The sequence below is a fragment of the Amphibalanus amphitrite genome, unplaced genomic scaffold (genome assembly GCF_019059575.1).
Source record: "Amphibalanus amphitrite isolate SeventyFive unplaced genomic scaffold, NRLGWU_Aamphi_draft 000251F_arrow, whole genome shotgun sequence".
NCBI classification, from domain to species: domain Eukaryota; kingdom Metazoa; phylum Arthropoda; class Thecostraca; order Balanomorpha; family Balanidae; genus Amphibalanus; species Amphibalanus amphitrite.
The window spans coordinates 184,614-256,398 of NW_024881746.1; the positions used below are offsets into that span (position 1 = coordinate 184,614).

Consider the following 71,785-nt stretch of genomic DNA (forward strand, 5'->3'; position numbering starts at 1 on the left):
CATTTCATGTAATGCCTAGGCAACCAGTGTACTCAGTTAATTTTGACCATATTTCAGGGAGTGTCTGGCCTCCGCCTGGCATTTCATGAAATGCCTAAAATTTTCAGGCATTCGCTGTAACGCGCCTAATTCTACGAATATTTCAGTTTTTGCCGGCATTCCATGTAATGCCTAGGCATTTCATGAAATGCCGGATTTCACCCGATGCCTACGACATATATAAGCCCCTGACTTATATGGCATCTAGAAACACGATATTTAAAGGGTAGGTGGTAGCGATGTCAATTACGGAAAATCGGAATACCGATACAAATCGAAATACCAACCAAAACCATGGGGAAATACCGAAAACAAACCAACTTGGGAACATTAGGGAAATACCAACTTTTTACCAATTTCTCCAGCCTCTTATACGTTAGTGAGGGTTCATGATACCAACAAAATACCAAACACATTAGGATTCAAACACCAAATGCCAAGTTGGTATCGGTTTGGTATCGGTATACCAAAAAGTTAGTGTCCGATTGACATCTCTAGACTCTAGTAGGTGGACCAATAAAAATGTCCCGCTTGTACAACATTGGTAAACCTAGGTGTTAGCGAGCGAATACGTTGGTATTTTTAGGTATTTTCGCAAAGACGGCCGGCGCTCGGAGCGCGGCGGTCGGTCCGCCGCGCCACGCCGGGCACATATGTGTCATCTGGCCCCTGTCCTGGTTCTCAGGACCACGTGTTGTGCTACCACGAGGGCTGAGACGGGACGGGGGCCCAACAGTCTTCGACGGGACTCCACCGGTGCGATACGGCCCGGTGCACGACGTGGCCGACGTGGCCTTACGTACGACGCGGCCGACGTGGCCCTACGAGAACGATTCAGTGAACCGCATTTGTGACCCCCGTATTTTGTGCATTTTAACCGTTTCCATTTCATTCAAGAGTAGACTTTTACTTATTTATGTATAAAAGCTTTCCATTCTCCCCCCTCCCTCCCGCTTAACCCGGCACCGCCTGGGCTATTTCCGACAGCCTGGGGGGGGGGGGGGGGTCGGATCCGACCCCCTCCCCCTGTTATCTCGAGAACCAATGGTCGCATCGAGCCCCGCGAGGCGGCGTTCGAAAGGTCTCTACGATACCTTCCCAAAGCACTCTTAACCCTCGCCCATGTAGGGGGGGGGTTGGTGCAACCCCCCCTGAGGTTTTTCGGAAATAGTGCAAAAACGGCGGCGCGCAGCGCCGCTAAATTTTGGGTACCTGATGGGGCAAACCTTGCGCATCTTTTGATAAAAAAAATTTGACCGGGTCATGTCAGGTCACGGAGTTATGATGTCACAAAGGGAACAGCCTCCGGCCGGATTTTCACAAACTGAGTGCCAACGCCCGAGGTTTCCTGCCGGTGGTACGGACATCGGTTGATGGATCGTGATGAAACTTCCCATGCATGTTGGGGCAAGTATTGGCTATCATATGGTATAAGAAACTTGACCGGGTCAGGTCAGGTCACGGAGCTATGACGTCACAAGAGGAACAGCGTCCGGTACTATTTTTGAAAAGCGCCCGAACCACTATTTTACTAATCCTTGTCACCTCAATGGGAATATGCAGCAATATTAGCTTCTATAGGGAGCAAATGGACCTCCCAAATCCAAAAATACAATCAGATTTCAAAAATTTAAATTTTGATTTTTCGAATTTCTGCCGCCGACTGTGACCTTGCCGACTTCCGGCGCTCCCAACGCGCCATTTTTAGAGCTAGGGAAACGAAATACATACCAAACGATAGAGAATTGATCAAGGAACACGATAGTGAAGGTTTCAAGTCGATATCTCCCACCGTTTTGCCGCAATCGCCGCGGAAGCTTGAAAAAAGTCTATTTTTCCGAAAATTTGACCTTTGACCGGTCAAAAGTAGGTCAAATGTTGACCTAGGACCAAAAAATATACCACCAATCGCGAGATCTCGTTGAGAGCAATCCGTTGTTTTTTTTTCCGCTAAGCTCTACGACGCTCCGTTTTCAAACGCCAAGGGGGGGTCGCACCAACCCCCCCCTGCATGGGCGAAGGTGGCAGATCGCCGTTTACGGGCGAGGGTTAAGATTTTAAGATTGAGGTCAACTTTCGGGTCAAGGTCAGGTCAAAGGTCAAATTCTGGGGTTTTGCATGATTAGGCTTACGGACAGCGGAATCGACAGCTGCTGCTCGAAACTCACCAAAAATGACCTCAAAGACCTAGTGAAGGTACCATGTGCGTATAGGGGACATACTAAGTACGGTTCAAGGTCAGGTCAGGTCACGAAAGGTCACGGTTTTCACTTTCTGCTACATGGGCGTGCGACACATGTTTTATGGCTTATTTTTCACGCCGAATCCGATGGTAATGGTTATATGTGACCCCAAGTCACTGTGCTGGTGGAAAAGTGTGCAGTGAAAGCATAAAAAATCGTTTATACCATACATAACTAAACGAGGGCTAAGAAAAAAGGTCAATTTTTCAACTTTGTATTTTTGACATGAAAATGCACTTTTGACTTTTCTAGACGAGCTTTGTCCCAGGAATCTAGTGGTGCCATTTGTGTTCACATGCAATGTTTAGAAGTGCCTATAATTCACGAAAATGCTTATGACGTCACCATGCCCTATGCATGTTGGAGCTATTTTTTAGAATTTGGGGGTCAAAATCAAGATAGAAAGTTGAAATTTGGGACATCTAATGTTCTAATAGAGCTCTATAACATATATTCCGGTTTTTTGGAAACTCTCAAAATTTTGGATTTTATTAGCTGTTTTCCAAAAAAATGTAGTTTTTTTCGAAATTTTAGGGGTGAAAAACGCATTTCATGGAAAATCAGAGATAGCCATTTTAAAGAACTCATTAAGCTGCGTCTACTCATGTCCTTAATTTGCAATTTGCTTAAAACCCTGATTTTTGGCGATTTTTTAAAACATTTACCACTTTTTGACTGAAAACGACATGTAGTTACGTCACTAAAATCGATATATCTAAAAAAAAATGATTTTTTTTTCTTAAAAAAATGCACAGGAGACGTCAAATTGATGGGGAAGAAGGTATGCCAAGTTTCAAGTCGATAGCGTAGGCGGTTCATAAGTTATTCAAGAAAAACGGAGGGGGGTCGGATCCGACCCCCCCCCCCCCAGGCGGTCGCGGGTTAACCCTCGTCACCGTTGTCACCGTTGGTCACCGTTGGGTCACCGCTGGATATCAAGTGCGCTGCAAATCAAATCATATACCGATAACGATGCCGTTTTCTGGTGCTAAGCCAGCTAGAACCTCTTTGTCACTCACACTACCCGACCAGATTTTTGCTGCTGAGGTCATTTCAGGTCAAGTTAGGTCAAAGTCAATGATAAGTGTTTGTATGTCTGTGTGTGTCTGTGTGTATACTGATGTGTGCACCGATTGTTTATGTGTCCATATTGCATAAAATCATGATCTGAGAAGCTTTTACAAAAAAATGCAGTAAAAAAAAATCACGAAAAGTAAATTCAGCTTGCCTCAAACGCATTTTTTTTAGATGAACTAGGTTGACCTTGACCCTGACCTTGACATCTGTACATCGTCGAACAACATGTTCCATGATAGGTGGGAGGTAAGACTGGCAAAAAAAGCCCGAAAGGAAGGTGACAAAAGCTCACATGGCCTATAGCCAACGCAAGTTGTTGAGAATTGGTCATTTGGGTCATGACATGACCTGAAAAACAAGGTCATATCTCCGAAACCAAAAATCACAGAAACCTCAAATTTTCAGTGGACATGAAGAGAGGATAGAGGAGCAGCTATACGAAAAATCAGGCTTCTAGCTCTAACAATGTGGAGTGCAGAGCAGAAAGACTACCTGGGGGGGGGGGGTTGGAGGGGGTTACCACCCCCATGTACGGGCGCGGGTTAATCTATCTCCCCCTCCCCAGCCCCTGACCGGGCGAGGTGCGAGATGTAGGTCCGAACCCTCCAACTTGTCGAGATATCCACTGAGATCATAGACCCGCCTCTTCCATCCCTGCACATGTCTGCTGCTCACTATGTTTTATACTGCCGAGCTGCACGGGGTGTCCGGAGGGATGGGGGAGTTCCAGACGGCCGGGGAGGGGTGAAAGGGGGGGGGGGGCTGCTGCACCGCCATCCGGCCCGTGTTATCACGAATCCATGGTGGCTTTCCGCTGACGTCACCAGTCTGGAACGCCGCGCCGCCGACTCACTGGGCACGCTAGAGTCTCCTCGCTACGGGACAAGGCCCATTGGAACCCGGACATCCAAGTCCTTGACGAATGTAGAGAGTTCCCATTTTATTTTGTTGTTGTTGCTGACTAGCCTTTACGAGGCAACTGTGCACTTACATCAACAGTGCTCCATGAACGCCCCGGATCCCCATTAGTTACAGTACGACGCCGGTGACCGGTAGGGGCGCTGCAGTCGCCCAGCGGCCCGAGGTCGGCGCTAACCGGTACCATGACTCAGCGGCGCCCCGCCCCGGGGTTATTACATACTGCGCAGTTGCAGCGGTCCAGACCGGGACAAGGGCGACGGAGGAGCGGGAGCTGCACTGCGTCCACCGGCCGGGTCAGTGGACAGAGCGGGTGGTCCAACAGTGTGTGGACGGTACTGAGCTCTGTCCACCGGAGCCGACCACGGCGGAGGCGGCGAATATCAGGTGAGCCGGGCCGACCTGTGTGTGAGGGGGGGGATCTGTGTGTCCCTGTGCCTGTTGTCTGAGTGTGTTTTGTGCGTCTGTGTCTATTGTCAGACTATATGTGTTTATGTAACAGTGTGTATGTGATTCTGTGAGTCTTTGTGTGTCTTATCTGTGTGCTAGGTACCCGTCTGAGTGTTTGGATGTCTGTGCTTCATATGCCTGTAGACTGTATGTTGGCGTGTCTGGCCTCGGCTAACATGCATTAACTGGGGCGGAGGGCATAAGGGGCGGAACGGGGGGGGGGAGGGCACCGTGGAACCGTGTCCCCTTGATTTCGGCATTTTAACATAAGCCCTATGGGCTTTGCATGGAAAGAATGGAGCTAAAAGTCAGAAATGCCCCTTTAACCCGCGCCCCACTGGGGGGGGGCTATTCATAGCCCCCCTCCCGTTTTTCTGCAATAACTTCCAAACCGCTTGACGTATCGACGCCAAACTTTCAGTACCTTCGGCTGCATCAATTTGACACCTTGTGTCAAACTTTGAGCTTCGTACCTACAATAGGTCGGCCGGAAATGACGTCAGAGTGACGTCATGTTCGGCCGATTTCGACGCAAAACATTGAACCACGGCAATCGCTCCCAAGAGCTCAGTTTTTAAGCTAGATCCAATTTATTTGCATGAGAGGACTCAGAATAGACGGCGCTATCAAACTGCCATCTCGAATTTTCGAAATTTTGAAAATTTCGAAAATTTAATATAATAAAATTCAAAATTTATTTTTTTACATTTTTTTTTTCAAAAAGTTTTTGTATTTTCGGAAAAAAAACCGGAATATATGGGATAGAACTCATTATTATGACTAACTCTAGCAAATTTAAGCTAAATATCTTCAAAAATGGCCAAGTGTTACGCATTATTGCAAAAAATCACAATTATTAATTTTTCAAATCAATTTTTCAGCACGTATTTGACATCGTACGCCAATATAAATAGCACCATCGTGTTCCTGAGCTAAAACTGCATCCAATAGACACCTTTTTTGTTGAAAATTTTAACTTCAAAATTTGACCTTTTTTGACCTGAAAGTGACCTGACCTAAGCTAAATATGACTCAAAATGACCTCGAATGACACAAACGACATCAAATTCGAAATTTTTTGCCTAAATGGACCATAAACCATGTGTCACTAGACCGACGCATGATATAATATTTTCGTGACCTGTGATGACCTGACCTTGACCTGAAAATCAAAGTACAAGTTTGGTACCATCAGGGTATCTAGAGCATCTGTTCACGAGTGTGTGAACCAAAAATGAGCCTGATCTGACTTGTAAGACGGCGGCCAGAGCCCAAAACGTGAACAAGCCAAAATGCTAATATCTTTTATTTTGACCTGACCTGTGACGTCATCGGTGACCTCAAGGTCAATGAAATTAGGTTTCACTCGACAGTTTTTCCGGGGCTATCAGACGCCGTTTGAATTTTGACGATCGGCCCAGTAGTTTCGGAGTTAGGAGGGGGGCTATGAATAGCCCCCCCCAGTAGGGCGTGTTATACGCAGACCCCAGTGGGGCGCGGGTTAATTGAAGGTGTTCCGCGCTACTGCAAGGGGGCAAATGTTCCGCAGTGGCTGCCAGTTGCCTCTGCAGTGACGAGATTTTGCCCACCCTGTAGGAGTAAATATGAGACACTTCAAATATTATCCAAGCTGTCAAACCCAATGTGAAAGTCAATCAATCCTATTTCCTTTTCATATTTTGTCGCCCGTGTTTACACTGATCTTAGTCTAATATCGTAGAGAACATCCAGCGGCGTATCCACAATCTTGAGATTACCTTTACCTTCTTAGGGTACCCAGTGGAAACTTTTTAGCCCGCGTCCTGGTGGGGGGTATTTTTTGCCCCCGCCCCCGTTCCAGTCGTTTCGCAATATCTCTCAAACTAATGCTCCGATCGCCGCGAAAATTTGAGAACCCTCTTTTAAATAGGTTTTACACCTCGTTAGCTTTTCGTCCACAGTCTATGATAGGTTGGCCGCAAATGACGTCAGAGTGACGTCATGTTCAGGCATTTCCGACCCAAAAGAGGTTTGATGGGAGGATCTGTCAAGCCCAAAATTTTTAAAGATAAAGAAAAATGTTGAAAAACAAAAAGATAAAAAACGAGCAGCGCTACAAAACTGCTATCTTGTTTGTTATATATTTGCTTTGATTTTGAACCCCAAATTAAAGGGACCCTCCCACCATAACATTAGTTTTGAGTTGAGATGGCCAAGTTTGCGGCCAGGCTCAGAAACCACCATTTATCCTGGTCGCAACCCCCGCAGCTTTATGGTGTTCAAGAAATTTCTTCACTTTACTTGCAGGGTGGGACCAGCGTGGTCCCTATCTCTTAACCATTACGGGAATCTGATGACGTCATCAGGCTTTCGAACGTCCGTTAAATGTTTGACTAAAACGTTTTGTAGCACGCGGTGGTATATGCTGCTTTGCGCGCAACAAATGCCGCACTTTCAAATAAAGTCGCAAGGAACAGCCGAGATCCCAAAAAGTAAACAAAAGTAAAAGTCTAATATCTTGAAAACCGGTAAATATGTTTCGATGAAATTTGGTAGATATTCGTTTTTGCTCTTTCTGAACCGAGCGACATCACTTTCATGCCAATTCATTAACTTTTTTGAAGGTGGGAGGGTCCCTTTAACCCGCGCCCCGTTGGGCTCTGCCGAGCAACGCACCCCGTTGGGGGGGGGGGCAATTTCCCCCCCAAAAGATCTCGAGAACCACGCAACCTAGCGACAAGCGGCAACCGGTGTTGGATAGCCCTATCAGGGAACTACCTTATGACCCAATTTTGTTGACCTAGGTCAGACCGATGATGTCACAGGTCAGGTCAAAGGTCGAATTTTCACCGTTTAGAGGCATTTCAAGAAATGCGTTGTAAAATCGAGTAAAATGCATTTCATTGAAAATCATCGATGGGGAAATGTTCTTCAAACACATATTTTGCTCTTTGAGGTCACTGATACCAGGTCAGGTGACAGAGGTCAGGTCACCAGGGGGGGGGGGTCACAATATAAAAGTGTCGTGTGATAGGGGAGACCCGGGAGGTATGGGCCGGTTTTGTGAAAAGGCAATTTTCTTCCAGTGGGCAGTGGCTAGACCCGTTTTTTCCCTCTGTGCACGTGAAATTGCCTTTCGCCTGCAAAGTGTGCCTGATATTAGGCATCTGGGATCAACTATTTTGTCTCGAGATAACTTTCAATAAATCATGTGCTTTTTCGATCCATCAAAATACACCGGGAGGTATGGGCCATGGCCCGGGAGGTATGGGCCGGTGCCATGTTTCATATTCTTTTCTCGACAATGAGAACAATACTCGTAGCTGGTATCTACCTTGATCTCTCTTAGAGCCCAGGAACCGCATAAGCGGCCAACAGCTTACTTCATGGAGGTCACTTTGGGCACATATGTATTTTGGTAAACTCAATCATGCACCATGAAATAAAATGAGTAATATTTTTCTGTTCGAATGAAATTTGAAGTTAAATTTTCAACCATACGAGACAAAAATAAAACTTATTGAAGATGGCACTCAATGAAAGCATCTTTTTATTGATTTAGGATCAACGGGGCTGGGTGGCCCGAACCTCCCGGTTAGGACGCCAGAATTTGCGTAGCATCTCAGCTCATAATCTTGCAAGAAAGCTTCAAATTGTCCATCCAGTCTTGATTTGCATGCTTTAAACTTTATGTTAGCATTGGTCTGACATCATAAAACGAGCCTGGTTCAAATTTATCACGAATTATCTGTAAGTAGAGTATTTTACTCGAAGAGGGCAAAAACGCTTTATCACCGCTTATTGCCAAAGAAGATTGAGGAAGAATGTGAAAATCACATGGGTTGTATAACGGAATGGCTGCTACCAGTTTACACGGTCAAACGTGTAAAAATACGCAACACTTCTTCAAAACTGCGATGGCCCATACCTCCAGGGGGCCCATACCTCCCGGGTCTCCCCTACATGTTTTATGGTCCATTTTACATGACAAATGCGATTATGTGGGTTAGGCAGACTTTTGGGCCAGCTTTGGTCACGTTTTGGTCAAGGTCAGGTCAAGGTCAGGTCAAGGTCAGGTCAAATAAGGTCAAATAAGGTCAAATTTCAAAGATGATATTTTTGCATAAAATGGGTATCGATTTGATGCAGCTCGTCAGAGGGAGTTCAATGGTGGTCTTTGTTTTGCCCTACGTGGTCTAGAATCGCTAAAAAATTAGTTAAAAAATTTGACGTCATCATTTTTGAAGTTTTTTTTTTTTGCTATAATTTGGCCAAAAAACAAGATATCGGTCTGAAATTTGGTATGTATATAGAAAAGCACAGGTACTATCATATATATTCCGTTTTTCGAAATTGGGAATTTTTTGGATTTTTTTTAGTTTTTCTAAAAAATCAATTTCTTGGATTTTTGGGGGTCAAAAACCAAAAATTTTGAAAATCCGAGATAACAGTTTTGTAGCGCCGCTTTTTGTCGACTAGACCATAAAAAGAAGTTTGAAATTGCTTTGTAACTGTAGATTTGGTGAGCGTTTCAAGATTGCATGTTTTTTGCTCATTTTTGCTCGAACACGACCTCAGTTTGACCTCAATAACTCCTGACCTAACGTGACCTAAGACTTGAAATTTGGTGTGAAGGTGTCAAATTGATGCCCGGGAAGGTACTGAAAATTTGGCGGCGCTGCGCGCCGCCGTTTTCTTGCTATTCAGGAAAAACCACAGGGGGGGCAAATTGCCCCCCAACGGGGCGAGGGTTAAAAAAGTGACTTTTGAAATAATCCCCTAAAATGCAAAACAAAATGAAAAAGCTGATCTTTTTGTTAACCCGCACCCGGAATGGGCGCAAGAATTGCGCGTGAAACACATATTTTGCTATTTGAGGTCACTGATACCAGGTCAGGTAACAGAGGTCAGGTCACTGAGGACCACAAATGAAAGTGTCGTGTAATCCATGTTTAAAGGTAGTGTGCCAGCTTTCTTGGACCGTATGGAGTTAATGGCCCAGATAAGGAGAACCGGATTTTTAGAACTTATCCATACCTTCAAACTCATGGAAACGTCTTAAATTCTTCAAATTTTGAGTACCCCAGTGCGAAATTCGCCCCGACGGGTTGTCGGTCGTACCCCAACCACATTTCACACCACTATGAACAATAAATGCACACACTGAAATCGCTATTACCGATATGCTCATCCAATCAAGTTTCGATAAACCCGTTCATCATCATCTCCTGCGGTTTCGAACACGCCTGTTAGGTGGCTTCAGCCCCCTCCAAAGTCATATGGCAGCATGGGCGTGACTTTTCCTACTAGCCCATAGGGTTGCGTGTTAAAATGCGACTTTTCGCACTCGGTTTTCAAGGTCTCGTAGTGTGGGCATCCACATACAAAGTATGTTAAAAGATAGCTACAACATTTTTATTTCCATTTTTGGGATGAAAAGTTCAAGCCCATCCAACCGTTTTCGAGATATTCGTCCATATATGACCCCATGTTTTTGATACATCGGAAGGTCCTGTGTTCGAATCTCGGCCAGATCAAAACTTTTATCGTACATGTGCCGCAAACCATGGCTGCAAAGTAAAGTAGGGGTGAGCGCGCTGGTGATGGAGAGTTGTAACTTGGCATACCTGACCTTTGATTCAAGCCTGATTTTGTGGCACCAACCTCATTTTCAGGTCAGGTCAGGTCACTGACCTATGACGTCATAAGTGAACCTCTGCACGGTCACGAAAACGTCGTAACATCGCAGCTCCATCAATGCAAGGAGATCTATCACAGGTAGATGAAACTTACAGAACTTATCAACCTCCCTAATTCTCAAAAGTCGGATTTCTCCTAAGGGTCACCTAGCGTCAGGTCGGTCAGGTGATCTGGCACTTATAAGCCAGTGGGGGGGAATATAGGTAGAGACAGTTATTTTGGCGCTGACAGTGATCTTAGATGGAAAAGACACAAATGGACTCAGAAAGACCTTCCCAATTGAATAATGTGCAACTTGACCCTCATCATGAGGTCATGACCTGACCTGACCTTGAACGGAGGTCAACAGCCTAAATTGACCTCACCCATACAAAAAGCATATCATTCGACGTGGCTGAGCAATTGAGCATGACGAACACGATGGTGTCAAAATTGCAGCTCTGATACTATTTTGGGCAACCATCGACCATTCCAACTACTCGTATCCTAATGCTTTTATTATCTACAGACGATGAACACTGAACATTCTCATACATGCAAACATGCCACTTTGGGTTTCAGAGTAAGTGGATCCCAATCGTGCATATAACATGTTCCACACATCACATCACTGCTCGTTGCAATGCAAATGGGCTTTGGCTCGTTGCAAATAAACTTTGGCATTGAAAGATGTTACGGACACGGTGTTACACGTATCATTGACCACAAGATATCACGTATCAATATCAGTGACATTCAGCTCATCCTCAACACATATGTATGAGACGGAGAACACTACAGTAACCCTCTCAAAGAAGCTCTGGCCATGGTAGGCAATGAGGCATAGCTGCGAGCAGGATCTTCGATCTAAGAACACATCAAGATGAAATTACATGCATCACACTTGCAATAAAAACAAACTCAAGTGATAAGTATCTTTGAAAAATCAGGATGAAAGAACATGTACCTATCTGAAAACATAAAAAGCATTATCAGGGGAATAATGCATGGTTATTTAAGTGCCCTGTTAATCTTAGGGTAGTTGGTTGTAAAGTGGATTTTATAATCTATATGGTCGAGAGATAGTACCTTCACAAGGGGTTCCCTTCATGGTCACACATTTTTGATGTTAACAGAAATGAACACTGGGTGGTGCGCACCCTGAAAGTCACAGCTTCACACAAGCTGGTGCCTACTGCCTACTGCCTATGCTGAAAGCTAGGCTTCCTTTCTGTTCAGATTTAGACAGTTGATGCCTGATGGCACCTTTGGTTAGCTTTGTTCGAGGAAGCATTCATTTTGCCAGTGTCGGTAGGGCAGCCTGGCTATATATAGGAATCTTGAGCCAGCTGCAGGGCTGCGGAGTCGATGGATTTTCGGCGACTCCGACTCCGACTCCGACTCCAGCTTTCAAAAACCAGCTCCGACTCCGACTCCGACTCCGGGCAGAATTGTCGACTCCGACCGACTCCAACTCCCGACTCCGACTCCGCAGACCTAGCAGGGCTGCGGAGTCGACAGATTTTCGGTGACTCCGACTCCGACTCCGGCTCGGGTTTCTAAAATCGACTCCGACTCCGACTCCGACTCCGGTCACAACTGTCGACTCCGACCGACTCCGACTCCGACTCCGACTCCGACTCCGCAGCCCTGGCCAGCTGCACAACAAACATGTAATAGTGCACGTCTTGTCCTTAAAAAGGATCAGATATATGGCTAAGGAAGTCAATTTGATGTGTTAGTGAAGTGGAATATCAAAAACAGCAACAACAAGAACAAAGGACAAGTAAATATTGACCTAGAAATTATTTTCCATGTTTACTTTCAATCAAATAAATCTCACATTATTTCATTTAAACTAAAATTACCAGGATAATGCATAATTATCACAACAAATGCCCCTTTTTACTTCTATCCACTCTCATTGATACAGGATGCATGTGTTTTGATTTCATTATCACACCAACACAGTTGTACGAGATGCTTACACAAAGTATGATGTTATTTTTTGATGTTATTCAGCTGGGACCAGGGACAGTGATATTATATTGTTAAATTTGTTCAAAACCAGTGTCCCATAACTTGCCAGTTTTGGGTGGGAAGTGACATCTAAATGAAATCAATTTTCCCCTTTCATCTCCAATTTTCCACAACAATTTTTCACTCCTAATTTTGACCAATAAAGAGCACTTGCACGTACATTTGCTGGCTGGCTTTAACCTACCTCCATTATCCATATTACAATACATTGAATCATCTTATAATGCGGCTCCCACATTCTCCAACATTCATAAAAACTGATGATCCCTGTTTCAACTTCTTGTGCCTTTCTTACTGGCGTGGCGATTTTCCACTAGCAGCCCTCTTTGTGGTGCGGAGTATCTCCCTCCGACACCCAAGCCAAAATAAAATTTTGGGACACTGTTCAAAACACCAGCTTTATTTCTTAGTAATGATAGCTTTCAGAAGACTTCAGTCTTCCTTCGTCAGCCTGTCAGAGCTATAAAAATATATACAAACGATCAACACAGAAAAAGACAATACACAAGTGTCGTATGCGAGCTACCATTGCAAATACATAAAGCTGGTGTAGGCAATCTTTGCGATACAATTTATATGCAAAACATGCTCACAGTTAATTCCAAAGATGTCTTCATGCCTCACATTTGATAAAGAACCTTGAAACTTCTTTTTTAACACACTGTAGCAATGAGAGAGCGAGGCTGTGCAGCCCACCACCCAAACTCAAGTTCAGCAATTTGCAAATTTGCACACAACTGCCCAGAAATGCATTTGTTCACATAATTCCATGCATAATAAAGTGCGGATTCTTTTGTGCATACGATAGTTTTAAATAATTAGCCAGCATAATTTGCAAGTCTTTAAATTTAAATGAAAAGAGAACACCATGGAACCGCGCGAAACCACAGGCCGCCTTGTGTATAAATGTAAAGCGCAATGTATTGAAACACGAGCGCCAGCTGCGCCGCGCTTGAGTGCAGCCATATCCTGGTATAGTTTTCGGTATATAGTTGTAAGCTCCCGATTCTAGTTGTTTTTCTAGTTGATATAGTATAATTCTAGTATATACTAGGAAAAACTTTGGAGTACCCGACTCTTTAGTGCCCTGGGTGGCTTATGATGCTCGTCGAGGTCGGAATTTCCAAATACGCGTGGTGCGTCGGGCCGCGCGCTCTGACTTCGGCCAAGAAAAATGCGTCAGCTGATCATTGTCATTTCTGCCACTTGCGTGTGGTGAAATGGGGTCATAACTTATAAGACGGCTTTTTCATATCAATTATTTTACATAAAATCATATTTCAAACCATAAATAATGTTCGACAGCCAAATAAAAGAAACAATACCAATACGGGCTTACAGTTTAAGGCTCGACATTGTGTTGTCTACGATTAGACAGCTGATAACTCATTCCCGTACGTCGTATGGTCGTAACACTATAATGACCTTTGCTTATTGTCACAAGTGCGCCGCATTCGCGATTGTTGCCCGACGCCTGTTTGCAGGTGAGCCCACTACAGTTGTTATACATATCTAAAAACCGAAAAACTTTTAGGCGAAAAAGGCACTATTCCAGGCCCATTTTTGATTTTTTTTTTGCGATATTAGGTAAAAACAGAAGCTTCTTATCCTAGGAAAAATAAAATGGGAAATCTTTCAAAGGTGGCACACTACCTTTAAAGGACCCGGCGGCCACTGGGCCTCCGCGTCACCCACCGGCCGCTGGGGGGGACATATAGTTGCCCCCCTTTACTTCTGCGACGATATCGTCGCAACGCGACGAGATAGAGACGCGAAACTTGGCACATATCTTCCTGAATACCTAGCCAAGGTTGTGTCCAAATTTGGTGTCGATCTCATTTGAAATGACGTCACAGTGACGTCATAAGTAAAATTATAGATTTGCGACTCTCAGTTTCCTCACGATATATCAGATATATGGGACCCTTAATAATTATTTTAAATATGGAATTGTTGTACTGGGACATGGTAAATATTCAGAAACGAATTATTCGACACCAGTAATATGTATATGATCGGTAGCTTTCGGGGGCTGCTGCCTCCTTCATCAGCCTGCTTTTTAAATGCATTAGAACACAAGACAATACGTTTCAAACATGTCTACCAAAAAGTAAACCGCCACGAGGAAAAGTTGTAACGGTACGTCTCAAGCATAGATGCACAAAACAGTTTGATACATGATAGCAACTAATAACACATAATTAAGTCGCCATCGTCCGTAACATCCGTAATAAAACATTCGACATTAATCGTGATCCGTGGTCGTAACAATCGAGTTCGCACAATCGGGGTCATGACACATTAATCGATGGTAATCGTTAAAGGATCGTAATCGTTACATACTCGCAGGCGCACAAGCTTGCATAAATTCGCTCTGATAGCCACACGCCTATACAACAAAACAATTTTCAACAATCCAAAAGCAAGTGTTCCTATTTTTGACAGTTCACTCAGCCTCATCGAAAAGCGCCTTACACACGTAGTGCCCGGTACATATCAGGCACCTCTCACCCGGGTAAGATGTTAACCCGCGCCCCACTCTGGGGTCTGCGTATAACACGCCCTACTGGGGTGGGGGGGGGGGGTGGCTATTCATAGCCCCCCTCCTAACTCCGAAACTACTGGGCCGATCGTAAAAATTCAAACGACGTCTGATAGCCCCGGAAAAACTGTCGAGCGAAACCTAATTTCATTGACCTCGAGGTCACCGATGACGTCACAGGTCAGGTCAAAGTAAAAATTATTAGCATTTTGCTTGTTCACGTTTTGGGCTCTGGCCGCCGTCTTACAAGTCAGATCAGGCTCATTTTTGGATCACACACTCGTGAACAGATGCTCTAGATACCCCGAGGGTACCAAACTTGTACTTTGATTTTCAGGTCAAGGTCAGGTCATCACAGGTCACGAAAATATTATATCATGCGTCGGTCACGTGACACATGTTTTATGGTCCATTTAGGCCAGAGATTTCGAATGTGATGTCGTCTGTGTCATTCGAGGTCATTTTGAGTCGAATTTAGCTTAGGTCAGGTCACTTTCAGGTCAAAAAAGGTCAAATTTTGAAGTTAAAATTTTTCAACAAAAAAGGTGTCTATTGGATGCAGTTTGAGCTCCGGAACACGATGGTGCTATTTATATTGGCGTACGATGTCAAATACGTGCTGAAAAATTGATTTCAAAAATTAATAATTGTGAATTATTTGCAATAATGCCTAAAACTTGGCCATTTTTGAAGATATTTAGCTTAAACTTGCTAGAGTTAGTCATAATAATGCGTTCTATCACATATATTCCGGTTTTTTCGAAAAGTCAAAAACTGTTTGAAAAAAAAAAATGTAAAAATATAAATTTTGGATTTTATTATATCAAATTTTCGAAATTTTCAAAATTTCGAAAATCCGAGATAGCAGTTTGATAGCGCAGTCTATTCTGAGTCCTCTCATGCAAAGAAATTGGATCTAGCTTAAAAACTTAGCTCTTGGGAGCGATCGCCGTGGTTCAATGTTTTACGTCGAAATCGGCCGAATATGACGTCACTCTGACGTCATTTCCGGCCGACCTATGGTAGCTACGAAGTTCAAATTTTGACACAAGGTGTCAAATTGATGCAGCCGAAGGTACTGAAAGTTTGGCGTCGATACGTCAAGCGGTTTGGAAGTTATCGCAGAAAAACGGGAGGGGGGCTATAAATAGCCCCCCCGTGGGGCGCGGGTTAATGCTATTGTGTCTTTCTACCCTGGAAATGTAAAAACCCTCCTTCACCTTTCGTTTACCCCAGTTCGTTTCATAATCCAAAATTTTAACTTCGTCCCATTTGATAGAGTGCCCTGTCTCTAGCACATGTTTAGATATCCCTGAGTGATACCGGTTTCCGTTTGCTATAGCTCGTTTGTGTTCCGATTCCCTCGTCCTTAGCTTTCTCCCGGTTTCTCCTACATAAATTTTTCCGCACTGACACTTATACTGATAGACCAGCCCAGCCTTCTCCTTCACTCCCATCCTGTCCTTAGGTTTGACGAGTCTAGCACTAAGGTTGGCTGCAGGTCTCGTGCTGACCTTCGCGTAGGGTCGAAGGACGCGCGTTACCTGTTCAGTCACCCCCTGGATGTAAGGGATACTTACATAAGCCCGGTTGTCATCTTCCGCTCCCCTAGCTGTCCGTCCGGAACCCTCCCCCTCCCCCATCCTAAGCCGTTCTTTATTCTTTACCCGCCTCTGAATACGTCGCACCAATCGCTTGGGGTAATTGTTCTTCTCTAGTGCCCGTTCTATTTTCCCTGTCTCGCGTTCCTCGTCTTCAGGTGTTGATGTGAGCCGTGATGCCCGTGTGAAAAGTGTCTGTGGGACTGATGTTTTGTGTTGTGTGCTGTGGTGTGACTCAAAGTGAAGGTACTTGTCTGTGTGTGTCGCTTTTCTGAACACTTCGGTCTTCATGGTCCCCTCTCCCAGCCTATGTACCCTTACATCCAAAAACGGTAGCGACCCCTCCCTCTCCTCTTCGGTCGTGAACTCAATCCTCTCATGCTGAGCGTTGAGGTGGTCGAGTAGTTCACCTACCCTGTCTTTCTTTACGATCACGAACGTGTCATCCACGTAGCGTCTCCATAGTTTCACTGGGTGTGGGAACGACTGAAGCGCACTAGACTCGAACGATTCCATAAACAGGTTGGCCACCACTACGCTCACCGGACTCCCCATGGCCGTGCCCCACTTTTGTTTGAAGAACTTTCCGTTAACCCTAAAGTAAGTAGTAGGTACCCAGACAGAGTCGTAATAGTTTAATGATGTCCTCGACCTCTAGTGCTGTTTCCGCCCTTACCCTGCTCTCCTCGTCCAAAAACTCTTCTTCGAGTCTCTGGCGTGCTACGTCACATGCTGCCTCTGTCGGTACCGACGTGAATAGCGCTTTTACGTCAAAAGACACCATGGTCTAATCGTCACTGAGCGTAACAAGCGTTACCCCACGTAAACTCTCTTTGAAACCCACCGTGTCCTTAACCCGCGCCCTGCTGGGGGTCCTTGATTTCCACGCCCTGCTGGGGGGGGTTTGAACACCCCCCCTTGTAACTCGGCTCCTGGGCCACGTAGCGATACGCGGAAGGCGGCGTTCGAAAGAGCGTAAAAAATAATGACGAAATCACTTCGGTCAATTTTTTGGTCAGGTCAAAGGTCAGGTCACCAGAGGTCATTGAAGGCAAAATTTCGCCGATTTCCAGGTCGAATGTCAAAAATTTCCAAGAAGCCATCGCATAGCTCGGGAACCAATAGAGCTACAGCGCCGCGGAAAAGCGCATTCGATAGCCCTATTAACGCCCTTTCTGAGTAATTCTCTCAGATTTGACCTAACGTCAACGGTTTTGCCTGCAGGGGGCAAAAACTGCAAAAATAGCCGATTTTTTTGAAAACAGTTTTTCTGCAATAACTTTTGACCCAAGCCTTGTACGAGCTTACTTTTACCGGCATCGTGTTCCTCTCGTCAAGACGCATCGAATGAACTATAACTTGACCTTGAAAGGTCAACTTGAAAATTTGACCTCAGGTCAAGGTCATGACCTGACCGGAAAGGGTCATGTTGCATATCAGTCGATCCGTATCGTCGAGCTGAACACATCTAAGGCGTTTTCATCGCTCTAGCATGCCTCTATCAAAAGTTATTTGCGAAAAACTGTTAGATACCATTCGTGACCTAAGATGACCTCAGGGCATAAACAAGGGTCACGGACACTATTTTTAAGTTCAGTGTGTCTAAACCACTTGTAATTCGGTGTTTGGGAGTGTTTATAATGTCTTTCATCCAAAAGAGGCGCATTTCAATTTTCTCCCATTGACTTATAATGGGGAGGTCGCAAAATTGACCTGACCTTAGGTCATCGATATCAAAATTCTGAGATATACATTTTGTACATGCTATTGCTCTTAGCAATCGCTGAAAGTTTCAAAGCGATCGGTCACTCGGTGTAGCTATGACAGACATTGAAAGTTTTTATGAGGTGAGGTCACTTCAAGTGACCTGGTGACCTGACCTTGAATGACCTTGGTCTGAAATTTTCACAACATGTGTAGAATTGATGTATGATAAGGTGTACCAAAAACGGCGGCGCTCCGCGCCGCCGTTTTTGAGATATTCGCGAAAAACCACAAGGGGGGGTGTTCAAACACCCCCCCCCCAGCAGGGCGCGGATGTTCGGACCTGCCCACAAGAGGAGATAGGATGCCTGCTAGGTGTTTCGACAGCGCGTACGTCACACTGCCTATGCTCGACACGAGGACATCGAGGCCAGCACTCGAGGTCGAGGACATCATTAAACTATTACGACTCTGTCTGGGTACTACTTACTTTAGGGTTAACGGAAAGTTCTTCAAACAAAAGTGGGGCACGGCCATGGGGAGTCCAGTGAGCGTAGTGGTGGCCAACCTGTTTATGGAATCGTTCGAGTCTAGTGCGCTTCAGTCGTTCCCACACCCAGTGAAACTATGGAGACGCTACGTGGATGACACGTTCGTGATCGTAAAGAAAGACAGGGTAGGTGAACTACTCGACCACCTCAACGCTCAGCATGAGAGGATTGAGTTCACGACCGAAGAGGAGAGGGAGGGGTCGCTACCGTTTTTGGATGTAAGGGTACATAGGCTGGGAGGGGGGACCATGAAGACCGAAGTGTTCAGAAAAGCGACACACACAGACAAGTACCTTCACTTTGAGTCACACCACAGCACACAACACAAAGTTGTGCAAACTCGATTGTTACGACCACGGATCACGATTAATGTCGAATGTTTTATTACGGATGTTACGGACGATGGCGACTTAATTATGTGTTATTAGTTGTTATCATGTATCAAACTGTTTTGTGCATCTATGCTTGAGACGTACCGTTACAACTTTTCCTCGTGGCAGTTTACTTTTTGGTAGACATGTTTGAAACGTATTGTCTTGTGTTCTAATGCATTTAAAAAGCAGGCTGATGAAGGAGGCAGCAGCCCCCGAAAGCTACCGATCATATACATATTACTGGTGTCGAATAATTCGTTTCTGAATATATGGGACCGTATATAAAGGGCCGATTATTGGTCAGGAACTAGATGGAAGTGTATTTAGGTGTTTCAGGATTACAGCAGGTGCTGTCTAGTTCATTTACAGTTGAGTTTCATGCTCAGCGACATCAGAAACGGTCCGTATCGGAAAACGACAATATTTTATGACGTCACTGTGACGCCATCTTAACCCGCGCCCCACTGGGGGGGCTATTTATAGCCCCCCCCCTCCCGTTTTTCTGCAATAACTTCCAAACCACTCGACATATCGACGCCAAACTTTCAGTACCTTCGGCTGCATCAATTTGACACCTTTTGTCAAAATTTGAACTTCGTAGCTACCATAGGTCGGCCGGGTATGACGTCAGAGTGACGTCATGTTCGGCCGATTTCGACGCAAAACATTGAACCACGGCAATCGGTTCCAATAGCTCAGTTTTTGAGTTAGATCCAATTTCTTTGCATGATAGCACTCAGAATTGACTGCGCTATCAAACTGCAATCTCGGATTTTCAAAATTTTGAAAATTTCGAAAATTTTATAAAATAATATTCAAAATTTATATTTTTATATTTTTTCAGTTTTTGACTTTTCGAAAAAAACGGAATATATGTGACAGAATGCATGCTTATGAACATCTCTAGCAAGTTTTAGCTAAATATCTTCAAAAATGGCGAAGTTATACGCATTATTGCAAAAAATTCACAATTATTAATTTTTAAAATCAATTTTCAGTACGTATGTGACATCGTACACCAATATTAATAGCACCATCGTGTTCCTGAGCTCAACCTGCATCCAATAGACACCTTTTTTGTTGAAAAATTTTAACTTCAAAATTTGACCTTTTTGACCTGAAAGTCAACTCAACTAGTCAACTCACCTAGTAGGTTTCCCGCCTCAGCCATATGAATTGGACAGGCATTGGATGAAGGTGAAAGGGAAACCCATTTCGGATAGAGACGCGCCGGCTCAATACATAAATATATGTCATTTGTTTCAAGTTGTTTGTGAGCCGGAGGTGTGCGTCTGCAATACAGATGTGCTGTCCAGGGTTGTATATGACTCAGAGTTGCATCATGAATCGACTCAAGAATCAGTCGATTTTCTTCGAGTCATGAGTTGAATCGAATCAAAAACTTTGAGATCAGAATGAGTCATGAGTCGATTCGATTCACATATGCATAAGCAGTTTAAGTCAAAGGTTGAATCGACTCAATGAAACTTGAGTCATATGTTGAATCAATTCGCTTTCCCGCTGAGGCCTGAATCAGTCATGAGTCGAAGTGATTTACATGTGATTAATAAACTTAACCCGCGCGGGGCTGGGGGGGTAAATTTTACCCCCCCTCGCGAATTTTTGCGATATCTCAAAAACAGCGGCGCGCAGCGCCGCCAAACTTTCAGTACCTTTTCTTACATCAATTTGACACCTTCCCTGAAAATTTGAGCGAAATCCGTCGGAAATTTTTTGAGAAATTGACGTTTTAGTGACGTCATGTTCGCCATTTTCGCCTCAAAAACGGCAAAAGTTCAAACGCCGCTAACATCTTCATTTTTAAAGGAATCAAGACGTAACAAAAAAGGTTATACGTAATTTTACTTTGTCTATCAAATGGCTATCTCGGTTTTTTGAAAATTTTGGATTTTGGCCTAAATTTTTTCAAAAAACTGATTTTTTTGGGAAAATCATTATAAAATCCAAAATTTTGCGTCTATCGAAAAAACCGGAATATATGTCAGAGAAGTGGTCTATGTGCACCTACATACCAAATTTTAGAAGAATCGGTTCAAAAATGTGGGAGTTATTCAAAATTTTATGACGTCACGACACACAAAATTTTTGAAAAATGACTTTTTTGGAAGTTCTAGACCTCGTACGGAAACAAAAATAGCACCATTCGATTCGCCGTGAAAAACTGCATCAGATAGACACCTTTTTAGGCCTTAACAACCAATTTCAAAATTTGACCTCACTTGACCTGACCTTGACCTGACCTCGACCTGAAATTCATCCAGAGGTGGTCCATATCACTTATTGAGTGTGCCTATTGAATTCTATGAGTAAAATGACCCATAAAACATGTGTCGCACATGCCCTTTTCTATATTTTGTTTTTTGGTGACCTGACCTGACCTGACCTGACCTTGACCTTGACCTCTGAATGATATTGTATGCAACTAATATTGTCTTGGTAGCCTAAGAACACGTTTTGGGCGATCAGTCTCAGTCCATGACTCCATTCTTCGGCAACTACGGTGCAAGGCCGATACTGTAGAAACTTGCAATTTGTACCCTTGACCTGACCTTGACCTTGACCTCAAACTTTAAATTAAGTACATGTTTTTAGTAGTTCGTGATGAGAGCTTTCGATTGGCGTTTGAATTTTCCAAATCGGACCATTAGTTCGGGAGATAACAGGGGGGGTAAAATTTACCCCCCCCCCAGCCCCGCGCGTTCGGCTGGAGACCCCAGCCCCGCGCGGGTTAAGGTAAAGATGCTTGATATTTGAATCATAAGACAATTCATTCCGCAAATTATTAAACAAACTCAGTACCTTTGAGTCATGCCTTGAATCAATCAAACCAAAAATGTGGTTGGGTCACAGGCGCGGATACAAGGGGGGGCCATGGGGGCCATGGCCCCCCCCCTTGGCCGATTTTTTTTCAAAAATAAAATAAAAAGTTAAAAAGTTAAAAAGCTGAAAAGGGGGCCTCCTGAAAATAAAGTGGCCGAAATCCGATGAGTTTTTTTTTTAACCTACCCACTTAGTTATTTCTTAGAAGACTAGCTGAGAAGACTTCTTTGTTAGAAGATTGGTAAAGCTTTTCATAACTTGGAGGTCTCTTATACTCACAGAGATGACCACTTTTACAGGGCCTCCTAACCTGCACAGAGGGCCTCCAAGCCTGCACAGATGTTGAGATGTTGCCTGAACAGCTAGATAAGCTCAATAGACGCAGTTTTTTTTGGGGGGGCCCAACAAGTGGGAAGATGGGGCCTCCAACAGGTGGGATTATGGGGGGGGCCTCCTGGTTTCTAATGGCCCCTCCCTTGGAGATTTTCTGGATCCGCCCCTGTTGGGTCAAGTCATGAAATGATTCAATTTATTTTATAAATCCCTGAAATCAGGAGTTGAATCAAATCGTTTAACTGAAATTGGTAACTACAAAACAAATTAACTTAAGAGCACGCAGCAATCAGGTAGGTACAGGGACCCGCAGTTGCTACTGTACACATATATTACCAAGTTAGAATTGCGCTATTATTTGCTAAGCGCTGGCATTTGGAGAAAGGAAATGTAGCGCAAAGTATGGAGGAATACCACATGTTTGCTCCTAGGACGTAGGTTTTGTCTAATTCCTCTTACCGCCACAGATATTCTTCCAAAACTACAATCGTGCTATTTTTCCACGCCGGTTGCCTCCCCAGAGCTCATCCTTGGTATCGCCTATAGCTTCCGTTCCCGCTACGTGAATGAAAGTCACGTGACTACTACAGGTTTGCTCTCAGTACTAACACACCTAGCCCGAGGGCCGGTCCGTAGCGGGGAGGTGTAGAACGCCTGAGCTCCAGCGCAGTGGAGGTGGTGGTGGCCCGTATCATAAAGAGGCAACCGTAAGCAGAACTACAATTGCCGCAGTATAAGATTATGATCAAGTTTTCCTTAACCCGCGCCGGGCCGGGGGGGGTGTTTGAACACCCCCCCTTGCGGTTTTTCGCAGATATCTCAAAAACGGCGGCGCGGAGCGCCGCCGTTTTTGGCACACCTGTTCGTGCATCTTTTACGCACATGTTGTGAAAATTTCAGACCCAGGTCACCTTAGGTCAGGTCACCAGGTCACGCCAAGTGACCTCACCTCAGAAAAAAATAAGAATGCTCGTCATAGCTACACCGACTGAACGATTGCCTTGAAACTTTCAGCGATTGATTAGAGCAACACTATCTATAAAATGTATATCTCGGAATTTTGATATCGGTGACCTAAGGTCAGGTCAATTTTGCGGCCTCTCCATTATAAGTCAATGGGAGAAAGTTGAAAAACGCCTGTTTTGCACGAACGCTATTCTAGACACTCTCAAACATCGAGATGTAGGTAAAATAGACACACTGAACCAGAAAATGGCAACTGTGACCCCTCGTTATGTCCCCGAGGTCATCTCAGGTCATGAACAGAATCTAACAGTTTTTCGATGATAACTTCTGATAGAGGCGTGCTAGAGCGCTGAAAACGCCTTAGATGTGTTCGGCTCGACGTTGCGGATCGACTGATATGCAACATGACCTTTTCCGGTCGGGTCATGACCTTGACCTGAGGTCAAATTTTCAAGTTGACCTTTCAAGGTCAAATTATAGTTCATTCGACGCGTCTCGACGAGAGGAACACGATGCTGGCAAAAGTAATGTCATAGCTCTTTTGAGTCAAAAGTTATTGCCGACAAAACGTTTTTCGTAAAAACGGCTATTTTTGGAGTTTTTGCCCTTTGGAGGCTAAACCGTTGACCTGAGGTCAAATCTGAGAACATTACTCAGAAAGGTCTGTAAAAGGGCTATCGAATGCGCTTTTTTGCGGCGCTGTAGCTCATATCGGTTCCCGAGATAGCCGTTGGCAGTTTGCAAAATGTTGAAATAGTCAACATTTTACCTTTGGTGACCTCTGGTGACCTGACCTTTGACCTGACCCAAAAAATGACCGAAGTGTTTTCGTCCTTATTTTTGACGTTCTTTCGATTGCCGCTTACCGCGTGTCGCTACGTGGCCCAGGAGCCGAGTTAGAAGGGGGGGTGTTCAAACACCCCCCCCGCGGCCCGGCGCGGAATTTCAGAGCACCGGCCCGGCGCGGGTTAAATGTAGTTTTCCTTAAAATTTTGACGATCGGCCCAGTAATTTTGGAGTTAGGAGGGGGGCTATGGAGAGCCCACCAGTAGGGCGTGTTATACGCAGACCCCAGTGGGGCGCGGGTTAAGTGCTACAACCACTAAATTTTGCTCAAACATTGCCTAGGTATTCATTTGAAGCTACGTTGAGTTTCACGTTCGTAGCTTATCAGGTTTCGGAGATATTCCGCAGAACGTAAAGGGGGGGGGGGCAACTTTATGCCCCCCTCAGCGCCTCGTGGGTTAAACATGCATAAGGGCTACAGTCTGACCGTCGAGGCCCTCGAGGTGGCCTCTGATGGTCCAACGCCAGCCTCTGAGGGCCCAGCGCCAACCTTAGACTTCAGAGGACAGAGGGCCCCACGTTAACCTAAGAGGGCCTACATTGTCCTTAGATAGCCCCAAGCTGAGCTGTTCCCAGTGGGCCCCAATCTGGCCTCAGAAGACCCCACGCCGCTGGTCTTAGAGGAACCCACGCTGCCCTTATATTACCCCACGCTGGTCTAAAGGGCTACGCACTGGCTTCTTTGGGCCCCACGAAGGTCCCAAAGCGGACTCTAAATGACCATGCTAGCCTCCGACGGCTCGACTTCGGCTTCTGAGGGCCCTACGCTGACCTCCAAACCTTTGGTAGAAGTTTGTTTAGACATGTTTACGGATGCTTAACTGATTAACCAGGATTTTGATAGGGGAGATCCGTGTAAGACGCCCAGGGTCGGTAAGAGGCCCCATCGCTTTTTTTACCAAACCAATAATGTTATTTATTTTTTAATGTTCTTGTAAAGCAGAAGCCCTCTTGAAACAACAACTCACGAAACCTGAGGTATCAGGTGCGTCGCAGCGACTTTTGGTAAGCCTGTTTCTGTTTTTGCCCCTTTACTTGCTAGATATATGCATCTTTATCACCCTTATATATCTGAAAAAACAATGGCTATCAAATGCAATCTTTTCTCATCGAAATTGTCACATGTTAGCTTCAGAATAGACCACGTTCTGGTGCGCTGCAAATGTCTCATAAACCATAAATATTGTGGACGTTAAAACACTGTATTTTTTTAAGAGGCCCTCCCTTCGAGGATGATAAAACGCCCCCCGATAAAAAACGCCGCCGATGCTAAAACGCCTGCACCTGCGGCAGGCGTGGCATTCTTTTTTCAAGGAGTTTGTTTTTGTTTCTTTTTTCTGTTTCTTTTCTTAGAGGTTATAGGTACAATTTTCGTTGGTCATCAGCGTTTGGTTGTGCTAGTTTTCGCATTGTTCGAGCGCTTTGGAAGTGTTATTGGTTTCGATAACACCGTATTTGCTTAGCTTTTCGAAATAAAAGGCCTTGCAGCTGTGTTCGCAAAGCGTCTTTTACAAGTCGACTTGACTTTTAAAACGCCCGAGGGGGGGGGCGTCTTACCATACCCATAGTGTAAGAGGCCCTTTTGCAACTTTTTCCAAAATGTTAAAGTTTACGGTTTGTGTACCCCCTAGATTCATTTTGAATGCAAATATGTATGGGAAAATGATGCATGCTCACAGCGCATGCACACGTTAGCGCTTAAATATTATCAGTTGTCTAAAAATAGTAACTGAGCTTAAGGGGGGGCCTCCTGCACCACTCTCCCCTATACCTTTACCTACGGTATATGGTATGTATGTTAGGTGTGGTGTAAAGGTCCGCTTATACGGTGTATATTAGGTGGTATATTATGACATTGTGGAGTCGGGTTTGTCCCCATCTGCCCAGTCGAAATTCCTTAGCCGAGGTCCTGCTGTGTGACTGTGTCAGTCCTGCTGTGTGACTGTCTGTATCCTATACATCCTATCCATCCTAAACACCCTATACATCTGGTGTTTCTCAGTGCATTAGGAGGTAACCGCCAGAGGTCGTACCAGCCCCTCTACCCTCACCGTCCGCATTATGAAAAAGGCCCGGCCAAGGGTAAACATACGTAGTAATAACGTTTCTTTATTATCTCATTTTTTTGCGAAAAACTAATAACGATAGAAAGTTTCTATAGTGGTTACCAGTTTGCGTGCCTGCCAAGCTTGTTTGTCCGGTATGCAGCAATGCGGGTTACATGACAAAACATGTCGTAATACGTAATGACATGTCGTTTTGTGACGTGATTAGACACGACGCTGCACGACATGTCGTAATGCGTACGACGTAACGCTACGTACTAGGCCACTGATTTATGATGAGTAGAAACGTAAAAAACTGTAATTCTGCGTTCCAGATGGAGATGACAGATGTGAGTGAAGACCTGGCCGCCCTTCGCCGGGAGGTGTCCGCCCTTCGTGAAGTGGTGTCCGCCCTTCGTGAAGAGATGTCCGCCCTTCGTGGAGTGGTGGCCCCCCTTCGTGAAAAAGTGACCATTCTAAACGAGGTGGTGGCAAAAGACAATAAGGAGACAAAGAAGCTCAAGGGGGAGTACGTCGCACTTCACGATGCGATGGTCCGCCTGGAGCAGGCAGTGGTCGAAGAGCGGACCACTCGCCAGACCGTGGTGGAGGATCTGCGGCAGGAGGTCCGCCGGCGAGCGGCGCCATCCGGCCGTCCCCAGGGGTGAGACTGGGAGGCAGCAGGGGTTGCTGTGGGGGCTGAGATATTTTGGAGAGCTGTCATGGTGAGAAGTAAACTTTCTTTGTAGAAGGTGTAAGAAATAAACCACCACTAGGTCTTTGAAGGTCGAGTAGCTTGTAATTGTAATTTCCGCCCAATTAAAGAAACATGCCTTGAATTCGTACCATCTTCTGCAAGTTAGCCGTTTAGTCTCGATCGTATTGTTCCAGCTTTCGACAGACGTCCTGCAATCTGCATAATGTTGGCCAGTTCGGGGCATTATATCCCGCACGTATTTACATGTCGTCATCAGCAATCGTGTCACAAAATCTAATCGGTCGTATCAAATCATTCAGATTCGTATGAAATCAACTCTGAACGATTTTATTCAACCGAATAGATTTGACAACATACTGTTGCTGACGACGATATGTAGGGGAGAGAGGTCATATTGCGCCATGTTCTTAAATGCGCCACACCTTCCTCCTGTCCAAAATTCGATTCGAATGAATGCTCGAATGTGTGCATTTACTTCACCACCAATAACTCGCTCTTATTCCGGTCCACGGGGGCAGGTGAGGTGTCTCAGCTTTCTCGCAGACCATTTTTTTGTGATTTCCTCTATTTTCTTACGCGAAACAGTCTATTTCGACCTTTGCTAGTGTCATGGTTTATCTTAGAGATAGTGATTCAACTAATAATCATTGTTAATTGCTCGTTTAATGGTAGTTTTGAAAGTTTATCATCACCGTGGCTTCGCTGTCCTCGCCATATTTGAAGCTCATGAAAAATGTGTTCCAACCGTAATTGCGTCCACCCTATTTGCGCACTATTCTTCAGCCCAGAGAAACAGCATCTTGTGGTTGGGACACATTTCATTGAACACTTTGAATATTAGAGCGCTCACCTTACCATTACCTTAGCCTTCACAGCATAAATGGTTAATGGGCTGACACGTCCAAATAGGCTACTTAGTTAGGTGGCAAACCGTTGTTTTTAATAGGGCGCTTTTACATGAGAGGCATGGGCGCTTTTTGATGGGGTAGTCCGTAAATGCGCCCTTTGCAGGTGTGTCGGAAAACTTTTCTCTTGTTATTTTTTATGGGTGTGATACAAATTAGGAGTTGTAATTTGATGCCAAAATAACTGAGGTACAATTTGAGATATCATCAAGCATGACAGCTGGTCAACTTTAGCCGCAATAGGCCGATATCCTTAACCCTATTAGTGGCAGGCTCCTGGCTACCTCTATTAGTGGCAGGGGGGCTGTTTACGACCCCCCCCCCTGATATCTCGAGATCTAACGGGCCGATTTTCAAAATTCAAACGGCATTCGATTTCGCTCCACGTGATCTCATTTCTAAAAAATGAAAATAAAAAAATGTCAATAGGGGGGGGAAGGGGGGGTAAAAACGGGCAAATTGCAGATACATTTTAGACTGTTTATCACGGCCAGGTTTCTGAACCAATCTTAACGCAACTTTTGCCCATCGATAGAGAATGAACCAGGAATTCACATGGATCCTAAAAATATGCATTTTCAAAAATCATAGGCGGATACAGATCATTGAGATTGGGGGTACACAAAAAGTATAGTAAATAAGGTTTTTGTTGGTACTGTTTCTAAAAAGGGTGGTAACTAGGGTGACCCGCGTGCTCCGCAACGCGAAGAAGGGTTATTTTTGACCCGTGGGTATTGGGTTGGTCTGTGTCGATCTGGTTGGCATCCATTTCGTTCGATTGCTTTTTGACGGCCAAGCATTTTGTAATAAAACAAAAATGATACATCGCATCGAGGTGCCCGTTTCGTATTATCATGCGTTCTACTTAAGAATGATTCGGAAACTGGCGTGAAGTCTTTTGAGGACCATCGATGAATTTCGGTAAAAATGACTATGTAGTGGTTTGAAACATTTGCATTTTTAAGAATACTCTTGCTCATCATGTAAAAATAAAGACTGAACCTTGGACAGAATTGAATGCTCTTTCCAACGGTGCCATTTTTAAGTGCCAAAGGTATCAGATTATGGAGCAAAACCATTTTGATAAACAAAGTGGCACAAAATTGACAAACACCATTTTATCCCGTGATTCGTACCACCTTGATTTGGATCAATCAGCTTTTCACAATTTTTATATGATAGGCGGTACATTTCTCTTGCCAACAGGCGTTGTTCCAACTCGCTCTGTTTAACGGTCACCTAAAAATAAAATCAATTCCAAAATCCGCCCAAAACCGCAATTTTTCAACAAAAGTGCCCTCCCCGGTGCACGTGGCGCGTGCTATCCTCTGTATCGCACACCATTCAATTGCCCATTCAATTATCTACACGATGCTGTTTTCCCCATGCCGGTCGGACCCCTGGTCACCAAGATATTGCGCCGGAACCGGACCCGTGTCGGCCAAAGTTAGCCGTTTTCGCCCGATTTCGCACGCCGATTTATACATGTAAAGTCTATGACGCGAATTTGCACTTTTTGAGCACGCGTCACGCGCTCCCTATCAATCCGATCGAGCCCAGACCCCTCAAAGGCACGTCGCGCATCCTTGATCTATAGGTTGTGCAAATTTCACCGGGCTAAGTGCAACGGTCTGGCCTGTAGTCCACGCAAAGCACCACCAAGTCGGGACCTCGGTAACGGACAGACGCACCCTCCTCAAATAGTAATATAGATGGTCTTGTTATGTTAAATTTTCTTATGAGAGAACGACTACAATTGTATTGGTCATGCATAGGCGGTGTCAGGGCACCTATGTTGGGAGGTAAAACATGACCCCCCTTTTTGGACGCCTGGATCCACCTATTATAGCAAAAACGTGTCAAAAGGGGATGCACAATAATTTTTTATATGTTATCACATGATACCTTTCATTCACTGTTCGTAAAACTGGTGCAGCATCGTGATCTTCGCCCAAATGACTCGCTTCACGAATAGGACCCCCCCCATTCCCAGTGCTCTGGAGCTGCCCCTGGTAAAGTTATGAACTTGAAATTTTCAGGGAATGTGTCCACTTTAGTTTTAGGAAAAGTCAGAAAATTTCAGCATCGTAGCTTCAGCGGTTTCGGAGATATTCCCGAAAAAAAAAACTGAGGGGTGGATGAAAACAACCCCCCCTGCCACTAATAGGGTTAAGGTGGCGCAATATGACCTCTCTCCCCTACCTAAATGCATATCGGATCATCAAAGGAGCCAAGTAAAGTTGTGAACTTCTTTTGCATTTTGATTTATGTTCCTTTTTTCTTGTCTTTTCAGTAAAATTACAAAAGCGTTTCATGACGTCACGGTACAGACGGAGCCGCAGCCACCGGCAGACAGCGATACCACAGTGCTGAGAGAGGCGCTAAGGACCGTGACGACGTTCGACGCTCCGTCAGCCCTTGGCGAGGACCAGCTGACGGCGCTCCTGCAGAGTCTTCCCCGCTTGGAGGAGCTGACCGTCAGGGTGCCGTCCTTCGGAACGGGGCGGTGGCTGCGGCTGCTGCCGACGTCACTGAGGACGCTATACGTTGCCGGTAAGAATATGTTGAGGAAACGCGTACTATTACTTGTGAATGGTGGTAGGTACTTACATGGTACATAAAGTAACAGTTTCAGTGATATACGTTCAGCGGACATATGTGTGCCATGCTACCTACATGCTACACCAATATTAGCCACTGTATTGTAGATACCTACTTTATACTCTTGCAAACGAATATGACCTGTATGTACTGAACCTGTATGACCTGTATGTACTGAACTGTATTAATTAACTGATGCATGTATAAGCGTAGTGCATGCATTGTGCACTATGTTCAATTACTGTCCAACAGTGAGGCTCGAACCTGGCTTTGTCAGTGTCGTCTGTGTCAGGGTTTGACACCACAGTGTCAGCCGCCTCCCGACCCGGCAGCAGCTCCGTCCGACTGCAGTCAGCTGACACAGCTCTGTCTGACAGGGCCGGAGGTGACGAAGCCGAGGTGGCCGGGATGGTACGGGAATGGTCTGTCGGTATCTCTCCAGGGGGTGGCTGCCGATACCATCAGTCACCTGGCCACGGAGCTGGGGTCTCGGATTACGCTACTTGTCACGGATGGTGAGCAGCGGTTGAAATTACTCATATATGAATGGCTAGGAAGGGATAAACCAACAGTAGCTGTTCCGGCGCTCAGCGTTCGCTGGCTGTGACGTCACGGCCACCCCGGCGGCCCGCGGCCCGGTTGACCTCCAGTGACCTTGAGACGCGCTGCCGGGCGCGTCAGCTGATTGTCGGCGGTGCGCGGCGACCCCAAACGCTGTCGGACTGGTCAGGTGCAGGTGGCGCTGCCGGGCGCTCCTGAACGGGGCAGGGGGCTATACGAAGACACGAAGAACAGGAAAACAGGCCGGCGGCACAGCTCTTTGCTTGTTATTTTTGCTCTAAGGAACTGTTTTTTTTTTTTGCAAATGTTCATAAATAACGTGGAGAAGCAGTTTATCTCTGAAAATCTGAAGCCTAAATCAAACCAAGAATAACTGGATACAACACATATTAGTTACATGTACTGCAGGTAATGCTGTCTCATCCTAAGGTAAGACGGAAGCCATAAGCCATGGTAAGCCGTAGGATGACAAGTCGTGTGGTGAATGGTGCTGGTCAATGGTTTGGGCCTGTATTGGACATAATATTTACGCTACAAAATTTATAACGATACAAAATTGAAATAATTAGCTACTCATAAGAGCTGAACAAAATACTTATGTGAAAAGTTTTCAAAAGCTGTCAGATTGATCAATTGACATCAATAAAATATGCCTAGTTCGGAATATAGGGGAAAGTGGGGTAAGACGGTCAGGGCAGATAAGACGGCCACCCTTTCTTCAGAACAAACCAATAGCGCTACGAGCGAGAAAAAATTAGGACCAGAATTGCCTTTCCCACTACACACCACCATTGAAGTCTGGTGAATTTGTGTTCAGTCGATAATCTTTTATTTTGATTTCTTTAACCCGCGCACCGTTGGGCTCTGCCGAGCAACGCGCCCTGTTGGGGGGGGGGGGGGGGGCATTTTGGCCCCCCCCCTAAGATCTCGAGAACCACGCAACCTAGCGACAAGCGGCAAACGGTGTTGGATAGCCCTATCAGGGAACTACCTTGTGACCCAATTTTATTGACCTAGGTCAAACCGATGACGTCACAGGTCAGGTCAAAGGTCGAATTTTCACCGTTTACAGGCATTTCAAGAAATGCGTTGTAAAATCGAGTAAAATGCATTTCATTGAAAATCATCGATGGGGAAATGTTCTTCAAACACATATTTTGCTATTTGAGGTCACTGTTACCAGATCAGGTCACAGAGGTCAGGTCACTGGGGGGTCACAATATGAAAGTGTCGTGTGATACATATTTTATGGTCCATTTTACATGACAAATGCGATTATGTAGGTAAGGCAGCCTTTAAGGCCAGCTTAGGTCACGTTTCGGTCAAAGTCAGGTCAAGGTCAGGTCAAATTAGGTCAAATTTCAAAGTTAATATTTTTGCATAAAATGGGTATCGAATCGATGCAGCTCGTCACGGGGAGTTCAATAGTGGTCTTTGTTTTGCCGTACGTGGTCTAGAATCGCTAAAAATTGAGTTAAAAAATTTGACGTCATCATTTTTGAACAGTTTTTTCGCTATAACTTGGCCAAAAAACGAGATATCGATCTGAAATTTGGTATGTGTATAGAAAAGCGCAGGGACTTTCACATATATTCCGTTTTTTCGAAATTCGGAAAATTTTTGGTTTTTTTTTTTGTTTTTGAAAAAAAAAATCATTTTTTGTTTTTTTTTTGGTCAAAATCCAAAATTTTAAAAATCCGAGATTGCAGTTTTGTAGCGCCGCTTTTTGTCTACTAGACCATATAAAGAACTTTGAAATTTCTTGATAACTGTAGATTTGGTGAGCGTTTCAAGATTGCATGTTTTTTGCTCATTTTTGCTCGAACATGACCTCAGTTTGACCTCAATAACTCCTGACCTAAGGTGAACTAAGACTTGAAATTTGGTGTGAAGGTGTCGAATTGATGCCCGGGAAGGTACTGAAAATTTAGCGGCGCGCTGCGCCGCCGTTTTCTTGCTATTCAGGACAAACCACAGGGGGTGGCCAAAATGCCCCCCCAACGGGGCGAGGGTTAAAACACTCATTTCATTGAAAACATCCATGATGTATTGTTGAAGGTTTTGTGTGCAGCACTATAGAGTTAAAAACTTGCAATCACCTGTGGTACACTCATATGTAACCGGTGTTAATCCAGAATTGGAGGATCAAAAGCATGCGATAGCATGCTTTTGCATCCGGAAATTCCCATTGGTGGGTCGCTGAAGAAAAGTTCGGCCAAGCCTGTTTGTCAGTATGTGAGTGAGTATGTGAGTGAGTATGTGAGTGAGTTTGTCCAAGCCTTTTTGGACCTGGAGTCAAAATGGGTGGACCGATCGGGACGAAAGTGGGACCGTTCGACTCGTCTCCGGCGAGGTAAACTTTTGGTACTGGCCTCGGTTCGCTCAGTGCTTCGTGGCACATGCTATTCCGCTTCAAAGTTTCGGTGACACGAAATTTTTTTGTCAAGGCTACAGGTCAACCCGAGATCACGGACAAAGCCACACTGGCGGGACACATCGGTAACACCTTGAACCAGTTTCCAGGGGGGTCACCGTCTGCGAGGGATGCAGGCTGCACGTGCTGGGGGCGGAAAACCGTTTTGACGTGAGGTCCTCTGGCTCAAAGAAATTTTGAGCTATCAACCTCAAAATCGGTTCAATGGTAGTCTCAGGCAAGGCCTCCAAAATAGTGCACATTTGGTTGAGCTAAACTCTGTGGTGCACGAGCTAGGTACGTGCAAGCCGATTGCACCCCTTCGTGCGTTGCCACGCCTGCAGGGTAAACGGCCGCTCTAACTGGTTCAAAACTTGCAGGTCATAAGAAGAATACATTGAGTCGTAACATTCCGGCGAGATAATATCCCAGGGGTGCAAGCTGCGCGTGCGGGGGGCGGATAACGGTTTTGACTAGGGATCCTCTGATCCCGGGAAACGTCGATCCAGCGACACAAAAGTCGGTACACTGATAGAACTAGACACACGCTACATGATGTTATGAAAATGACTGCACTGGGGTGCCTGGGACATGAACTATGCACGTGCAGTTAATTCATACCATACTGTAGGAAGATATCCGCACCAATCTCACGTGCTTCGAAGCATTTTTGGGATGTTTCGTTTGGTTTCAGGTTCAGTCCAAGCTCAGTCTGGGTTTCGGTGGTTTGGCCCGGTGTGTGCCCTCAGTACCGTTCCTCCAATTCTGGCCCAAGGCACCCAGAATTGGAGGATCAAAAGCATGCGATAGCATGCTTTTGCATCCGGAAATTCCCATTGGTGGGTCGCTGAAGAAAAGTTCGGCCAAGCCTGTTTGTCAGTATGTGAGTGAGTATGTGAGTGAGTATGTGAGTGAGTTTGTCCAAGCCTTTTTGGACCTGGAGTCAAAATGGGTGGACCGATCGGGACAAAAGTGGGACCGTTCGACTCGTCTCCGGCGAGGTAAACTTTTGGTACTGGCCTCGGTTCGCTCAGTGCTTCGTGGCACATGCTATTCCGCTTCAAAGTTTCGGTGACACGAAATTTTTTGTCAAGGCTACAGGTCAACCCGAGATCACGGACAAAGCCACACTGGCGGGACACATCGGTAACACCTTGAACCAGTTTCCAGGGGGGTCACCGTCTGCGAGGGATGCAGGCTGCACGTGCTGGGGGCGGAAAACCGTTTTGACGTGAGGTCCTCTGGCTCAAAGAAATTTAGAGCTATCAACCTCAAAATCGGTTCAATGGTAGTCTCAGGCAAGGCCTCCAAAATAGTGCACATTTGGTTGAGCTAAACTCTGTGGTGCACGAGCTAGGTACGTGCAAGCCGATTGCACCCCTTCGTGCGTTGCCACGCCTGCAGGGTAAACGGCCGCTCTAACTGGTTCAAAACTTGCAGGTCATAAGAAGAATACATTGAGTCGTAACATTCCGGCGAGATAATATCCCAGGGGTGCAAGCTGCGCGTGCGGGGGGCGGATAACGGTTTTGACTAGGGATCCTCTGATCCCGGGAAACGTCGATCTAGCGACACAAAAGTCGGTACACTGATAGAACTAGACACACGCTACATGATGTTATGAAAATGACTGCACTGGGGTGCCTGGGACATGAACTATGCACGTGCAGTTAATTCATACCATACTGTAGGAAGATATCCGCACCAATCTCACGTGCTTCGAAGCATTTTTGGGATGTTTCGTTTGGTTTCAGGTTCAGTCCAAGCTCAGTCTGGGTTTCGGTGGTTTGGCCCGGTGTGTGCCCTCAGTACCGTTCCTCCAATTCTGGCCCAAGGCACCCAGAATTGGAGGATCAAAAGCATGCGATAGCATGCTTTTGCATCCGGAAATTCCCATTGGTGGGTCGCTGAAGAAAAGTTCGGCCAAGCCTGTTTGTCAGTATGTGAGTGAGTATGTGAGTGAGTATGTGAGTGAGTTTGTCCAAGCCTTTTTGGACCTGGAGTCAAAATGGGTGGACCGATCGGGACAAAAGTGGGACCGTTCGACTCGTCTCCGGCGAGCTAAACTTTTGGTACTGGCCTCGGTTCGCTCGGTGCTTCGTGGCACATGCTATTCAGCTTCAAAGTTTCGGTGACACGAAATTTTTTTGTCAAGGCTACAGGTCAACCCGAGGTCACGGACAAAGCCACACTGGCGGGACACATCGGTAACACCTTGAACCAGTTTCCAGGGGGGTCACCGTCTGCGAGGGGTGCAGGCTGCACGTGCTGGGGGCGGAAAACCGTTTTGACGTGAGGTCCTCTGGCTCAAAGAAATTTAGAGCTATCAACCTCAAAATCGGTTCAATGGTAGTCCCAGGCAAGGCCTCCAAAATAATGCACATTTGGTTGAGCTAAACTCTGTGGTGCATGAGCTATGCACGTGCAAGCCGAATTTGACCTAGACAAATGCCTGACATTGGTTCCATCACCTTTCCAGCACAAATTACTACTATCCCAAGTCAACTTCGTGGTGCCATCATCAGGGTGGAGCCAGACACTGTCATCCTTCCGGCCGGAGTCGGTGACAGCGAGCTGACGGAGCTGCGGAGCTCACGGGAGACTGTGAAACGCCTGTCAGTTTCTGCCGCCGACCTCCCGCGACTGAGGGAGCAGCTGCCGGAGGGCCTCAGGCGCCTCAATATCAGAGGTGAGATACCACGGATCATGCATGTGTAGCCTGTGGTTGAGTCTAGGGTCCGAAAGCCGATATTTAAAATCACATATTTGCTATATTAGGTAAAACATAACTCAAAACAGGCACAAGTCCGGCCGGCCACTGCTCTGCCGACCCTCTCTCTCTGGTCTCTCGTCAGCTGTCGCTGCCCAAGCGGGAAGCGGGGTGGCGTTGCCCTAGCAACAGTTGCTAGGAGACGGCCGACGGCCTCCTCCCGCGGACGGATGCGGGCGGCGAAACTCAGCCGTCTATATCCGACGCACCATAAAAAACGACACACTGGTACGCGAAACAATCCACGAAAGCGAGCGCTCACCTAATTAAACACAGCACATCGCGGAAGCGCACGTCCCTGGTCCCACGCATATAAGACACCACGTTCACTGGTACTCCCGCACTTCACTGTCCAGTGCACCGGGGCAGCCATCCGATGAGTCAGTATCACCGCGGCGCCTGTCCTGGGCGTGCAGTCAGACGGCGGCAGGCGCGCCCGGAACGCCAGTCCCAGGCGAAGAGCAGTGATGGCATGTCGAGCCGTTGGTCCTTGCTGGCGGTCCCACAATGCGCATGCCAGGCCATGGCCCGCGGAGCCACAGCTGAACAGTAGCCGGAGCAACGTGATATCCGGAACATCACTACAGTTAACTCGCAACGGCGGGCACTAGTTCGGGCGCAAAAGAACACAACGGTGAACACAGTACCCACCACAAAGCGTGTCGATACCCTGCGACAACAGAAACAGAGGTTTGCCTGGTGCAGGTGCTCTTCATCAAATTATCTCTTCTAACCGGCCTGAGAGGATAGGGCAGTGGTGGCTGACGGAAGAAGGATAAGTGCGTTCTCAGAAGTCGCAAATCGGCAAGTCAATGGTGCTCTGCATTATCCCCGTTCACAGGGAACCAAGCGATGTCGTCGTGGCCACTCGGACAACACATGGGTGCTACACCAATACCAAACTCGACAACTTCCTTCTGGTTCTGCACAGTCCCAATAAGCCTTACAGCACACCAACTACGATTTCACAGACCAACTTACAACTCAGTCACAACACAGCATAATGACACATCTCACAATCAACAATCTCTTAACCTAGCACATCACCCGGGAACAAAACGATCGACAGGCTTGGGAATCCGGGAGCTGTGGCGTGGCGCCGGCACCGGCGCTGAACCAGCGTTGCTGGCGGCCACCGGCTCTACGGCCTCGGTGACGTCTGCGACATCAATCGCCAACCCAGCAGCGACATCGGAAGGAACCGTCACAACGGAGTCATCACCTGCAACTGCAATGCCTGTCGACAAGTCATCAGAGACGTCCGTCACGCCAGCAGGCTCATCAGCGTCTGAAATGCCGAGAGGAGCCGGTGGGACATAATCATCTCCTGTGGGCCACACAGTCTGTGGGTGAGACAGACCAGCTGGCCCGGCGGCCAGCGGAGAGCCTGCAGTCCTCCCATCCGGCTGGAGGGCATCTCTGGAATCAATCGCCTCTCCGGCCGCCACGTTCGGGTTAGCAGTCTCTGAAAAGGTAAGGTCACTATCTGGGACCGGAATCACTGAGCCGTCGGGTCTGGGCTTCAACCTGTTATGATGTACAATAACCGATTTTCTGCCACCCAGCAAACGAACTCTGTAATTCAAATCCGACAGCTTCGCGGTCACAATAGCTGCCTTCCACGGCCTGACGAACTTGTAGTATTCACCGCGTGGTACTACAGCTTTGAACAAATAAACAGGGTCACCAACCTCGAACTGATGCTGTGTCAGCTTCTTCTCGTAAAGTCTCTTGTTGCGCTGATGTCTGCTGTTGGAAGACTGGATAGCGATGTCGTGAGTCAGTTTCAACCGTTGCGTGAGCTTCTCCAGGTACTCTGACACAGTGGCTGTTTTGGCCTTCGTTGACGGCACCTGAAACTGGAGAGTGGCAGGCATCGTTGGGTTCCTGCCGAAGAGCATGAAATACGGCGAGTAACCAAGCGACGAATGCACCTTTGCACGGTAGCCCAACATCAATAGCGGCAGATGGACATCCCAGTCATCATGGTTACCGTCCAGGTACTTCGAAAGCATTCCCAAAATGGTTCGCATCATGCGCTCACACTTGGCGTTACCCTCCGGATGATAGGGGGAAATCTTAGTTTTCCCAACGCCTAGCAGGCGACAAACCTCTTCGATGAGAGCTCCTGTGAAATTGGCAGCGTTATCAGAATGAATTCGTCTCGGGCAGCCAAAACGAGAAATAAACTGATTCACCAGGACGTCTGCTACTGTTACTGCCTTCATGTCTGGCACTGGGTAAGCCTCACACCACCTGGTGAAATGGTCAACAACCACAAGCAAATGTCGATTGCCCTGTGAAGTAGTCGGCAAACCTGAAAGGAAATCGATTGAAATGGTCTCCAGAGGCTCCTCAGCGTAAAGCTCGCCCATCGACGCTCTCGGTCGGGGCACTGGGGCAGCTCTCGTGTTGCAGCGCTCGCATCGGCTGCAGAAATCCTTCACGGATTCGTCCATATTGGGCCACCAGAACTCGCGTCTGGCAGTCGCGACAAGGGCCTCAGCACTGTAGTGGCCTCCAGCTGGACCTGCGTGCAGAGAGGTCAGCACACCGGGAACAAGTTGCTGCGGTACGACCAGCTGCAACTGCTCCTCTCCACCTGCACGGGCACGATACACACGGAACAGCACACCGTCCAGCAGCTTCAGGCGGTGCCACTGTCTCAGCAGCGTCACAGCGCTGGGGATCACGTTCGTCGATCTCGGCCTCTTTCCTGTGGACATGTGTCTCGCAATGTCAGCTATCGCAGGGTCCTGGTCCTGCTCGTGGCGAAGAAAGCCATTTGACCACGAGCCAGGAGACACTCTCATGACTGGGACACTCTCTGGTGCAGTTTGAGTCGCGGCATCCTGGGTCACCGGCGGACGTCGGCTCATGACATCAGCTGGTACGTTCTCAGACCCTGGACGAAAGATAATCTCGAAGTCATATTCGGACAGTATCTCCAGCCATCTCGCCAGCACTCCTGAGGGATTTTTGAAATTGAGAAGCCAGCGAAGGCTCGCATGGTCAGTCCTCAGCTCAAAACGCCTACCAAGCAGGTAGTGTCTGAAATGCTGGACGAAAATAACACAAGCCAGCAACTCCTTTCGTGTGGTGCTGTAGTTGCGTTGCGCCTTCGACAGCCTGTGAGACGCGAACGCGATCACCTTGTCCTCTCCATCCTGCTCCTGGAAGAGAGTAGCACCAATGCCTGTGTCAGAAGCATCGGTATCCAGCCGGAATCGACCAGCACCAGCTGAAAACCTGGGAAATGAGACCACTGGTGCACTCGTAAGCGCACACTTCAGCTGCTCAAACGCACTCTGCTGCATGCCACCCCATTGAAATTTTGCATCTTTGTGCGTCAGCTGGAACAGAGGTGCAGCTATTTCGGCGAAATTGCGCACAAACTTTCTGAAATATGACGCGAGTCCCAAAAAGCTCGACAGTTCCTTGACTGTACGGGGAACAGGCCAGTCTACTACCTTGGCTACTTTTTCGGGATCAGCTCTCACGCCACCACCTGACACTACATGACCCAAAAAGTTGACCTCTTTACAAAACAAAGAACATTTCTCCAGATTCAGTGTCAGCCCTGCGGCCTGCAACCTCTGCAGCACCTTATCAAGTTTGGCCAACACATCCTCCACTCCATTTCCATGAACCACAATATCATCAAAATAATGAACACAGTCATTTGGCGTGATATCTCCCAACACACGATCAAGCAGACGAGCACAGGTAGCAGGTCCTCCCGCCAAACCAAAAATCATCCTTCGAAAGCGGTACGAACCGAAGGGTGTAGTGATGGTGGTCTTATCTCTATCTTTCTCGGACACACCGATCTGAAAATACGCGCTGTTCATGTCAAGTTGGCAAAACGTATCAGAACCAGACAGCGCATCCAGCGTATCATCAATACGCGGGATCTGATACACAGGAATCTTACTGCAAGCATTCAAACGTCTCAGATCAGCAACCAAACGAAACTTTCCATTCTTCTTTCGAACCATAACGATTGGGGACGACCATGTGCCATTCGACTCCTCGAGAATCCCTTGGTCCACCAACTCACTGATCTGTGCCTTTACCTCGGCTGCAAGGTGAGGGGGAACACGTCTGGGTGCCTGTCGAATGGGCGGGTGGTCGCCGGTGTCTATGTCGTGGGTGACCACATCAGTGAAGCCGATATGGCCGTCAAACATATCCGCATAGCGGGACAACAACTCGTGGACTCTCTGACGCTGTTCGTCAGTGAGGAGAGACTGATCGAGTTTGGCCAGTTTCTTCACATCAACATCTGTCGACGCCGAGAGCTCCGGTGCCTGCTCTACAAATCCAACCTCGACCGAAGCCAAACTTCGCTTTTTGAAGAGCGAGATCGGCTCTGCTGTCACATTCCGAACGACCACGGGAACACAAGCACGATCAACATTGACAATAGCACGCACCACCTCAACACCAGAGGGGACATCATCTGGCTCAATCAGAGCTGGGCCGACGTAATCGCAATTTGGCACAAGACCTTGAAGGACCATTTCACTACCAGGAGCAATCACGCGGTCACAGCTCAGAGACACGTTGCCCAAACTCACAGCCTGTGCAGAAACTGAGCGAACGGACACGTTGGGAACCATGACAAGACGTCTCCGACTCAAATCGATCACACACGGACAATGCTGAAGGAAATCCACTCCCAACAAACAAGGCACGTCAATTGCGTCAGACACAAACAGGGGAAGGGGGTAAGTGACATCACCGATCTGGAATGGCACTACGACCCGACCCAACAGAGGCAAGTCTTCTTGAGACGCAGTCTTGGCAGTTACACTGGTACGTTTCAGGGTCACATTTGGAAGGGCATCAAACACCGAGCTATGCAAAATACTGATTGAACTGCCAGTGTCCAACAAACATTCGCACTTGACACCAGACACGCTTCCCGTAATGCGCATGGCATCAGTGATTGGGATTGACTTTTCATCGTTACTTACTGGGTCCGACCGGCGACCCCGTGTGAACGACCGGACCCTAGGTCGTTTCCCTGCTGTCGTTCTGGGCACACTTTGGCGATGTGACCTTCACCGCCACACACAAAACATCGACAGCGATTCAGACGGCACCGGTTACGGACATGACCGGCGCGGCCACAACAGTGACACGTCACTGAAGCAGCGGCGTCACCTCTCGGACGCTGGACACGGTTGGAACGGGTGGACACGTTTGGGTTCATCTGGGCCTGGTGCGTCACTGCAGCCAGGCGGGCCTCAAGCTCAGAGACACGTTTGTTCAGAGCATCGACAACAGACTGTTCAGACTCAAGAACACGGACTGGTTTCACAGATGACTGAGAGCCTGGAGCACGCTGGTCGGGAGACACAGCAGAAGCAAGCGGGGATGATGCAGCACCGATCGTTACTCGTGAACACTGAATATTGCGCACCTTAGTGACGGCAGAGTCAAAGGAAGAAATGCCGTCGGCAATTACGGCAGAGTAATACTCCTGCGGAAGCGTAGCGAGGAAGTGACTGAACAGGAGAGGAGTGAGGTCGTCTACAGTAGGGAAGGCCAGCTTCATCAGCTTTTTGAAACGAATGACGAATGCATCCAGGGGCTCCTCTGCACTGTAGCGCAAGTTCCGAAGCGCCAAATGGTGGTCAGTCACCGACGCCTTGGTAAAGGCCGACTGTAGCCCCTCAACCACACCAGAAAATGAACCAAGCTGGGACGCAGGCAGCCCATCGTACGCATCGCGAGCAATGCCAGTCAAAGTCAGTGGCAAAACGTCAAGTTTGCGTCGCTCATCCCACCCCTGAATCCGAGCATAGCGGTCATAATCCTCCAAATACCGGCGCAGAGATCCATCCCCATTAAAACGCGGCAAAGAAACAAAAGACGACATCGCAATGTCAACGGGGTCACGCACTGTGGGTCTAACAGCCATCTCAGAACCAGAGTCCAAAACAGGTGGCTTTACATCATCCGGCATCGTAATGAAATGCAACAAACACACATAAAAATCCGGAAAATGAGTACGACTGGGAAAGGATAGGATAGGATACAGGCAAATGATCGTTTCTCACATATGAAAGGACCAGGAAAAATGAAGGCACCTACACATGAAAGGATATTACACGGAAAGGATGTAACTTTTTAACTTTTCTTGCGATGAAAAAATAGCGTTATAACTTTTCTTCTATAAAAACGACGATCAACGATGAGCAACAGCGGTGAAGAAATCAGTGAATCAGTTCAGTGAGGCAGTGAACGAGGCCTCAGTCACTCGACAAATTTCACAGAAACTGCGCGACTCACTGCCACTGTGCAGTCATTGTCCGGAGCCGAGACAGTTTGTACGAGCGACAAGTTGAATATGCGCACACAGGTCATGGAGCAGCGTGTCACCAACCTCAATGGACGAAAGCTCGAAGTTGACCTGTCTCATGGCGCAGTCTCGAAGATGTTGCAGTGCAGACGGTGTGGTAGCTGGCCACCGCAGCCGTTGTAGTCTCATCTGGTGTCATCAGAGCAAGCAAGCAAGCTAGCTCAATCTTCACTGTCTCGCAATCGCCACGCATCAAGCGGGCCAAAATGTCAGTGCAAAAGGCACAGAAAATAATCGGCTTTAAATCTTCTCACTTTGTAGCGGCGCTCAAAAGGCATGGTCTTACGATAGACACGCACCGCTGCCACCAATGTAGCCTGTGGTTGAGTCTAGGGTCCGAAAGCCGATATTTAAAATCACATATTTGCTATATTAGGTAAAACATAACTCAAAACAGGCACAAGTCCGGCCGGCCACTGCTCTGCCGACCCTCTCTCTCTGGTCTCTCGTCAGCTGTCGCTGCCCAAGCGGGAAGCGGGGTGGCGTTGCCCTAGCAACAGTTGCTAGGAGACGGCCGACGGCCTCCTCCCGCGGACGGATGCGGGCGGCGAAACTCAGCCGTCTATACATGTAATGCCGGTATAATGGACAATGCATATAGATATAGAGGATTCTTCATGGCTCCGAGTGGAAGATAAGGATATCTTTTCCAAGCGGGTTACTGAAAAACCGAGCGACGAAGGAGCGAGGTTTTTCTGTAACACGCGAGGAAAAGATATCCGATCTTCCACGAGTGAGCCATGAGGAATCCTATATCTTTCTATGTTGAGGTTTATTCTTAATTAATTCAATATTATATTTAAATGTATTCATCTATATAAAAAAGATTTAGAGTAGCTTGTTTTTATTTCATAAGTTTCATACATAAACAGCCATTAAAAATGCCGTTCGGTTATTGACCCATCATCAGTTGAACTCTTGATTTTTGGCTATGAAACCTCGAGACCTTATCTTTGCATCTCAGAGAGATGCAGAGATAACAAATTCTTATCTTTGCATCTCAGAGGAGTGCGAGATAGAAATATCCCTGCACTGTGGACCCAATGGCAAATAAACCTCAACTAGAAAGATAAACAAATGGACAATGAGACGGCAAATGGACGAACCGATCGAATTCAGCCAACATCTTACAGCCTTGTTTGTGTTATATGGTATTGTTAGAGTGATGCGATGCATGCATTTGCATATAATGTGAGCATCAAGTGCATGTATGAAATATTATTGTAGCAATCATTGTAATTTGAAATGGTTTCATTGCAACTACTGCGAACCATATATCTATGTAGTCTACCAACCTGATCCGTTACTATACCAAGACTGGCTGCCCAGTGCCTAAGCCAATGTGCCTTGCAAAATTCGTAATACTTATGTTCCTCATATTTGAATATTTACGTATGTATGCTGTTGGTAAAAATATCGTTGTGCAGCCGCTCGGCTGTGCTAGTGCTGGCTGTGTCAGTGTCTGACACTCTGGTGTCATTGGTGCAGCGGGGAGCTGGCGGCAGCGCGTGTTTCGTTTTTCCAACCAAAGGAAGGCGCTATACCCAAAAATACCCCAAATCGTAGTATAACGTAGTGTAAAATGAAATTGCACCACACTACAGCGTGGTGCAATGTACATACTACAAAGTTCCTAGTTTCTGGCGCTTTTAGACGTTTTACGGCGCACTTTTGTTTCCGCCATAATGTTATTCTATTTCACTGCTATTTTTGACTCGCAAAACTACTGCAGTTATTGCAACTCCGTCGATGGACGCTCAGCGCTGGAAAAAAACAAATTATACATGTTTAAATCTCGAAATATATAAATTTAAGCTGAATCAAACCATGGCCAAATATTTTAAAGCAATTATTACACCTGAACACCACAGTACGTAGGTAGGCATGTACAGTAACGCAATTGTATATGCTAATGCTGAATAAAATATGAATTAATTAACAGAAGATATTACAAGAATAATAGTTTGACTATAAGTATATTGAAAGAATTGAAATGTTATGATAACTATTACTGCTTATTCTGTGCTTTTTCTTTAAAAAAAAAAAATAATGAATACTTACTTTCAGAAGCGACATGGCCTGTTGCCCTCAGTTTGTGGGGTGCTGCGATCATTCGTGTCCGAGACGTCAGCTCGCAAAATGCGCTAGTAGGGTGGTAGCAGCATGGTAGTAGCGTTCGTGACACAGTGCACCAGGCACAGACCTTATTGCGATGAACATCCTGCTCGTGTGCAAAAAAAGATTAGGTAGCAAGCAATTAGTACTGAAACAAGCCCAAGGTTCTACCAAACCCTCAAACTGGTCACTCAGTTTGTAGAAGGTGTAGAGGAAAAAGTAATAAGATTGCAAGGGTTTCACATATATTTTGTTTTACACTAGTAACAAACGTTTAGTAACACAAGTTTTCAGTAACACACAAGGGACACCAGCGTGCGACATTCTGCAATACCTCCCAGTGTGCAATTGCAGCATCACACTGAGCAGCAATATCTGCCGTGCAAAACATTCGTGAGCTGAGCACTCAACACGACACAAGGCATTCGTTGCGAAACATAGGAACTCCAGTTACGAGTCAAAAGTAAAACACCATCCAAACACTCCCTCAAATCACGTCGCATCCATACATCCGCGAAACACACGCTTGCACAGCCCTGCCACAACCGTTACGTATTTTTTAACACGACGGCGGTTTTGCCTAGTGAGCTGGCCGACCGGCGGATTTTGCGCCGCTCGGCCTGGTGGCGCAGCGCCTTCTCGCGCCGCCGCGAGTCGCGCTTCTTACCAGCCGGGGCGAACGTCATGGTTCCTGAAGCCGGACACATGCTGCACGGGTCCGTTGCTCTGCTGGCGCCGCAGCCGGTCGCCGAGCGGCACGCGTCGCGCGCGCCGGGCGCCGCCGGTGATCTCGCGCACACTGTCGCCATGCAGCACGCGCACCGGCAGCGCAGCCGGGTTGGCCACCAGCTCGGCGGGCCGTTGGCGCCGCTCGAGCTGACGCTGCTGCTGGCTCCGCTGGAGCTCGGTGACGTATTCCTCGCCGTCGGAGCTGTCCTCGGAGCTGGGCCGCCCCTCGAGCTCGAGTTCCTCCTGGAGGCGGCACTCCTCGGCCAGCCGCTGTCCGCGCTCGGCCTTGGCGGCCCGCTGCTCCTCCAGCGAGCTGAGCACCGGTTTCAGCAGCCTGAACGTGTCCGACTCGTGATCCATCGTGAAGTCGGGGTTCTTGAACATCGCCTTGAAGCGGTTGTCCTCCAGCAGCCCATGAGTCGTCTTCCTCTTCTTGATGTTAGACGACTTGGCACCGTGCATCAGATTCAGCGCCACGTCTGTTGACTGAGGGCCGCTTGTCCAATTTGACGCCGCTGTCGCGTATGGCATCCAGCTTCTCCTTGATCTTCATCTTGCGGTAATCATCGAACGAATCATCAAGTCCTCGGCCCTCGGGTACTCAGCATCTGCTGGCAGACACAACGGGGGAGTAGCGATATAAGTCTAGACAAACAATTGGCACACCCTAAATGAGATAAACGTGATTTGTTAAATGAATGCCATGCGGCAGTAAGGCAGTTGTGATTTGTTTTTTTTTATACAATTTTAAATTATGTCCTTTAGCACTTTAAAAGTTATTTAACCGTATCACAAACCTAAGGTTACATTACATACTTTCATAGCTTGCTGATTGACGCGCAGCATTTAAAAAAAAACCGTGGAGCCTACATTTTTTGGGCGATTTTGCGATAATGTAGGGGTTTATAGCGGCCGGCAGCTGCTGCCACCTAGCGGCACGGCCCGGAAGTTGTCGATGCGCGCCGGCGCGGCCGGCGCGGCGGCAGTCGGCTGGCGGGCCGAGAGGACGGGGACGCGGGGCTGCCGATGTGTGTGTACATAGTATTGTGTGAAAGTGAAAATACAGAAGAAACATTACAAATTGGCGCGGTCGGTAGGACGCCACGACCGAAAAACCGGAGCTGGTGAGCCAGAATCACGGTAAGGTAGCTGCGACCGGCATTCTGATCGATGTTTTCGGCGGAATAGGATATCGTGTAGTGTAAATATTACGGTCGGTTTTTGTCAGTTTGAGGGAGAAATGGATCCCAGGTTGATTTTTATGTCAAAGGCTAAACCCTTTACCGGTGCAAATGGGCAGGAATGGCGCCGCTGGCTGAACCGTTTCGAGGCACAAACTGTTACCTGGTCTGCCGCGGAACGTCTGCAGTGTTTGCCGGCCCTGCTGGAAGATGGGGCTCTGGACCTATATGCGTCGTTGTCGGCGGCTGCCCAGGCCGATTATGCACAGGTTGTCGAGGCGCTGAGTGTGCGTTACGGCTCTGAGGTTGGTCCACTGCAGGCACAGGCGGAACTGGCACGCGCGATGCAGACACCTGGGGAGACAGTAGCCGATTTTGCCGATCGTATCCGTCATCTGGGACGCGCCGCGTATCCAGACGAGGGCGTGGGAGACGCCCCGGTCGAGTTCCATTTGACGAGCCGTTTTCTGTGCGGACTGCGTAACGAGCAGCTTCAGAGTCAGCTGTGCAGCAAAAATCTGAAAACGCTGTCAGCTGCAATTTCTGCAGCCCGAGAGCTGCAGACACGTCACGATGCGATGCTGGCAGTCCGGCAATCGGCTGCGGCGGCGGCTGGCGCCGTTGCAGTGGCGGCTCCTGCTGCTAACTCACAGGAGGGCGCAGTCGCGGGTCCCGTGACGGCGCTGCCGCGCGGTCGGGAAGTGGTATCAGTCGCCGGTGACTTACCTGCCGCGGGACGAGGCGGCGATGAGACGGAGACGGATCGGGTGCGGGCGCTGGAGCGCCGCATGATGGAAATGCAGCAAATGCTGCACGAGCTCGACACGTCTGGCCACCACGGCGGGCAGCTGGGGGGCAGACAGTCTAGTCAGCTCGCCTATGATCAGTCAGCGGTGGCTCTAACGACAGCCGCGACCCCGGTCAACCTGCGCTGTTATAACTGCGGCCAGATCGGTCACACGCGGCGCGCGTGTACGGTGCAGGGAACCGCAGGTAGAGGCCGCCAGTCCACCGAAAACGTAGGCCGTTGCTTTGGATGTGCGAGAGACTGGGCATCAAAAAGACACGCACTACTCCGTACCACCCCGAGAGTGACGGCATGGTTGAGAGGTTCAACCGCACACTCAAGGATATGATCAGCAAGTACATCGACAAAGAGGGGCTGCACTGGGACGAGGAAGTAAAGGCGTATGCGATGGCGTACAACTCCTCGGTGCACAGCACCACGGGCTACACACCGTACTTCCTAGTGCACGGGTTTGAACCCCGGATGCCCCTGGATGCAGCATACGGTCCACCTCCTGAGGCGGTGCCAGTGCGGAGCTACCTGGAAGATCGGCTGCGGGTCATTCGCGCCGCGTATGAGCGAGTACGGAGCAACTCTGCACGCGCGTCACAAGAAGCCTGCAAGAGGTACAACCAGAAAGGGCGAGCACATGCCTATCAGGTGGGAGACAAGGTCCTGGTGCGCGACTTCACAGCTTCAGCAGGCGGGAAGCCAAAGCTGGGCCTGCCTTACAAGGGACCGTGGACGGTTGTTGGTCACATCGACGAGCGGAACAGCGGGGTGGTCTACAGGGTCGTGGGGAGCGATGGGAAGACCCGGGTGCTTCACCACAACCACCTGAAGCCGTTTAAAGAGAAACGGCAGCGGACCGGCGGCGAGAGGACCGGGCAAGACAGAGAGGCGACAGGAGTCCGCCATGCCGCCCCTACGCCCCGACCAGCAGATGAGCGGGGGGAAGGGTGTAGGGGTTTATAGCGGCCGGCAGCTGCTGCCACCTAGCGGCACGGCCCGGAAGTTGTCGATGCGCGCCGGCGCGGCCGGCGCGGCGGCAGTCGGCTGGCGGGCCGCGAGCCGAGAGGACGGGGACGCGGGGCTGCCGATGTGTGTGTACATAGTATTGTGTGAAAGTGAAAATACAGAAGAAACATTACAATAATACAAGAACGCGATGCCCTTGGCGATGCCAGAAAATGTTCACCTAGCGCAAACGGCTGGGGTGAGCCAAACTGCGGAAATTGCATTATTGCATGAAATGTCATGCAATATTGCTCAAATAAATTCTCGCACATTATCACAAAAAAGTTCAGAATCTGATTTTTTGGCAATAATGCGATATTATCACAATGACAAAATCACACAGAAAAATTGCGTAGTGGAGCCTGGGCATCAGAAGATTTAAAATTTGTAATTGTCAGGATTGTTACCAACACGTTGCTATCTTCCATCCTTACACCAAACCCAAGGCTATATTGATATAAACCAAACCTCACCTTTTCAAGGATCTTGCAGCCAACGCCGGATTGCAGGCACCCACAATTGTTGCAGATCGTAACCCACACAGTCGCGTCCAACCTCCAAGGCAGAAGGCTAATAACGTACCTATAACCTGATATCAACCAAGATACCTATAAAAAACCTATGTCCTATACCGCCTATACCTATAAGATATATACCTATAAGATATCAACCGCCTCGTCCCACAACCAAAACACAACACCTACGCTGGAAATCGCCACCAAATCGCCACTTTGGAAATTGCAAGGGAATCTTGGAGTTGGCGGCCAAATCTCCTGTTAACGTAGTGGTAATCTCATTTTGAACCACACAATAGGGTATTTTTGGGTATAGCGCCTTCCTTTGGTTGGAAAAACGAAACACGCGGCGGCAGCTCTGTCCGACTGCAGTCAGCTGACACAGCTCTGTCCGACAGTGCCGAAGGTGACGGAGCCGAGGTGGCCGGAATGGTACGAGGATGATGGTCTGTCAGTGTCGCTCCAGGGGGTGGCTGCCGACACCATCAGTCACCTGGCTGACCTGGGACGGACGGTCAAACGGCTGGAGATATACGGTGAGCAGCGGCAGCACGGACAGGCCGCTGATATACGAGCTCAGCGAATGGCGGACACCGAGTACCTAATGGTGTGCCGTTGTCGTACCTGGAGAGGGGTGCGATACATAGCAAATGTGCTTTGCGAAATAATGAAGCTAACTGAGCTCCAAAATCGACCTGAGGACTGTTCACTCAGTTACATATTCGTTCAGAGTTAGTTGATCATACTCATAACAATTGTGTTGCACTGTTCAATGAAGTTAAATGCATTTGCTTAACCTTCCAGGGGGTGGGGGGGCATTTTTTGCCCCCCTTTAGTTTTTTTTCAAAATATCTCGAGAACCGCTGCGCCGATCGTCACCAAACTTTCAGTACCCTCCCGGGAGCAGCTAGCACACATGGTGACCAAAAATTGTTCCAAAGGCTATGATAGGTTGGCCGCTAATGACGTCAGAGTGACGTCATTTCTGCAATTTTCGACCCAAAAAAAGGTTTCGCGGGAAGAGCTGTCAGGCCTACAGCTTTAGAGATACAGAAAAATGTTTTAGACATAAAAGGTGTGAAATCAAAAGGGCTACAAAACTGCCATTTCGGTTTTTCGATTTTTTTATTTTGAAACCAAAAATCAAAGAATAGATTTTTTTAATATAGTAGCCAAAAAATCCAAAAGTTTTTTGAATTTCGTAAAAACGGAATATATATGATAGTCCCTACCGCCTTCTATCTACACACCAAATTTGAGATCGATACCTCTTTTTTTGGCCAAGTTATAGCGAAAAAACTGCTCAAAATTGATGACGTCAAATTTCCAAACTCAATTTTTAGCAATTCTAGACCTCGTAGCGCAAAATCAAAACCACCATTAGACTCCCCGTGACGAGCTGCATCGAATCGATACCCATTTTATGCAAAAATATCAACTTTGAAATTTGACCTTTTTTGACCTGACCTTGACCTGACCTCCACCAGAAAGTGACCTAAACCGTACCTGATGGTCTTATAACAAACACCATTGAGTTGGAAATAAAAAATTGGCCATAAAACATGCATCGCATAACTTTAGTCTTGTTGACCTTTGGAGACCTGACCTGTGACCTGACCTGGTATGACCAGTGACCTCTAATAGCAACATATGTACTACACAACTGACGCCTTATCGCTGATTTTCGACAAAATGCGTTTTACTCGGTGTTATAGCGCTTTCCCTAGAAGCCCCGTGAACGGTGAAACATTGTATCTTTGACCTGACCTGTGACGTCATCGGTGACCCCGAGATCAATGAAATTTGGTTTCCCCGGACAACTTTGACAGGGCTATCGAACGCCGTTTGAATTGTTCGGATCCGTCCAGTAGTTTCCGAGATACGGGGGGGGGGGGCAAGAAAATGCCCCCCCCCCCCACCTCGCGGAAGGTGGCTGGTAGGCCCACCGCCTGCTGGGTTAACTGATTGCTATATCATATAATACCATTGTATAACCATTATCTACTGTGTCCATAAAACCATGCGAATTCATAGCTGTTTCGTTTTTCCCATATATTGACATGCATTGAAGTCGGCTGATCCTGTCTGTATGTGTGTCTGTGTGTTTTCCAGACTGTCCTGATCTCACGGCCGTGAGCCTGGAACCCCTCACCAGGTGCCCTGAGCTGCGATACCTATCAGTCACCGCCGCCGACCTCCCGCGACTGAGGGGGCAGCTGCCGGAGGGCCTCAGACTCCTCAATGTCAGAGGTGAGATACCACAGATCACACATGTTGGTAATGCCGGTATATACAATGGACAGCGTTGATGGCAAATTGATGAGCCGATCAGCCTCAACTAGCAATTTCCACCATTGATCGTGTACATTAATGTATAGTGAGAGGGGGCAATGCATGCACTTGCATAGGGTGCACATGCTTGTGGCGCATGCATGGAATAGGTATTAGTGCAACGTCGCGGGGTGGTTTAACCCTCGTCGGCACACGGGGGGGGGGGTTGATGCAATTCCCCCTAAGGTTTTTCGCAAATAACTCGAGTAAAAAGCGGCCGATCGCGACAAAACTTTCAGTACCTTCACATTGGTTAATCTTACACCTACCCTAAAATTTCATGACCCTGACCCAAATGACCTTTGACCTGTGACTTACTTTCCGAGACCATGTTTGGCCGGAATCGCGATTCGACGTATGTCGGCTCGCATTAGCCGCGCGTTTTGCAAGCTTTTCGTGGTTTCAAACGTTCAAACATGTGATTTGATGCTGCTCCCATCATCCCATCCCATGCATTAGGGTGGATGTTAAGGTCACCTGAAGGTCAGGTCAGGTCAATGACCTTTGGTGACCTCGGTTCACTTTTCGAGTTTTACACGTTTCTAGGCTAGTTTATTTTTTTAGCTGAACTCGAATTTATCAACCATTTCAACATTTACGAAGTAGCTTTGGTGCCTTCGTAACATGTTACGAAGCTGTCAGAGGCGGTTGGCACGTACTACGGATACCCGTCACGACCTCTACCGGTTGACCTGACCTGACCTGACCCGACCTGGTCTAAATGCTTAAAGACATCATCTCTGATCAAAACTAACACGATATTCGTGATCAGCACCCCAGAAAACCCCATAGCAGCCACACTTTACCGACTTTCTAACAGGTCCCGATTTTACCGATTTTGGGTTCATTGACCTGACCTGGAAGGTCACCCGATGACCTATAACCTTAAAAATGGATATCATCGGCTTCCTCTCGTGACGGGCAACACGCTCGTTTTTTTCCGCGAAGCTCTAGCTCGATCAAGGGCCAAACGCGAAGGGGGTCATACCAACCCCCCCCCTCCCCTTGTGCCGTCGAATGACGCAAAATGGCCTGTGCCGGCGAGGGTTAAAAGCTGAGGTACTAACAAACAATGGTTGCATTGTCACAAGCAGCAAATTTCCGAAGAAAAGTAATGAGTCTGACACCACGACTGAAACTGACTGACTACATAGAGAGCTCGCTGACGACGAGTCTGAGCAGACTGACGAGACTGACTGGCCGCGGCCCTGGCGCGGCGGTTATACAGAGTATAGGTGGCGCCACGATCGAAGGCGGCCAGCACGGGAATGCAGGCATTGTTATACAATTAGTGAGCACGTATTTCAATGGGAAATGATTATTAGGCATAGTGCAACCAATGAGAGTAGCATAAGTAGTTTCATAGACTACTGTATTACGCATATACTTATCGCATATACGTATTATGTTCATATTCACATTCTACATATGACTGTTATGCTAAAAATTGCTGTGCTGCCGCTCGGCTGTATCAGTGCTGGCTGTGTTAGTGTCTGACACTCTGGTGTCAGTGGTGCAGCGGGGAGCTGGCGGCAGCTCTGTCCGACTGCAGTCAGCTGACACAGCTCTGTCCGACAGGGCCGGATGTGACGAAGCCGAGGTGGCCGGGACGGTGCGGGTATGGTCTGTCAGTATCTCTCCAGGGGGTGACTGCCGACACCATCAGTCACCTGGCTGACCTGGGACGGACGGTCAAAGTACTGGAGTTATACGGTGAGCAGCGGCAGCACGGACAGGCCGCTGATATACGAGCTCAGGGAATTGCGGACACCGAGTAACGGTGTGCCGTTGTCGGACCTCATGGAGACAGGTGCGATACATAGCGAATGTGCTTTGCGAAATAATGAAGCCAACTGAGCTCCTAAATGGAGGACTGTACGATCAGTGACATATTCGCTCATAGTTAGTTGAACATACCTACATATTGCGATTGAAATGCAATGTTTGGTGCACTTCAATGCATTGGCTGAACTGATTGGATATCCATAGATAACATGAACATTCATGGTATCATGTTCATTCATTCATGTTATCACATTCATTCATGTTTATATGACACATCATATAGAACCACTGTTATACCATGGCTTACGGTGTCCATAAAACCATGCGAATTCATAACTGTTTCGTTTTTTCCATATAACGACATGTATTGCAGTCCGCTGATCCTGTCTGTATGTGTGTCTGTGTGTTTTCCAGGCTGTTCTGATCTCACGGCCGGTAGTTTGGAGGCCCTCACCAGGTGCCCTAAGCTGGGGGAACTCACCCTGTCCGGCGGCGTCCCTAACACCGTGAGCCTGGAGCCCCTCACCAGGTGCCCTGAGCTGCGGCGTCTCACCCTGTCCGCCGGCGTCCCTGACACCGTGAGCCTGGAGCCCCTCACCAGGTGCACTAAGCTGCGGTATCTCACCCTGTCCGGCGGCGTCCCTGTGAGCCTGGAGCCCCTCACCAGGTGCCCTGAGCTGCGGGCTCTCACCCTGTCCGGCGGCGTCCCTGACTCCGTGAGCCTGGAGCCCCTCACCAGGTGCCCTGGGCTGTTCAGTCTCACCCTGTCCGGCGGCGTCCCTGACGCCGTGAGTCTGGAGCCCCTCACCAGGTGCCCTGAGCTGCGGGTTCTCACCCTGTCCGGCGGCGTCCCTGACGCCGTGCTGGACAGTCTCAGCGGCTGGCCCGGGCTGAAGTACCTTACACTGGGGGACCTCCAGCGGCCGGCAGAGACGGCCTTCACAGCAGCAGGGGTCACCAGGTCAGTCAGCAGACAGTGGCGAGGGCTGTCCTGTCAGACACTGACACTGACACACTGACAGTGACACACTGACACTGACACTATGACACAGTGGCACTGACACAGTGACACACTGACAATGACACACTGACACTGACACATTGACACTGACACACTGACACTGACACACTGACACTGACACACTGACACTGACACACTGGCACTGACACACTGACACTGACACACTGACACTGACACACTGACACTGACACACTGACACGGACACACTGACACTGACACACTAACACTGACACTGACACACTGATACTGACATTGGCACATTGATACTAACACACTTACACTGATATATTGACACTGACACACTGGCACGGAGACACTGACACTGACACACTGACACTGACACCAACACTGAACACACCGACACTGAACTACTGACACTGACACTGACTGGTACGTCCGGTCGGCTGGTGCCGCTGTGTTTGTGTGTGACGGCTCTGCTGCTCTGCTCTGTTACAGACTGGTGAAGTCGTGTCGGAAGCTGGAGGATCTGTCCCTTCACTGCACGGCAGACACCGGCCGGGCCGTGCTGACCGCCCTGAAGAAGGCGGACCTGGGCCGGGACAGTAATGGCCGGCCCCGTACCATCAAGCTCAATGTCCCCGGTAGGTGAGAGGGCGCCGCGCGCCGCGCCTCTGACCAGTCAGTCCCTCACAACAGACGCTGCACGGCGCCACCGGCCTCTCAGACACACACACTCGACCACCGCCGCAGGCCACGTCACGGACAGTGACGTGACGCGTCACGGCCACCACGGCCGACGGTGACGTCACGTCAGCCGTCTGTTCTGTGTGTGACGTCACTGGCCGGCGGTGTGTGGACATGGCTGTACCGCTGTCTGTGTGTCTGTCTGTGTGTGACGTGTCCACCTCAGACGTGTCTCTGCTCTGTCCACAGAGGAGCTGTTCCGTCAGCTGTGGAGCCAGGAAGGCGATAGGGTCAAAGTGCTGAAGTGGAGGATTGATGCGCTGCACTACCGACCGTGCACTGTGCAGTGATGAGTTGACTGCAGAGAGGCCGAGCCAGTCGGCCGGGGCCGCCAGCTGACTGCTGCCGTGTGTGCTGCACCAGCCGGCACTGAGAGCGGCGCCGGTCAGCCGGCACACGGCCCCCGTGTCCGCTCTAGTGTAGTCATGTAGTTGTAGTAGTAGTAGTGTAGATGTAGTAGTAGCACACTGATGTGATTTAGTTGGTATTTATCGGGTGGGTATTGTGGGTAATTGGACGGGATATGTGATGCAGTGGGTAATTACCGGGTGGGTGTTGTGGGTAGTTGGCTGGAAGGATGTGACCTGGTGGGTAATTACCGGGCGGGTATTGTGGGTAATTGGACAGTGAAAAGTGATGTGACTGAGTGTAGAAACTGATCGTGACATTGCGATATTTTGTATATAGAACCCACATCTTAGCTTAGCTGTATAAATGGGGGCACTCCCGGACTGTCCGACTCGGTTCACCGCGCCTGGTCCCGGCGGCACGGCCGGCCTCGGTCACGTGACCGTCCTCCGGTGGAGTCGGACGGCTCGGTCACGTGACCGCCGTGCCGGGTCGGGCGGCTCGGTCACGTGACCGCCGTGCCGGTGCGGCTCGGCAGTCGGACGGGGACGCTGTCTCACCGGGCATCGAGGTGCACACTGCACAGCGCGCCATGTTGAGTGCTCTGGATTTGTGTTGTGACACTCACACGGACAGGTATATATCAATACACTACTGGATAGGCCGTCCGAGCTGTATAGGCGGTGTCAGTTGAGACGGCGGCTCACAGCCGCGCCCGCCCGGCCGCTCCGGCAAGCGGGTGTCTGTTCTACTCTCTGTCTTCTATACATACACGAGAGGAGACGCTTGAGCTGTATCATATATGTCGCCTTCAATAAACCAATGAGCAGTGTGCCGAGTGTTTGTCCGGCTGCACCGTCCGCCCCGCCCCGCTGTGAGCCGTCATTTTCCGCCCCGCCCCGCTGTGAGCCGTCATTTTCCGCCCCGCTCCGCTGTGAACCGTCATTTTCCGCCCCGCTCCGCTGTGGACCGTCATTTTCCGCCCCGCTCCGCGCGGTCACAGACAGTCCGCCCCGGCGGAGCGGAGCGGCAGTCTCCGTACACCGTCTCCGTACCCGTCATATACGGACCGTACAGCGGCCGTACACACTGCAGTGACACTGCAGTGACACACACACGGACACACACGGAGACACCTCGACACCAGGGCTGCGGAGTCGATGGATTTACGGCGACTCCGACTCCGACTCCGACTCCGGCTTTCAAAAACCAACTCCGACTCCGACTCCGACTCCGGGCAGAAATGTCGACTCCGATCGACTCCAACTCCCGACTCCGACTCCGCACACCTGGCAGGGCTGCGGAGTCGACAGATTTTCGGTGACTCCGACTTCGACTCCGGCTGGGGTTGCCAATATCGACTCCGACTCCGACTCCGACTCTGGTCACAACTGACGACTCCGACCGACTCCGACTCCGACTCCGACTCCGACTCCGCAGCCCTGCTCGACACGGACATACACGGAGACAGGGAGACACCTCGACACGGAGACACGGAGACACCTCGACACGGACACACACAGTTCCCGGCTTCTGCCCGGCCATATCTACTCGAGCTACAGCGAAACAGGTGATGAGTGAAAGTCAGAACTACTCGACTGATGTGGTATTATAATCAGCACCAAGTCCCCCCGTCCCGGCCATACAGCGGTGCGGCGCGGCTGCAGAGCTGTCTGCCGACTGGTGCGGTGCCGCCGGCCGTGGCCGCTCGTCTGTCGGCGGCCCGGACTGCAGCCGGTGGCCGAGCTGCCGGTCCCGGCGACTCGCTGCCGGCTGGGCTGACCGCCGTCAGTCACCTGAGCGGTGCTGGCCGGCCCGAGCCGGGGCTGCGGCGCGCCGCGGCACCTCAGCGACGCACCCTCTGGGACACTGAGCGGCGCGCACCGGTGGGACTGTCTCTGCCGACTGTCCCTACCCCATGAGTGGGACCGGTGGGACTGTCCCTGCCGACTGTCCCTACCCCAGGAGTGGGACCGGTGGGACTGTCCCTGCCGACTGTCCCTACCCCATGAGTGGGACCGGTGGGACTGTCTCTGCCGACTGTCCCTACCCCATGAGTGGGACCGGTGGGACTGTATCTGCCGACTGTCCCAACCCCATGAGTGGGACCGGTGGGACTGTCTCTGCCGACTGTCCCAACCCCATGAGTGGGACCGGTGGGACTGTCTCTGCCGACTGTCCCTACCCCATGAGTGGGACGGTGGGACTGTCCCTGCCGACTGCCCCTACCCCATGAGTGGGACCGGTGGGACTGTCTCTGCCCACTGTCCCAACCCCATGAGTGGGACCGGTGGGACTGTCCCTGCCGACTGTCCCTACCCCATGAGTGGGACCGGTGGAACTGTCTCTGCCGACTGTCCCTACCCCATGAGTGGGACCGGTGAGACTGTCTCTGCCGACTGCCCCTACCCCATGAGTGGGACCGGTGGGACTGTCTCTGCCCACTGTCCCAACCCCAGGAGTGGGACCGGTGGGACTGTCTCTGCCGACTGTCCCTACCCCATGAGTGGGACCGGTGGGGCTGTCTCTGCCGACTGTCCCTACCCATGATTGGGACCGGTGGGACTGTCTCTGCCGACTGTCCCTACACCATGAGTGGGACCGGTGGGACTGTCTCTGCCGACTGTCCCTACCCCATGAGTGGGACCGGTGAGACTGTCTCTGCCGACTGTCCCTACCCCATGAGTGGGACCGGTGGGACTGTCTCTGCCGACTGTCCCTACCCCATGAGTGGGACCGGTGGGACTGTCTCTGCCGACTGTCCCTACCCCATGAGTGGGACCGGTGGGGCTGTCTCTGCCGACTGTCCCTACCCATGATTGGGACCGGTGGGACTGTCTCTGCCGACTGTCCCTACACCATGAGTGGGACCGGTGGGACTGTCTCTGCCGACTGTCCCTACCCCATGAGTGGGACCGGTGGGACTGTCTCTGCCGACTGTCCCTACCCCATGAGTGGGACCGGTGAGACTGTCTCTGCCGACTGTCCCTACCCCATGAGTGGGACCGGTGGGACTGTCTCTGCCGACTGTCCCTACCCCAGGAGTGGGACCGGTGGGACTGTCTCTGCCGACTGTCCCTACCCCATTAGTGGGACCGGTGGCACTGTCTCTGCCGACTGTCCCTACCCCATGAGTGGGACCGGTGGGACTGTCTCTGCCGACTGTCCCTACCCCAGGAGTGGGACCGGTGGGACTGTCTCATCCGACTGCCCCTACCCCATGAGTGGGACCGGTGGGACTGTCTCTGTCGACTGTCCCTACCCCATGAGTGGGACCGGTGGGACTGTCTCTGCCGACTGTCCCCACCCCATGAGTGGGACCGGTGGGACTGTCTCTGCCGACTGTCCCTACCCCATGAGTGGGGACGGTGGGACTGTCTCTGCCGACTGTCCCTACCCCATGAGTGGGACCGGTGGGACTGTCTCTGCCGACTGTCCCTACCCCATGAGTGGGACCGGTGGGACTGTCTCTGCCGACTGTCCCTACCCTATATGTGAGTGTCCGTTTCTGCGGCGGCCGCTGAGCCCCCAACCCTGTCCTTCTCCTCTCCCCAGTCCGCTGTGCAGAGTCACTCGAGGTCACGTGGTCAACTGGGTGTCTTCTCCAATGCACCTTGTATTCGTCGATCGACCTTACACACCACGGTGCAGTCACATGACTACGACCCGACTCCCCTCCGTGCCGTCCGACGCGCCGGCATGGCCCCACAACTGGGACAAACGGCCACCGGGGACGCTCCTGTGTCCGATGTTCGTCTCCGTCCACACCGGAGAGGACAGGGCAGGCGGCGGCCGGCCGACGCTGCCCGCGGCGCCGAGGTGACAGCCTCAGACCTCGCTGCTCCCATTACGCTACACTGGTCAGGCCGGGCCGGCGGCGGCGTGCCATCGGCCGCCGGCCAGCCGGCCTCCCCGTACTGACCACTCACTCACATACAACACACACACCTGTTTATCGAGAAACATACAGAACATACGCTCTGAACTATGTAATCAGCAGTCACTAACGAATAACGATGGTCTTCCATAACTCAATAGTCTCAAATGTCCCGCCCGCCCCCTGATCATCCAGCGGTGCCGTCCCAGTGGTCGGTCGGGGCTCGACCGGTGGTCGGTCGGCAGACAGACCGACCGGTCACCGCCAGGTCACGGCCGGCCCACTGACAAGCACGCCGTGCCGCCGCCGGGGCCGTGGCCGTGCTCCGGCCGTGCCCTGACCGGGCTCACCGGCTCTGACCAACCGGCCTCAGAGATCTGACACCAACTACCGGCTGGACGAGCCGCCGAGCGGCCTGCCGACCGACCGCTCCCGTATGGCAGCGGGCCGCCGCCAGCTGCACCACCAGACACCGACAACAAGCACCGACACACTGTCACAGCACATCCAGCAGCGGGCTTGTCTCGCTGTCAACCACGTGACCTCGCCTGTCCATCAACGCACTCACAAAATCAACTAATTACCCCCGCATGTCCATCAACCCACTCACAAAATCAACCGGTCACCTCTCGTCAAATACACACAAAATAATACCGAGCTCACAACCATTCCCGTATTTATCGGAAAATCCCACCACAGCAGTCACCCCCGTTGCCGTCGTGTGGCCTTTCCGTTGCAGTGCGGGACGATTGTCAGCCCCCGTCGCTGCTGTGGCCAGCGGGCGGCTCCAGCACAGCGGCGAGCGTTACTGGCTGCAGCCGGTGTGTCCGTGCCCACAGCCGGGTGCAGCTGTTGGAGGCCGTGTTGGAGGCCAGTGTGACGTCACACCGTCGTGCCGTCCCAGTCCGTGTCAGTGTCCGAGTGACAGCGGTCTATATATATACAGTGTCAGCTGTGTCCAGCTGCTGGTGCTCCGACTGTCAGCTGAACTGACACACTGACACTGCAGCCCCTGACAGTGTCAGACCGGCCCCCGGTCAGTGTCAGCTGCCGGCACGGAGAGCGGTCCGGTGACACTCCCAGCTGCAGCCCCCTCCCCGTGGCTGGTGCCGCTGCAGTCTTATTGTGCCGGTGGTCAGCTCCGGCAGAATCCACCACAAACAGCTCCCGTCACTCCTCTGCCGCCGCTCCGACACTCTATTCCGGCAGCCGGGCACCAAACAGCTGCAGTGGCTAGCAGTGCATTCACTCCACATGGACACACCGCTCGGAACGTCTCGCCAGACCGACCCGTCTCGGCCGGAGGGGGCGGTGAGGGGGGGTGAGGGGGGGGGCGGCGAAGGCGGCCAGAAGACGGCGCGGCCCAGGCAGCTGGCCAATCAGCAGACGCTTCTGCGGCTCTCGCGCCACGCACAGACCAATCAGCAGACGCCTCTGCGGCACGCGCGCCACGCACGGACCAATCAGCAGACGCCTCTGCGGCTCGCGCGCCACGCACAGACCAATCAGCAGAAGATTCCGCGGCACGCGCGCTACGCACGGACCAATCAGCAGTGCCTCCCGCGACTGGCTCCGGCCGGCCGCTGGAAAATGGCCGTAGAAAAGAGGCACACCCGCCGACACCTTAGGGCTGGTCAGTGGCGTTCGGTGGTGTGGTGGCAGCACGGCACGGGGTGGGGCCGTGATGACATGTCGTAGACGAGATGGTCCCGCTACTCGCGAAAAACCTCAGGGGGGCGGATATCCGCCCCCCCCCGTCGGTGCGCGTGTTAAATGCTTTTAAGACAGGCTGACGAAGAAAGACGAACGTCTTTCGAAAGCTCCCGTAACTAATAAACGAAGCTGGTGTTTTGAATATTTTTATGCTAGAATGTCTCTGTACTAGCTAAACAATAACATTTATAACTACATGAAGTACCAAGAGAATACGAACGGTGTTAGTCATCCCCGAGACACTGCCACTATAAAAAAATAGATTTTGTTTCGGAATCTTTCCATGCACCTTCCAGATACCCGTAAATTTTGTGGATACTGCGGACAAGTTACATAGGTGTCATTCATCGAGCCGGAATATCCATGGGGAGTCTAACACCCCCAATATCCTCGATACATTATCCTGGGGAACTCTTAACCCGCGCTCAGATGGGGTCTGCCGAGCAACGCGGTCTGATGGGGGGGGGGCATTTTGGCCCCCTCAGATCTCGAGAACCACGCAAGATAGCGACAAGCGGTAAACGGTGTTGGATAGCCCCAGCGGGGAACTACCTTATGACCCAATTTCATTGACCTCGGTCAAACCGATGACGTCACAGGTCAGGTCAAAGGTCGAATTTTCACCGTTTACAGGCATTTCAAGAAATGCGTTGTAAAATCGAGTAAAATGCATTTCATTGAAAATCATCGATGGAGAAATGTTCTTCAAACACATATTTTGCTATTTGAGGTCACTGATACCAGGTCAGGTCACAGAGGTCAGGTCACTGGGGGAGTCACAATATGAAAGTGTCGTGTGATGCATGTTTTATGGTCCATTTTACATGACAAATGCGATTATGTGGGTCAGACAGACTTCAGGGCCAGCTTAGGTCACGTTTTGGTCAAGGTCAGGTCAAGGTGAGGTCAAGGTCAGGTCAAATTAGGTCAAATTTCAAAGTTGATATTTTTGCATAAAATGGTATCGATTCGATGCCGCTCGTCACGGGGAGTTCAATGGTGGTCTCCGTTTGGCGCTAAGAGGTCTAGAATTGCTAAAAATTGAGTTCAAAAATTTGACGTCATCAATTTTTAACAGTTTTTTCGCTATAACATGGCCAAAAAAAGAGGTATCGATCTAAAATTTGGTATGTATATCGAAGAGCGCAGGGACTATCACATATATTCCGGTTTTTTCGAAATTCGATTTTTTTTTTAAAGGAAAATTTTTGAGTTTTTCTAAAAAAATCAATTTTTTTGATTTTTGGGGGTCAAAATCCCAAAATTTCGAAAATCCGAGATAGCAGTTTTGTAGCGCCGTCTTTTCTCTACACAACCACATAAAGAACTCTAAAATTGCTTGTTAGCTGTAGAATTGGTGAGCGTTTCAAGATGTCATGTTTTTTGCTCATTTTTGCTCGAACATGACCTCAGTTTGACCTCAATAACTCCTGACCTGAGGTGACCTGTGACTTGAAATTTTGTGTGAAGGTGTCAAATTGATGCCCGGTAAGGTACCCAAAATTTGGCGGCGCTGCGCGCCTCCGTTTTCTCGCTATTTAAGAAAAACCACAGGGGGGGGGCAAAATGCCCCCCCATCAGGGCGCGGGTTAACCCTCGCATGTGTGCGGCGTTTGCCAGCTTCTAATGTGTAGGGGAGGGGGTCGGTTGGACCCCCCTTGCCGTTTGGCCCCTGATCGAGCTAGAGCTTCGCGGAAAAAACGAGCGTGTTGCCCGTGACGAAAGGAAGCCGATGATTCCCAATTTTAAGGTCCTAGGTCATTGGTTGACCTTCCAGGTCAGGTCAATGACCCAAAGTCGGGAAAATTGGGACCTATTAGAAAGTCGTAAAGTGTGGCTGCTAAGGGGTTTTTCGGGGTGCTGATCACGAATATCGTGTTGTTTTTGATCACAGATGATGTCTTTAACCCGCGCCGGGCCGGGGGGGTGTTTGAACACCCCCCCTGCGGTTTTTCGCAGATATCTCAAAAACGGCGGCGCGGAGCGCCGCCGTTTTTGGCACACCTGTTCGTACATCTTTTCCGCACATGTTGTGAAAATTTCAGACCCAGGTCGCCTTAGGTCAGGTCACCAGGTCACGCCAAGTGACCTCACCTCAGAAAAAATAAGAATGCTCGTCATAGCTACACCGATTGATCGATTGCCTTGAAACTTTCAGCGCTTGATTAGAGCAACAGTATCTACAAAATGTATATCTCGGAATTTTGATATCGGTGACCTAAGGTCAGGTCAATTTTGCGGCCTCTCCATTATAAGTCAATGGGAGAAAATTGAAAAGCGTCTGTTTTGCACGAACGCCATTCTAGACACTCTCAAACATCGAGATGTAGGTAAAATTGACACACTGAACCAGAAAATGGCAACTGTGACCCCTCGTTATGTCCCCGAGGTCATCTCAGGTCACGAACAGAATCTAACAGTTTTTCGCTAATAACTTCTGATAGAGGCGTCCTAGAGCGCTGAAAACGCCTTAGATGTGTTCGGCTCGACGTTGCGGATCGACTGATATGCAACATGACCTTTTCCGGTCAGGTCATGACCTTGACCTGAGGTCAAATTTTCAAGTTGACCTTTCAAGGTCAACTTATAGTTTATTCGACGCGTCTCGACGAGAGGAACACGATGCTGGCAAAAGTAATGTCATGGCTCTTTTGAGTGAAAAGTTATCGCCGAAAAACCGATTTTGGTAAAAACGGCTATTTTTGGAGTTTTTGTCCTCTGGAGGCTAAACCGTTGACCTGAGGTCAAATCTGAGAACATTATTCAGAAAGGCCTGTAAAAGGGCTATCGAATGCGCTTTTCCGCGGCGCTGTAGCTCTATCGGTTCCCGAGATAGCCGTTGGCAGTTTCCAAAATGTTGAAATAGTCAACATTTTACCTTTGGTGACCTCTGGTGACCTGACCTTTGACCTGACCCAAAAAATGACCGAAGTGTTTTCGTCCTTATTTTGGACGTTCTTTCGATTGCCGCTTACCGCGTGTCGCTACGTGGCCCAGGAGCCGAGTTAGAAGGGGGGGTGTTCAGACACCCCCCTCCCGGCCCGGCGCGGAATCTCAGAGCACCGGCCCGGCGCGGGTTAAGCATTTAGACCAGGTCGGGTCAGGTCAGGTCAGGTCAACCAGTAGGCGTCGTGACGGGTATTCGTAGTACGTGTCAACCGCCTCTGACAGCTTCGTAACATGTTACGAAGGCACCAAAACTACTTCGTAAATGTTCAAATGGTTGCTAAATTCGAATTCAGCTCCAAAAAACTAGCCTAGAAACATGTAAAACTCGAAAAAGTGAACCGAGGTCACCCGAGGTCACCAAAGGTCAATGACCTGACCTGACCTTCAGGTGACCTTGACACCCACCCCAATGCATGGGAGCAGCATCAAATCACATGTTTGAACGTTTGAAACCACGAAAAGCTTGCAAACGCGCGGCTAATGCGAGCCGACATACGCGGAATCGCGATTCCGGCCAAACATGGTCTCGGGAAAAGAGGTCACAGGTCAAAGGTCATTTGGGGCAGGGTCATGAAATTTTAAGGGTAGGTGTAAAATTGATCAATGCGAGGGTACTGAAAGTTTCGTCGCGATCGGCCGCTTTTCACTTGAGTTATTCGCGAAAAACCATGGGGGGTCCATCCGACCCCCCCCCCCTACACATGCGAGGGTTAAGGTGTCGGTATCATCAGAACGTACACTATTTGAGGTGTTTCAGAGGTGTGTGACACTGCAGATGTTCACAACAAGTGTTTTACCATTATCTTTTGACACCCTTCATGGGTGTTATCAACAGACTTGTAAGCGATTCAAAAAAATTCAATCAATTCAATCACGACTCACTTGATGAAATGACCGATTCAATCATAACTCAATCAAACAGTCTGATTTTCCAAGCGATTCAATCACGACTCATGGACCTTGTGATTCAACTCAATCGCGACTCATCCCATTATCAGTGATTCAGGGAATGACTCAACTCATGATTCAGCTCAACGCGATTCAATCAACATGTTATATATAATATATACATATGTGATATCAATTTAAGAATTTTTTGGAAACTGATACCAAACTGATACCAACCAAATACACTGGGAGAATACAAAAAAAAAAAACAGAAAAGTACTAAGTCTATACTGAACTCAACAAAATTGTAGGTATTGATATAAATATGGTGTAAAGATGATAATTTAAGTACAGAATACACAAGTTCTGTTACAAATGAAGCTACCAGAGGACTTATAAATTTATTCATCTGCCTGACGCTTGCAAAAGGAAACATATGCAAAATTTCACAGAACATGTATACGCGTTTTTCGGGCTTAGCCTAACCAAATAAAACACCGTTTAATTTACCCTAACGAAACTTAAGCTAACATTTTTGATCGTTTAATTGCAAGTTAGCCTAAATCTGGCTTATGCTGATATGAAGGGAATATGAAGGAACCGTTGAAACAGAGCCAGAAAACTTCGCCACGGTTATCATGCGACCAGCTGAACTTTCCGCAGATTGGGAGACACTGCTACGGAGTTGAAGAGGCTAGTCCACGGGCGTAAGTAATTCTTTTTTCCAATCAAAGGAAGGCGCTATACGGAGTATATCCCAGTGCGTCATTGTCAAGTGACTTAAAACACCTTTATCCGGCCAGCTGTCTGCGAGGTGAAGTGGTTGGTTAGCGCACTCGCCCCGTGTTCAGAGGACCGAAGGTTCGAATCCCGCCGGCGGCTGAAATTTTTGGCGCGTTGTAGGTTTGTAGGCTGTAGGTTAGGTCAAGTTAGGTTAGGTTAGGTTGTTAGTTTTTGTTTGGTTTGGTTACAAAGAAGCATCTTCAGGTATACACTGAAAACAAAATGACACAAAAAACGACTAAAAACGCACAGGCAGAGCGTGTTAACTAGGCTTTCTTGTGTACCCTGCATCATGCATTTTTTGACCCGTCGCAGACGTGTCAATTTACAAATGTGTTAACCCAGTCGTGTTGTGTCCTATAACACAATATCATTGTGTCTTCAACACATGAGGCTTGTGTGAATACATTTGCAGAATACAAGGTAAATATGTTACTAAATTTAACACAAATCGCAAGTGAAAGAAGGAAACACGTGGTGATTATGTAGTTTGCTGCCGGGGCGCAGTTGAAGGGACTATGGCTTTGGCTGGACAGGCTGACTGCCAAAGCCGGGCCTCGAGTGGAATCGGGCGCTCGGGTGCGGTCAGGGCTGAGTACCCGGCCGGCCGACCCATACTGTCAAGGCGCGGTCAGGGCTGAGCACGCGGGCGGCCGACCCATACGAGGCCGCCGACCCATACGCGAGCTGGAGTTGCGCCCGGTCGGCCACTTCAGAGCCGAAGGGTGAACGCGTCACGTGGACGGCCCAATCAGAGCATTAAGTGACGAAGCCCCAAATTGGAGTACTACTGTTCAATACAGTTGTCCAGACAGCCGGGATAAACTTGCAGCCACCGATTTTTCAAATATATCCTATATAGACGGAGGAGTTTCTTCCTCCAAGCAGACGTTAATTAGCTATGCTTCAGCTTGCACTTGATGTAATCAGCGCATATTGCTCTAGACAATTTATCATGTATCGACTCCTTCGGCTGTATTGTGCATTTTGACCTTTCTCAAAACACTTTGGCAAATTTTTACAAAAACCCAGCATAAAAGTCAGTGCTCGAAAAACGCCCTCTCTTATCCCCATTTGAAGTTAAGGTTCAGAGGTCGCTCACTGGTGGATGGCACGGTGTATTTGTGCAAGGGTACACGTCTACCATATCCGACAACACATGATTTCGATACACTGGTGCATTACATTCGTCCAGCGTGCTTGGCACGATACAATTGTGTCATTATTCTGTTTTATGTGTTATCAAACGTGTCGAAGGTCCCGACAAGCGTGAAAATACTCAGCCTTATTGTGTTTTGGGTGCGATTAACACATGACTGATGTGTTACCAGTACAGAACATGCCCTCACTGTGTCGATTTGTTTTCAGTGTAGTGCTTACCTTTGGTTGGAAAAAAGAAACACGCAGTCCATGGATGGCTCACGCCGCGCTACATTTATGAACAGGCATTAGTGACGCAGTTCCGAGTCCACGGGTCCGGCACTAACATCAAATTCGGTTGATACGTTCAGAGCATATTCCCAGGAATATTCACCGCGGACGGTAAATTTCCCGAAAATGGCCGATCGGAGTCGTTCCCGGATGTAATAGGTGTTCTCTATGTGATGCCACAATGCGTGCGTGGTCCTCGGCATCAGTATTTCGGCTCGTGGGTCGTTCACATAAATCTGAGCGAATGAGGGTGGCTGGTCTCCGTTGGCTTCGAGTGGTTCAAGTCGGTCCCGCAGTCCGCACCACATGTACACGGCATGTACCCGCCGGTGCCAGCAGGCTGTGGCACCCGTCACGGCTCACGCGCAGACATCGACGACAGGGCCAGCGCCGAGTTCAGACTTCAGATGCCTGGAAAACTGACGGAAGGTACGCGCTTCCACACCGTCGCCAGCCCAAAGATGGCGCAGCACAGGTGGCGGGGCCGGCACGGGGTCAAGGAGGACCTCCCCCACCCCACCCACCCCACAGCTGAAGGTGGCACGTTCACCCAACCACCGTAAGGCCGCACGCGCTACGCCAGCCTGCAGCCACTCCCCTAGCATCATAGCATTAGTTTGCACTAGAACATACAGGGTGTAACGAAATTATCCGGACATCTATTTTTTCGCCATATCTGCTCGCACAGTTTCTTGTTTAATGTGGAAGCTGGAAAATTGGATGAATGCATATTATCACAGACGGAGTCTCGGTCCAAACTGTATTCGAGCCGGCCAGGTAGCCCCCGGGTCACAGAGGCAACGCCACCACGGTTCACATACGAGTGTCATGAGCGCATGTCACGAGCGCAAGTACGCGTGCACCGGCGCGGCGGCCGCCAGCTCAGCTCCATGACACTCCTCCACCCCGAATACTTGCACAGCATGGACAAGCAAATAAATACGCACCTCACAGAACAAATAACAACTGAAACAAAACGCCTACTCATAGCTCGCCACGTATCGGTCTGGGGGCCGCAGGGTGGACCGGTCTCTCAGCCGGTACCGCGGCGCGCTGGGAGAGGGTGCGGACGACGGGACGGTGGTCACACCCGGCGCGGGCACCGCTCCGGTCAGCCCTGGTGGCGCCGGGACAGGCGGCCGGCCAGGAGCAGGCGCTCGATCAGGAGCCGGCAGCCGGTCGGGAGTGGAGGCCAGTTGTCCGGGAACGGGAGCATGCCGTGCAGATGCAGCGGCGCTCTCCGTGACCGGGTCAGGAGCAGGTATCGGTGTCACTCTGGAACGGAGAGGATCGTTAGCGACATGCGGAACAGCTGAATATCGCTCACGAACCTGGTCGGCGTGCCGCACAATCACCCTTCCGTCATTTAGCTCCACAGTGACCTTAACTCCCTCTACGAACACTACACGACCGGGCGCCCACCGACAACGCTCCAATCCCTGCAATCTATCGACAGCAGGCACATACACAGGGTCACCCGGGTTCAGACATCGTTCACGGGCATTTCGATCACGGTACGTCTTTTGAGCCTCCTTCTGTCTCCGTATACGCTCCTGCCTATCTGGTAGCACACCACCTAAATGAGTGCGTGGCACACGACCCAGAAATAATTCGGCGGGCGTACATGAGGTCGTAGTATGCGGTGTTGTGCGGTACCTAAACAGAAATCGAGAGACCTTGGTCTCAATGGACCCCGAGATCTGTTTGTACAGCCCGTTTTTGAAGCTTTGCACGCTTCTTTCGGCTAAGCCGTTTGATTTGGGTGATAGGCTGGGTGTCGTTAAGTGCCTGATCCCATTTACACTGCAAAACGTTTTGAATTGCTGTGATACAAAACACTGGGCGTAGTCTGTCACTAGCACTGTTGGCACTCCCCAGCACGCAAACGACGCTCGTAATTTTTCAATCGTGATCAGTGAGTCGGAGGAACGAGTTGGGTAGACGTCCATCCATTTGGAGTGGGCGTCGACTATCACCAGAAACATCTATCCGTTAGCCGAGCAATAGTCTACATGGACTCGCTGCCAGGTCGAGTCGGCCACTGCCAAGGATGCAGTGGAGCGTCAGGGGCCCTGCCCTTCAGTTCCTGACACTTCACACAACACTTCACGATATCACGAATGTCGTCATCGATTTTTGGCCACCAAACATACATTTTAGCCAACATTTTGGTTCTACACTCGCCAGCATGACCTTCATGTAATAACTTTAACATGGCACCCCGTCCCTGCGGCGGGACGACCACTCGTGACCCCCACAAAACACAGCCATCCTGCACACTCAGTTCACCTATACGGGACCTGTACGGCTGAAAATCAGGGCTGAGGGAAACACTATTGACATCCGGCCAGCCATCTCTGACATATCGATGTACCGCTGACAACACGGGATCCAGAGCGGTCTACCGCTGTATCTGGGACACATTCACTGGGGAATGGGGATGAGTCGATGAACTCAAGTAAATGGACAGTCTCAGCCGGAATTGGAACGCTCGAACAAGCCTCCTCGCACGAAGGCAGCCTGCTAAGCGCGTCACAGTGGCCTTGCTTAGATCCTTGCCGGTACTCAGTAGGCCCCAAGCATCAGCGCCCAGCGGATCATCCTAGGTGACGCCATCACGGGCAAAGGTTTCTGCTCTCCTATGAGGCCCATGAGAGGCTTATAATCTGACTGTATAGTGAAAGTTCGCCCCGCTGGGTAATAGTGAAATTTCTTAACGCCGGTCACTACAGCTAATGCCTCTTTATCAGTCTGTGAGTATCTAGTTTCGGTGTCATTCAACGTGCGCGAATGGTAGGCCACAGGTCGCTCGCCCTGTGACGTCCGCTGACTCAACACACAGCCAATGCCGACCGGTCCCGCGTCACAGGCGAGAACCACCGGAAGGGCGGGATCAAAATGGGCTAGTACAGGAGGGCTAACTAGCATCTCTTTGGCTTTCCGAAAAGCAGACTTCTCTGCCTCAGCCCACTGCCAGGGCTGATCTGCCTTTAGAAGACGATAGAGCGGAGCCAAGACACTCGCCAGGTTCTCAAGGAATTTCCCATAGTAGTTGATTACTAGCCACTTACGCAGTTCCTTAGCATCCCGCGGTTCCGGGGCACGGGCAATCGTGGCCGTTTTTTCGTCGGTGGTCTCCACACCACGGCTGCTTATCTTAAGCCCCAGATAGGTCACGCTGCTGACGCCGAAGCTACACTTGGCCTTGTTGACCCTAAAACCCGCTTCCTCCAGCCGTCTAAGAACCTGCCGGAGGGCCTCGTCATGCGCAGCGGCATCGACACCCGCGACTACAATGTCGTCCAAGAAGAACCGAACGCCAGAGATACCAGCCAGGACAGTTTCCAGCGTCCGCTGGAAGTTGGAACAGCGACACTGCACTCGAATAGGCGAAGGTCAACCGAAGGGGTCGAAGAAGACCCCTTGGGGTGTCTACCGTGAGATACTCGCGGGCCTTTTCATCTAGCGGAAGCTGATTATACGCGTTTTTCAAGTCGATCTTTGAAAATATGGTACATCCCGACAGTTTTGAGTACAGTTCCTCCACACGCGGCAAGGGATACTGCTCTGCCTTAGCAGCCCTGTTGACGGTCAAGCGGTAGTCCCCACACACCCGTATTGACTGACCCCCAGCCTTGGGGACAACCACCAAGGGAGCCACCCATTTGCTGTGCCGTACCTGTTCCCAGAGTCCGCCACGGATCTGGTCTTCCAGCTCGGCGTCCGCAGCTTCCCTGAAGGCCAGCGGTACGGTGCGAGGCTTGAAGAAACGAGGCTGGACGTCCGGGTCTACGTCGATGCCGACTTCCCCGCCTCGATAGCAGCCCAGCTCCTCCTTGAAGACGTCAGCGAACTCGTCCAGGATGGGCTGCACACGGGTCTCCGCAGTCACTCGACAGATGGAGGGCCAGTCGAGCCTGATGTGTCCCAGCCAGTTCCTGCCGAACAGCCAGGGCCCGCCACCTTCGACTACGATGAGAGGTAGTCGCTGAGCCTGTCCGCCGTACTGAACGTTCACTGCAGCCTGCCCCATGACTGGCAGCTGCTCACCGCTGTAGGTCTTCAGCTTCACCGAACACGGTTCCAGCTTCGGCCCTCCACAGGGCCACAGCTGCCGAAACCCGGCGTCAGAGCAGACCGACAGAGTCGCCCCGGTGTCCAGCTCCATCTCGACCTTCTGACCGTCGAGCGCTACCGGCACCATCAGCGGCGGTCGCCTGACACCGAGGCCGGTCCGGACGGTGAAAATGCTGTACACCTCCTCACCGGTCCCGGGACTAGAACTCCTCGGTTGCGTAGTGCCGTCCTCTCTGCTACCCTCCTGCGCGTCCGACCCTTGTAACGCGTCGCCATCAGCCGAGACATGGCGGAGGTGCTGCTGGTTCTTCCTGCAGGCAGCTCGGACGTGACCCCTGAGGCCACAGCTGTAGCACACCTTATCGATGAACGGGCACGTGTCCGGCTGATGATACCTCAGGCACCTGAAACAGCTCGCCGCCGTGCTGGCCCGGGCGTCGTCCTGTCATGCTGAGAGCGCAGCCGACCACCAGCTCTGGGGTCCGCTGCGCCGCCACCGCCGTCCCTGTAGCCGGCAGGAGCGCGGGCAGCACCGGCACCCCTAGAACTGCTACGCAGCCGCAGCGGACCCCGGGCACCAGTCAGCCGATGAACGAAGGCTCCATCTGCTCGCTGCTCAGCACCGCCGCTGAGCTCAGCCGCACTCGCTGCCGCCGACTCGTGTGCCAGGGCCAGCTGCTCCGCCGACTGGAGCGTCAGCCCCGACTCACCGAGAAGCAAGGTTGCAGCAACTCGTTCCGTATGCCACAGACCAAACGGTCACGCAGCATTTCATTAAGGACATTAGGTGCGAACGAACAGTCTTTAGCCAGCTTACGAAGCCGCGCTAGAAAATTAGCAACTGTCTCACCGTCATTCCTGAAGCACGAATGAAACCGGAATCTGGCCACTATTTCAGATTTATCCGGCTCAGATTTATCCGGATGCGGACTTTGCAAAACGCTGACCAGCTGATCGTATGTTTTCT

General features: G+C 49.4%; 3 protein-coding genes across 5 annotated transcripts in view; 1 reads left to right on the forward strand and 2 right to left on the reverse strand.

The window, feature by feature from the left end:
• Window positions 1–4,156: 4,156 nt before the first annotated feature.
• On the forward strand, window positions 4,157–55,151 carry LOC122386443. Its single transcript, XM_043375622.1, has 11 exons — window positions 4,157–4,664; window positions 26,564–26,892; window positions 30,145–30,404; window positions 30,830–30,967; window positions 35,906–36,115; window positions 49,309–49,446; window positions 51,023–51,160; window positions 52,820–52,954; window positions 53,441–53,987; window positions 54,504–54,649; window positions 54,942–55,151. The coding sequence occupies exons 2-11, from the start codon at window positions 26,564–26,566 to the stop codon at window positions 55,040–55,042; spliced, it is 2,142 nt and encodes a 713-aa protein (XP_043231557.1). The 5' UTR covers window positions 4,157–4,664; the 3' UTR covers window positions 55,043–55,151.
• LOC122386444 (nucleolar protein 10-like) lies at window positions 44,908–48,982 on the reverse strand. 2 transcript variants are annotated; one of them, XM_043375625.1, is made up of 2 exons: window positions 48,869–48,982; window positions 44,908–46,018 (listed from the first exon to the last, which is right to left on the reverse strand). In XM_043375625.1, exon 2 carries the CDS (start codon window positions 45,939–45,941, stop codon window positions 45,345–45,347), a length of 597 nt encoding a protein of 198 aa, XP_043231560.1. In that variant the 5' UTR covers window positions 45,942–46,018; window positions 48,869–48,982; the 3' UTR covers window positions 44,908–45,344. The 2 variants fall into 2 exon arrangements, with proteins under 2 accessions (XP_043231560.1, XP_043231559.1); XM_043375624.1 differs by having other exon boundaries at window positions 44,908–46,021.
• Window positions 55,152–67,487: 12,336 nt separating the features above from the next.
• Window positions 67,488–71,785, reverse strand: part of LOC122386445 — a 15,820-nt gene continuing 11,522 nt past the window's right edge. The window contains exons 1-2 of one of the 2 annotated variants that reach the window (XM_043375626.1): window positions 70,421–71,785; window positions 67,488–68,016 (exon numbers count right to left, since the gene is read on the reverse strand). The exon at window positions 70,421–71,785 is cut by the window's right edge and continues 53 nt beyond it. In XM_043375626.1, coding sequence (XP_043231561.1) covers window positions 67,993–68,016; window positions 70,421–70,945 — 549 coding nt within the window. In that variant the 5' untranslated portion in view covers window positions 70,946–71,785 and the 3' untranslated portion in view covers window positions 67,488–67,992. The remainder of the gene's footprint in view (window positions 68,017–70,420) is intronic. The other variant, XR_006257382.1, reaches the window with a different exon arrangement.

What these genes read in the sequence shown, in the direction of transcription:
- LOC122386443 (XM_043375622.1), top strand. Translation starts at nt 26,564, where the DNA reads ATGGAGATGACAGATGTGAGTGAAGACCTGGCCGCCCTTCGCCGGGAG. An exon ending in CAAACGGCTGGAGATATACG is followed by an intron (nt 49,447 to 51,022) that starts GTGAGCAGCGGC and finishes TGTGTTTTCCAG; the next exon opens with ACTGTCCTGATCTCACGGCC. An exon ending in CATCAAGCTCAATGTCCCCG is followed by an intron (nt 54,650 to 54,941) that starts GTAGGTGAGAGG and finishes CTCTGTCCACAG; the next exon opens with AGGAGCTGTTCCGTCAGCTG.
- LOC122386444 (XM_043375625.1), bottom strand. Translation starts at nt 45,941, where the DNA reads ATGCCATACGCGACAGCGGCGTCAAATTGGACAAGCGGCCCTCAGTCA.